This window comes from Schistocerca serialis, chromosome 3, assembly GCF_023864345.2.
Source record: "Schistocerca serialis cubense isolate TAMUIC-IGC-003099 chromosome 3, iqSchSeri2.2, whole genome shotgun sequence".
In the NCBI taxonomy this organism is placed as follows: Eukaryota; Metazoa; Arthropoda; class Insecta; order Orthoptera; family Acrididae; genus Schistocerca; species Schistocerca serialis.
Window position 1 is genome coordinate 720,705,640 of NC_064640.1, and position 72,089 is coordinate 720,777,728.

Genomic DNA, 72,089 nt, shown 5'->3' on the forward strand with positions numbered 1-72,089 from the left:
TATGAAACTTTGTGGATAGTTGGTAAAATATTATTTTTTTAAAATAACGTAATATTTTGGTTTCATTTCAGTTCAGTATACTTTACCTAGATTCTGTTACGACAAAGTATTTAGATTGAAAGACAAAGATATTTCTATCTTCTCTCCTTGTGGTAGTGTTACAGTGTTGTTTCATTGGTGATGTGAAAAGGAGGTAATTTGGAAAATAGTAGCCTGACTTGGGCAATCAGTGCATATAGTTATTTGAATAAAGTTACATAAATATTTCCTTGGGATGTTAAGTAATTTGTTGCGTATGATACATGGCTACTAATTTAAATTAGGTAGTAATAAAATATACCTGGAATCTATGTACTTCAGTCTAAATATTGTGTAGTTTTAAGTTGCAAAATACATTATCATTAGGCTGCTATAATGCTTTTGAAGACGTTACACATTGAGTAAAGTGAAACACAAGTTGTGAAACATATTTGAGTCAGTGTCTCAGTGTGCCCTAAGTTAATTTTTCACACTCATACTTTCCATTTTGCTGTATAATTTAGTTGAAGGATAAAATTAGTATTTTAATATAACATTTTCCTGATTCAGAACCAGTAGGAGCTGGAAAAGAAGCTGTTATTGGTACTTTCACTGACTGTCCTATGTTGTACCCTTTGGTCTAAATGAGAAAAAATATTTCTGGATCTGTAGAACTTCAGAGACTATCTCAAGATAAATGATAGGCACAAAGAAAGAAATAACACACACAAAGTTAAAGTTGGATACACCAACAAAGCCATCAGCTACAATGTATCTTCATTGATGACCCGTAAGTTTACACATGGCAGAAGTGCAGACAGTCGCAGCTGAGTAGGAGAAAGACAGATACTGCCTACAGGAAAGTTAAAGACGCATTTGGAGAAAAGAGAAGCAGTTGTATGAATATCAAGATCTCAGGTCAAAAATCAGTCCTAAAAGGGGAAGCTGAAAGGTGGCAGGAGTATATAGAGGGTCTATACAAGAGAGATGAACTGGAAGGTAATATTATAGAAAATGAAGAGGATATAGATGAAGATGAGATGGGAGATATGATACTGCAAGGAGAATTTGACAGAGCAATGAAAGATTTAAGTCGAAACAAGTTCCTGGGAGTAGACAACATTCGGTCAGAACAATTAATAGCCCTGGGTGAGCCAGCTATGACAAAACTCTTCCATCTCGTGTGCAAGATATGTGAGACAGATGAAATACCCTCAGAGTTCAATAAGAATGTAATAATTCAAATCCAAAAGAAAGCAGTTGGTGACAGGTGTGAAAATTACCTAACAATGAGTATAACACATTATAGTTGCAACTATTAAATTTAATAGTTTTCAGCGGTGTTTCATGCTGTTTGTGGTGAAATATTGATTTAATAAACTTTTGGAACGTTCGCTCGCTGTGTTTGTTAGAGTTTCCTGTGCATTGAAGTCGTTTAGTAAATATTGTGCTTTAGTTTTCAGCTGACGTTTCTTGTTGTTTCAAGTGAAATATTTCAGTCAAATTTTCATTCAGTGTTTTAACTTCATTTGAATTTTTGGTTTTAGCTAATAATTTTGTAAAGTTTTGTTGTTATTGGTATTAGCTGTGGTGTAGTAGTACTAATTAAAGTAGTTGCTTTCTTAGTAGACAGAGGATCTTGAGACCACTGTTGTTAGTTCTATAAATAATTCTACTGGTGTAACTGAATTTTGGTAATGTAGACATATAGTTTTCTTACAGTAACTGTAAAATTTTACCATGAGTGAGAAGTGAGGACTCTGTCGTAGGTTTGTGAGTTGTGGGTTACGGTGTGGGATTTGTTCAAAGTATTTTCATTGGGGGGGAATGCAGTGGGGAAGCCAGTGGGCATTCTAGCGAGATTGTCTCCTGGGAATGCAGAACCTGTAGTAGAAATAAGTTGATAGAGGAGCAGGAGCATAAGATCTGTGCCCTTCAGGTGCAGTTACAATGCACAGAGGAGGAGCTAGGTAAGTTGAGAAGGGTGAAGGGTGAAAGGTGAGGGGGAATGGAAACTGACTGTTGGCAAGAAGGGCAGCTAGGAACAGGAGATATTCAGACAGTTATCCTTTGTGTATATGCAATAGATTTGACCAACTGTCAGAGCTGATTGGAGAGGAGCCTCTTGTAACTGTAGACGTAGAGAACATGCAGCCATCTTCAGCAGTCAGGAGGCCTAGGTCAGTTGCAAAGCCTAACAGAAAGAAGATGGTTCTGCTGTGTGGACCAGCAGTTGCAGGAAGTGTTAAGGAGTGAGTACCAGGTCACCAGCATTGTGAAGCCTAGTGCAGGGTTAGCTCAAATGACTGACAGCATAGGGGTATTTTGCAGGAATTTTATGAAGGGGGATCAGGTAGTGAAATTTGGTGAGGCAGGGAACAGTGTTGATAGGGACGGGAAATATGATGTAGGTGGTGACCTGGTAAAGATAGCTACTAAAATTGGTGGCACTAATGTGTATTTTGTGCAACTGTTTCAGCATCAGGATTGGCCTCATCTTAATGCTGCTGTTAGGCGTGTTAACATGGGGCTGGGGAAAGTGCTGATGGCAGAGGGCATGGGTCACATCTCGGTGGTGCCAGTTGGGTCAAATGGCAGATCGGGTTTCACAGGGCATGGCCTGCATCTCAATAGGTATGGGAAGGGGAGGCATGCAAAGCTTAAAGGTGAAAGTGTAGTGGGTGGTGGCGGTGGGATCACTCATGGAAAAATTCCTGTAGTAGTTGGTGTTAGAGCTGCACCTTTTATAGATTAAAGTCAGCTGATAGCTATACCTGCTTACAGGAAGTCCCTCTAACTAAGGGCTCACCTTCAGAGGATGTAATTTTCCCAAGTGGAGAAGAAATTGGCATATTTCATCAAAATGTAAGAGGTATTAGAGATAAAGTTAATGAACTGCTTACAGATGTTGACACTGAAATTATTGGTATGTCGGAGCACCACTTAAATAATTTGACAATTCAGAGGCTTCTTCACCAGGATACAAATTAGCTGGCTGTTTTTCAAGGAGTTCTTTGTGGGGTGGGGGAGTGGCTGTGTACATAAAAAACAGTAATCCATTTGAATCCACAGACATATCACGGCACTGTACTGAACAGATATTTGTATGTTGTGCAGGGGCAGTTGAATTTAGTGAAACTAAACTTCTAATCTTTGTTTATAGGTCCCTAACTTTGACTTGAGCATTTCTGTTCAAGATAGAGTAGGTTCTTGGTTCACATTGTAGGATGTGCCAGAAATTAGTTATATGTGGTGACTTCAATATAAATTTGTATATGATGGTGCAAGAAAAAGGATGTTAGTAGATCTCCTAAATTCATATGATCTGATGCAGACTGTGTTTTTCCAACTATGGTGTAGGGGAACAGTAGCATAGCCATAGACAATATTTTTATTCATTCTTCATTACTAGATGGGCATTCTGATAGTAAAAGGGTGAATGGCCTTTCAGACCATGATGCACAAATTTTAACACTAAAACGCTTTAGTAATCACACAAATGTAACATTTAATTACAAACTATATAGGAAAGTTAATCCACCATCAATAAAGAGTTTTTGAAACCTTGTCAAGGAATAAGAGTGGGAGGATGTTTATAGTGCCGATAACATAGATCATAAATATAATGCTTTCCTCAACACATTTCTCATGCTCTTTGAGTGTTACTTTCCATTAAAATGTTCTAAATGGAGTACTAGCAGTAATACGCAGCCCAAGTGGCTTACCAGTGTGATAAGGGTATCATGTAGAACAAAGCGGGAATTATATCAAAATGTTAGATGTACTAACAATCAAACTACAGTAGCACAAACAGTATTGTAAGGTGCTTAAAAATGTTATTAGGAAGGCAAAGAGTATGTGGTATGCAAATAGAATAGCTAATTCACAGGATAAAACTAAAACCATATGGCCAGTTGTAAAGGAAGTGTCTGGTCAGCAGCACAAGGTGGATGATATAGAGTCAGTTCGCAATACAAATATTTCTGTTACTGATAAGTCAGATAGATGTACAGTTTTTAACAATCATTTTCAGAGCATTGCTAGTGAATTAAATAAAAATATATTTTCTACAGGGAATCATATAACTTTCTTGGCAAATGCCTCTCTGAGATTGATGTCTGAAATACTTCTGTGTGATACAGACAAGAGGGAGATTGAGTCAATAATTAAATCACTGAAGACTAAGGACTCTCATGGTTATGATAGTGTCTAGTAGAATATTAAAGAACTGTGCTGCGCATGTTAGCCCTGTATTTAGCCATATTTGTAATTTTTCCTTTGTAAATGGTCAGTTTCCTGAACAATTAATGTATTCAGTAGTAAAGCCACTTTTTAAAAAGGGAGAAAGGGATAATGTAGATAACTTTAGACCTATTTCTATGCTATCAGTGTTTGCTAGAGTTATTGAAAAGGCTGTGGATGTAAGGATAATTGATCATTTTATACCACATGATTTGCTTTCAAATGTACACTTCAGCTTTAGAAGTCATGTAACAAATGAAAATGCTATATGCTCTTTTCTCTGTGAGGTACTGGATGGATTAAACAAAAGGCTTCAAATGCTAGGCATATTTTTTGAGTTAACTAAGGCATTTGATTGTGTTGATCACAAAATATTGCTCCAGAAGTTGGACCATTACGCAATACGGGGAGTAGCTCACAATTTGTTCACCACTTACTTTAGCAACAGCCATCAAAAGGTAATTATTCGCAATGTTGAGAATGGCTGTCATGTGGGGTCTGAGTGGGGTACAGTCAAGTAGGTGGTGTCCCAGGGCTCAGTGTTGGGGCCACTCCTGTTCCTTATTGACATAAATGATATGCCCTCTAGTATTATGGGTAACTCCAAAATATTTCTGTTTTCTGATGATACTAGCTTGGTAGTGAAGGATGTCATGTGCAACATTGCCTCAGTTTCAAATAGTGCAGTTCATGACCTAAGTTCATGGGTTGTAGAAAATGAATTAAAGTTAAGTCACAGTAAGACTCAGTTTTTAAAGTTTCTAACACACAGTTCAACAAAACCTGACATTTTAATTTCACAGAATGGACACATGATTAGTGAAACTGAACATTTCAAATTTCTAGATGTTCAGATAGATAGTAAGCTGTTATGAAAAGCTCACGATCAGGATCTTGTTCAAAGACTTAATGCTGCCATTTTTACTATTTGAATGGTATCTGAAGTGAGTGATCGTTCAACATGAAAATCAGTCTAATTTGCTTATTTTCATTCACTTATGTCATATGGCCTTATATTTTGGGGTAACATTTCCCATTCTAAAAAGGTATTTTTGGCTCAGAAATGGATGGTTCGGGCAATAAGTGGTGTAAGTTCACGAACCTCTTGTCGACCCCTGTTCACGAGTCTGGGTATTTTGAAATTGGCCTATATATGGCTGAAGATTAGATGGGTAGATCATATATATATATATATATATATATATATATATATATATATATATATATTATTATTATTATTATTATTATTATTATTATTATTATTATTGGTGTTTTGCCCTTAAAGAGCGCATTTGGACTAAACTACATGGCCAGTTCCTTTTGCTGCCTTCCTTGCTGCCCAAACTTCCCTCATTCGCTCGCTGTGTTTCTGTTTCCGGTCCTCTGTCCATGCTTCTTGTCGGCTTCGTGTCTTCGGCTTCATCTTGATTGCCTTTTTGGTTGCCCATATTTCTTTCATCTTCTGGCTGTGATCTTGCTTTCGTTCTTCGGTCCATTTTATGCCTGTTCGTTTGTCGCATTGTATCTCATGTAGTTTACTTTTCTTAATTATGTTTCTGAACTTTATTCTGTCGTTTATTGTGTCTGCTGTTATGTTGAGCTGGTTCAGGTCGTTTTCTACCTCTGCCACCCATTTGTTGTTTCTAGTCGTTACCCAGTCAAAGATCTGTTTGGTCAGCCTGTGTGATGGCATTCTGTATAGGTGTCCATAGAATTGTAGTCTGCGTTTTCTAATCTTTTCCGTGATTGTCTCCGTATGTTTGTACAGTTCCTCTGTAGGTTTCTTGATCCATATTCCATTGTTGTTAGTTGCGCCAAATATTTTCCTAAGTATTTTCCGTTCTACTTTTTCTAATTGTTTGATACGTGTATGCCCTCGGATTAGTGTGGTCTCTGCTGCATATAGTGCCTCGGGGAGCACCACCGTGTCGTAATGGCGTAATTTGGCTTTTTGTGAGATAGACTTCTTGTTGTAATGATTCCACACTACTTTGTATGCCTTGTCCAGTTTAGTCTTTCTTTCTTCATTTGAGTCTCTGTTATGTCCACTCATTTGAAGTGTTTCACCGAGGTATTTGAAGTTTGCTGTTTTGTAAATCGTGCCATACTTTGTGTTCAGAGATGAGAGTTTCTTTGTGCTCATAAACTGTGTCTTTTCGTAAGAGATCTGTAGTCCAGTTTTGGAAGCGATTTCGTGCAGTTTTTCAATAGCGTCTTTTGTTTCCTTTATACCTTTCGTGACAATCGCCAAATCGTCTGCAAAAGCCAGGCATTTAATCTGTAGGTTTCCTAAGGTTATCCCCTGTTGTGATGTTTCCCATTCTTTTATGACCTTATCTAACACCAGATTGAAAAGGAGAGGTGAGAGGCCATCGCCTTGTCGGACACCTGTGCGAATTTCGAAGGGCTCTGATAGTTTCCCACAGAACTTTACTTTTGAGGTCGTGTTGGTTAAAGTTTGCTCTATGATAGCCCGTGTTTTGTTGTCTACTTTGTATTCTGCTAGAATTTTGAAGAGAGTTTTCCGGTCGATAGAGTCGTACGCCTTTTTGAAGTCAACAAAGGTAATGATCAGGTTCTGTTGGTGTTGTAAAATCATTTTCAGGTTCCAAATTTGTTCAGCACAAGACCGCCCTTTACGGAAGCCTGCTTGGTATTCCCCAATCAAGTGGTCGGTTTGGCATTCTAGTCTGTTCAGTAAAGCTTTAGAGAGGATCTTGTATGTGACCGGTAGTAGGGATATTCCTCTGTAGTTGTTCGGGTTAGTCTTGTCACCTTTTTTGTGTAGTGGGTGTATCAGGGCAGTTTTCCAGTCGTCAGGAATTTTCATGGTCTTCCAGATGTCTTCCAAGATCCTGTGGATGTCTTTGGTGAGTTCTGGGTCTTGTAACTTCCAGATTTCCGCGATGATGCCATCTTCTCCTGGTGCTCTACGATTCTTGAGTGACTTTATTATTTCTTTAACTTCTTCTAGAGTTGGAGGTTCACTATCTGGATTGTATGTGCTCGTTTCTGTCATCATTTCTTCCATGGGGGGGTCCGTGTTGAGCAGTTTTTCAAAGTACTTTGCCAGAATGTCACAATTGTTTTTGGTATTGGTTTCTAGGGTTCCATCCGGTCTTCTGAAGCACAAGTTGGGTGGTTGATATCCAGTCATATTTTCTCTGAAATAACCGAAAATTCTGAAGAACAATAAAGGGCTTCGAGAAGCCAGAGAACAACTAGGTGAAGAACTTAGACAATGGAAAGAAAACATTGAGAGATCTTTAAATCTATCTCGAGAAGATCCGTGTTCCACGCAAGGAAATGAACCCAAATCAAGATCTATCAATGAATCTACATTATTCAACCGATTAAGTACAGACATGTATATGTTTGTGTGTCTGTCAACATGCCAGTGCTTTCATTTGGTAAGTCACATCATCTTTGTTTACACACACACACACACACACACACACACACACACACACACACACACACACTCACACTCACTCACTCACTCACACTCCTTACTGTCATTTCTTGTTAACAATACTAGCTTATTCGCAAGAATAAGCAGATTTCACTCAGTTAATACTCGGCAGAAATCAAATCTGCATTTGGATTGGACTTCCTTAACTCTTGTGCAGAAAGGTGTGCAGTATACTGCTGCATCCATTGTTTCCTCGTGGGTCACTCCTTCTAATCTGTTGAGGAGTTTCCTGAAAAATTAAGCTGATTCTTCTTATATTGTTGATTGTGTTTACTTCAACTTGAGGGCTGACTTTTTTCAGGTTCATAAACATTTATTTCCTTCTGTTATTACTGTTATGCTGTAATTTCATGTACTGACACATTCCATGACCTTGGCGATTTGCTCCACAATTTGGTCCTCCGGAACTTGATGTGTAATTAAATAAATATGTAAATATACTAATGTGAATTCTTTACAGAAGAATGGAAAAACTGGCAGAAGCCAACCTTGGTGGGGGAGATCAATTTGAATTCTGCAGAATTGTAGGAAAATCTGAGGCAATACTGTCCCTATGAATTATCTTAGAATATAGATTAAGGGAAAGCAAACCTATATTTATAGCATTTGTAGGCTTAGATAAAGTGTTTGACAGTGTTGACTGGAAGACTCTCTTTGAAACTCCATATGTATCAGGGTGCTAAAGGCTATTTACAACTTGTGCAGAAACAAAACAGCAGAGTCATGAAAGGAAAGCTGTGATTGAGAAAGGAGTGAAAGATGGTTATAGCCTATCTCTGATGTTATCCAGTCTGTACATTGAGCAAACAGTAAAGGAAAAAAGAAAAAAATTTTGAGTAGGAATTAAAGTTCAGAGAGTAGTAAAAACTGTGAGGTTTGCCAATAACATTGTCATTCCACCAGAGGCAATAAAGGACTTGGAAGAGCAGTTGAACGGAATGGACAGTGTCTTGAAGAGTAGTAAAAACTGTGAGGTTTGCCAATAACATTGTCATTTCACCAGAGACAATAAAGGACTTGGAAGAGCAGTTGAACAGAATGGACAGTGTCTTGAAAGGAGGATATAATATGAACATCAACAAAAGCAAAACAATGATAATGGAAGGTAGTCAAATTAAGTCAGGTGATGTCAAGGGAATTAGTTGTGGGAAAAAGACACTCAGAGCAGTAGGTGAGTTTGGCTGTTTGGGAAATGAACTAACTGATGATGGCATAAAATCTACACTGACAATGGCAATACAACCAATTTGTTAACATCATGCATTGACTTAAGTATTAGGAAGTCTTCCTGAAGTTATTTATCTGAAGTGTAGCTGTGTATGGAAGTGAAACATGAATGATAAACAGTTTAGACTAGGAGAGAACAGAGGCTTTTGAAATATGGTACTACAGAAGAATGCTGAAGATTAGATGGGTAGATCATAAAACTAATGAGAAGGTACTGAATAAAATTGGGGAGACAAGAAACTTGTGGTACAATTTGACCAAATGAAGGGATTGGTTGATATGACACATTCTGAGACATCACCAATTTGGTAATGGAGGAAAATATGAGGGGTAAAAATTGTAGGAGGAGACAAAGAGATGAATGCAGTAAGCAGGTTCAGGGGGATGTAGATTGCAGTAGTTATTTGGAGATGAAGAAGCTTCCACAGTATGTAGTTGCTTGGAGAGCTTCATCAAACAGTTCCTTCTGACTGAAGACCACAACAACACCAGATAAAATGATAGCACCAAACCCTTCATGGACTTTCCACTGAAAAATTAGTGCACTACAAATAAGTTATTAAAAATCTTATGAATAATCATTTGTTTACTTTTGTGAAGCAGATTCTTGGTATTCGGTCTGAGTATTGCTTCACAATTTACATAATCTGTTAATGAAGAATATTCATGAAACCTAGTGGTTGGTAACACTGCAGTCAAAACATGGTAGATCTTCTATAGATACTAAATGCATACTGTCACACAATTAGTATCAGATTCTCTCTGGCCAATGCATACTCTCATGTGGTGCAATTTCACCAGCAGCATTAAAGTGAGATCAAACCCCCTATGCTGTCAGTGCTAAATGCTTTCAACTTTTAACCCATTATGTTTAAAAAATTGAAAATATCACCAAACTTTTGACAGTTGATTATCTGAATGTATTTAGTTCACTAATCTAGAAATGAAAAAGTACCCTTAGTGGAAATTGAGAAACAATTTTTTATAAATATGCCAGTTTATTTCAACAAATTATTGTTTTTTATACAACACAGCATCAATTATCTAACTCTCAAAACACTGATTGTTGATCCATATAATTACCTCCTCTATATAAACAATCCTCATAAATTCTATGTTAATTGGTTCATGCGAAAATGGGTCTTTTGCATGAAAATTTACTGTTTTGAGAAAATTCAAGTTTAAGTAAGAGGTCTATGGAAACACACCTTTCTTCTTAAAAAAAAAAAAAACACAGTGTGCTCCATAATCTGATTCTTCTTCTTCACCTAAATATTCTTCATTCTTCTCTTCTTTCTTGCCTCCTTGATCATTTGCTGAGCAGAAATTTCAGCTTTACACACTCTTAATCAGTCCATGGCTTCCAATGTAGTTGCCATATTATGCCCTGTATTTTTCCCAGCTGATCCAGGACTTTTTATCTCCCATAATTACCATCATTGAAAGAAATAACTACATCAAATACACCTTCTCTTAAAGTTTGCATGCCTACAAACACATTTTTTGGAATCTGTGTCCACACAATATTGTTAAATGCCTCATTAACATTCTGTGTGTTACCATGGAGGCATTTCTTTAGCAAGTCTGGATGTGTTAAGTCTCTGAATATAGACTTCATGGCCTCCATTACTGCGTCAGGCACTGAGTGATTATGTTTAAATCCATCTAATTTTCCTGCTGCCTCCATTTTTCTATACTTGCACCATGTATCTGGTGCAGGTGGGCACAATCAATGCACAGGGTTAGTGTCTTTGAAGGTATGTTGCCCACATTGCTCTTTTCACACTTTCCAACTTGTGTGTTTTCTCTTATGGCTTTGCCATAATATTCCTGAAATTCATCAATAACTTTATCAGTAAGCCTTCCAGCATATTTCATATGCAGGAAGCGGCTACAAGGGTAGCAGAGTACGTGTGGAGTGCACATGTGGGTTTTTTAGGTTAGAGGATTCCTTCCCTAGACCCGACAAGACACCTCCTGAGACGCTGCAAGGTAATAGTAGGCAAAATGCAACAGGGAATAACAATATTAATGTGCTAATAGTAAACTGCAGGAGCATCTATAGAAAGGTACTGGAACTGCTCTCATTAATAAAGGGTCACAATACCCACATAGTACTAGGGACAGAAAGTTGGCTGAAACCAGACATAAACAGTAATGAAATCCTAAACTGAGATTGGAATGTATACCGCAGACACCGGCTGGACAGTGAAGGGGGAGGCATGTTTATAGCGATAAGAAATGCAATAGTATCAAAGGAAATTGACGGAGATCCGAAATGTGCAATAATTTGGGTGAAGGTCACGGTTAAAGCAGGCTCAGACATGGTAATTGGATGTCTCTATAGGCCCCCTGGCTCAGCAGCTGTTGTGGCTGAGCACCTGAACGATAATTTGGAAAATATTTCGAGTAGATTTCCCCACCATGTTATAGTCCTGGGTGGACATTTTAATTTGCTCGATATAGACTGGGAGATTCAAACGTTCATAACAGGTGGCAGGGACAAAGAATCCAGTGAAATTTTTTTAAGTGCTTTATCTGGAAACTATCTTGAGCAGTTAAACAGAGAACCGACTCGTGGCAATAACATACTAGACCTTCTGGTGACAAACAGACCCGAACTATTTGAAACAGTTAACACAGAACAGGGAATCAGTGATCATAAAGCGGTTACTGCATCGATGATTTCAGCCGCAAATAGAAATATTAAAAAAGGTACGAAGATTTTTTGGTTTAGCAAAAGTGACAAAATGCCGATTTCAGAGTACCTGATGGCTCAACACTAAAGTTTTGTCCCAAGTACAGATAGTGTTGAGGATCAGTGGACAAAGTTCAAAACCATCATACAATATGTACTAGATGAGTATGTGCCAAGCAAGATCGTAAGAGATGGAAAAGAGCCACCATGGTACCACAACCGAGTTAGAAAACTGCTGCGGAAGCAAAGGGAACTTCACAGCAAACATAAACATAGCCAAAGCCTTGCAGACAAACAAAAATTACGTGAAGCGAAATGTAGTGTGAGCAGGGCTATGCGAGAGGCGTTCAGTGAATTCGAAAGTAAAGTTCTATGTACTGACTTGGCAGAAAATCCTAAGAAGTTTTGGTCTTATGTCAAAGCGATAGGTGGATCAAAACAAAATGTCCAGACACTCTGTGACCAAAATGGTACTGAAACAGAGGATGACGGACTAAAGGCCTAAATACTAAATGTCTTTTTCCAAAGCTGTTTCACAGGGGAAGACTGAACTGTAGTTCCTTCTCTAGATTGTCGCACAGATGACAAAATGGTAGATATCGAAATAGACGACAGAGGGATAGAGAAACAATTAAAATCACTCAAAAGAGGGAAGGCTGCTGGACCTGATGGGATACCAGTTCGATTTTACACAGAGTACGTAAAGCAACTTTCCCCCCTCCTTGCAGCGGTGTACCGTAGGTCTCCAGAAGAGCGTAGCATTCCAAAGGATTGGAAAAGGGCACAGGTCATTCCGGTTTTCAAGAAGGGACGTCGAACAGATGTGCAGAACTATAGACCTATATCTCTAATGTCGATCAGTTGTAGAATTTTGGAACACGTATTATGTTCGAGTATAGTGACTTTTCTGGAGACTAGAAATATATTCTGTAGGAATCAGCATGGGTTTTGAAAAAGAGGATCGTGTGAAACCCAACTCACGCTATTTGTCCACAAGACTCAGAGGGCCATAGACACGGGTTCACAGGTAGATGACGTGTTTCTTGACTTCCACAAGGCGTTCGATACAGTTTCCCACAGTCGTTTAATGAACAAAGTAAGAGCATATGGACTATCAGACCAATTGTGTTATTGGATTGAAGAGTTCCTAGATAACAGAATGCAGCATGTCATCTCAATGGAGAGAAGTCTTCCGCAGTAAGATTCATTTCAGGTGTGCCACAGGGGAGTGTCATAGGACCACTGCTATTCACAATATACATAAATGACCTTGTGGATGACATCAGAAGTTCACTGAGGCTTTTTGCGGATGATGCTGTGGTATATCGAGAGGTTGTAACAATGGAAAATTGTACTGAAATGCAGGAGGATCTGCCGCGAATTGACGCATGATAGAAGGGAATGGCAATTGAATCTCAATGTAGACAAGTGTAATGTGCTGCGAATACATAGAAAGAAAGATCCCTTATCATTTAGCTACAATATAGCAGGTCAGCAACAGGAAGCAGTTAATGCCATAAATTATCTGGGAGTATGCATTAGGAGTGATTTAATATGGAATGATCATATAAAGCTGATCGTCGGTAAATCAGATGCCAGAGTGAAATTCATTGGAAGAATCCTAAGGAAATTCAATCCGAAAACAAAGGAAGTAGGTTACAGTACGCTTGTTGGCCCGCTGCTTGAATACTGCTCAGCAGTGGGATCCGTACCAAATAGGGTTAATAGAAGAGGTAGAGAAGATCCAACGGAGAGCAGTGCGCTTCATTACAGGATCATTTGGTAATCGCGAAAGTGTTATGGAGATGATAGATAAACTCCAGTGGAGGACTCTGCGGGAGAGACGCTCAGTAGCTCGGTACAGGCTTTTGTTGAAGTTTTGAGAACATACCTTCACCGAAGAGTCAAGCAGTATATTGCTCCATCCTACATATATCTTGCGAAGAGACCATGAGGATAAAATCAGAGAGATTAGAGCCCACACAGAGGCATACCAACAATCCTTCTTTCCATGAACAATACGAGACTGGAATAGAAGGGAGAACCAATAGAGGTACTCAAGGTACCATCCGCCACACACCGTCAGGTGGCTTGCGGAGTATGGATGTAGATGTAGATGTAGATGTAGATATACTTTTACCATATGACAATTTGTGTCACCAAGTTTCTTTTTCAGCTACATGACACAATGCAGGGGCTGTCTGTGATTGACCTATCACAGTATGCCATTCTTCAGTTTTGTCTGATCTTAAATGGCTTACAGAAGCTTCTAAATGGTTTTTCATGAAATTACAAAGAGTAAAAATAATTAAAGGAAATTAGAGCTAAACATTTTGTCAGTGATGAGGTTATTAAATCAGGAGCCTGAACTAAGATTAAAAGAGGATCAGAAGAGTAAAATCAGTCATGACCTCAGAGAAACAGTCCTTGAATTCACATTAAATAATTTGATTAAAGCATCATAAACTTAAAACAGGATTTCCTCAAGAGGATTTGAACACTGCACCATCCAAATTTGACTAGTGCTGATACTATTTATAGGAACTACTGTCAGTAATTTAGGTATCATTTAACTTATTTAACTCACATAAAGGTTTATTGATATAATCAATAAAAAGGAGGTATTTTATGTGCTCTGCTGAGATAAATTTAGGCCAAGTATCATTATTTCTCAGAATAAACTCATCTCGACCTACCTACAAAATAATTTTAAGTTAATATGAAGTACAACAATGAGAAAGACTATAAAAGCAAGACATGTTGTGACCCTGAATGCATAGATTTTAGAACAATCTGTAGTGTAGGAGAAATAGCTCAATCCTTATATTTTATATACAAAAACGGAAATTAAAAAATTGGTTTTGTTGTACCATTTTGCACTGTATCTGTACAAGGTGAGCCCAAAAACAAGGAAAGAATTAATTGTGGTGGTAACACTGCCACAGGCAACATCACAATGCTATTGTAGTTGTAGAAGGGGCCTGATGCTAGTTTTGCCTGTAGGCCACTGGTGAAAGTTCAACATGTGTAGGCCATAGCTGCAATCAGAGTGCCATAAACATTACAAACCAGTGAAACAATTAGTTTCTAGCATCTGGTAGATGTATCAGCAAGCTGGTGGATGTGGAATGCTTTCAGGGTAAAATATTTCACAGTGTGTGTATGTTTCAGCAAGGGAAAAGAGTGTGTTACTCAAGAGCAATCAAAGTTTCTAACAAATCATTTGAGTGTGGTTACTTGACACTGGAACTCACTGATCAAAAATAAGGATACATTCATGGCAAATTTTATGAAATGCCATTGGAGGCCAGAGGTTTAGATTACCATGGGTTACTTTGCTGCCATGCCTTGTGTAAGATATATTAATGTCTGCTGGTAGGTATGTAAGTGTTGAGTTGTGAGTGTAAATAATAACAATCAGTAAGAAGCACTGGTGTTACATACTGATACAGTCCACCCATCCTGTGACCACATGTAGAATAAGCATTTCCTGTATATCTCTAGTTGCCAAAATAATATGCCAGCATCCATTTAAAGAAAAAAAGGAGAGAAAATAAGAAGGAAAATGATCATTTGTGTTTTAAATATATAGTGTGTGCAAGTCATGAAGTTCACAGTTAGAGGAAAATATGACAGTGAAAAAACAATACAAAGACAAGACTTAAATGCACACCAGATGATTTGATTAAGGTAAAATCCAGTATGACAGAGAAGCAGTTTTGACCTAATATATTACAGAATTCAAACCACCTTATATTACATTTATGTCTCTTTTTACTCTTAACTTATATTCTATTTATGGTGTAATAGTATGTTCTATACACCGACTACATTTAAGCAGTTTTGGCACATATTTTTTGAGTTTTCATTATGTATAAAATACTTTTACTTTTTATTGAAATTAAGTCACTTCGAGACCCTAGCAGTTACTGTTTCTTATATTGAAACACAAGTTTATTATCAGTCAGTCCATTGCACACCCTACACACTGCTGGAAAAGAGGAAGAGACAGTGATGACTTTATCCATTTCCCACTTTTGTTCACAGGTAAACACTCTTATGAAAAAAAATCACAACACCAAAAAAATTATTGTAGAATAATGAAATTTTAGGGTTACATTTGTCTAAGAAACGTATTTAAGTGATTAGCAAATTAATGTAAGAGTGAGATGACCCACTGCAAATGTGAAATTCTGGTACGTTAATAACCTTTGTACCCATCAGAATGTTGAATATAATCATGCAACCACATGTGCACTGTGTTTTAAAAGTGCTGGATGTCAGTTTGTGGGATGAAGCTCCATGCCTGTTGCACTTAGTCAGTCACTGCAGGAACGTTATTGCTGTTTATGGATGACACTGGAGTTGTCTGATGATGTCTCATACCTGCTTGACTGCAGACAGACCTGGTGATTGACCAGGTCAAGGCAAAATGTCAACACTCTGTAGACCAGGTTGGACTGCAAAAGAGGTATGTGAGTGAGCATTAACCTGTTGGCTAACACCCCTTGGAATGCTGTTCATAAATGATAGCAGAACGGGTTGAATCACCACTCTGACATACAGTTTTGCAGTCAGGATGTGTGGGATAACCACGAGGATGCTCCTGCTGCTCTATGAAATCACACCCCAGACCATATCTCCAGGTTTGTCCAGGGTGTGTCTAGCATGGGGACAGGTTGGTTGCAGGTCCTCAACTTGCCGACATCTAAGCAACACACAGTCATTACTGGCACCTCAACACTTATCACCACTGAGCTCTTGCTTGACACAACTGAACCCCGAAATGGTGGTTCAGTTGAATGCATGCTATGGGCCACCTGGCCCAGAGCTGTTCTTGAAGTAACTGATTTGTAACAGTTTGTTGTGTCACTGTGGTGCCAACTGCTGCTCAGACTGCTGCTACAGATGCAGCATGATGTGCCAGAGCCATATGCCAAACTCAAAGGTCTTCCCTCCCAGTAGTGCCAAGTGTCTGTCCAGAGCCTGGTCTTCTTGCGAATGTACATTTTTGTGACCACCATTGCCAGCAATGATCTACAGTGGCTACGTTCCTGCCAAGTCTTGCTGCAGTATCGCAGAAGGAACATCCAGTTTTTCACAGAAATGGCCTCATTCAAAGTCAATGAGGTGTTGATAGTGGCACCTTTTGTTGCCTTAAATGGATTCTTGACTAACATCAACTCACCACATTCAATCTCAAAGGTTCCTAACACTCATGATGATTACAGCATATGTTTGAAGCAAACCTGATTTGCATCATCATAGTGCTTCCACTAGTGCTATTTTTATGCAGTTCACATGAAATTTGAGTAGACATCATCTTTCAGGTGTAGAAACTTTCCTGCCAATTTTTGTGTATGTCACATAAATCATTCTTGGTGTTGTGAATTTTTTCCATCACTGTCCATTGTATTGTATGAAAACTGAAATGATGGATAAGGTAACGTGCTTCTACAGCTATACAGTGCAGTATTTTTGTGCTTTGAACAATTGAAGCATTTTCTATGCATTTTTTCTGATATGGTGAAGTGTTGCAGCAGTAACTCTACCATACAGTATATTTGGTAATACAGTTGGAAATACTTTGTTAGAACTGTGTTCATTAGACACATCTTTAGCCCAGCTGAAACCTAAATGGAACTGACATAACATAAAAGGTAAACATCTTTTTGAAACCATTTTCTCTCTTTCCAGAAGTTCAGGTTCTCTTCAAAGCAGAAGCATTAATCCAGTTAACTCTATACAGATCTGAAGATTCGATACAATAGCTGGAGATACACTTAGTAGCTTTTTACTGTTACCACAGAGGCACCAAATAATCTTTGATTGACTATTTGTGCTTCCTAAAAGTCTATGAGCTTCCACATGATTGTATATCATGAAAACACACAAGACTAACAGATTACTCCTTCTTTTACACACTTCCAAATTTGTTGTGGATCAAGGGCAAAACAAAAGTACACCACAATGTATTACAGATGACTCAGAAAGCAACTTACAGAAAGGAATGGTAATACCATGGTGACCTTATTGGTTGGCCCACTCCTGGCCATGCTTTTTTCAAAATAGTATCATCTGAAAACTTTTCTGGAGCTCACTACACTAACTTGTGGCATTCTGTGGATCCAATTAACAGTATTACAACTGAGAAAGACTTCACAATTAATGTTTATCAGTGAGGAAAGGATGTTTGTGGCAATCCTTTGTTTGTGATGACACCTCTGTCTACAAAATGCAAGAAGATTTGCCAAAGTCTGACTAGCCTTGAGGAAGCCCAGAACAACACACACACACACACACACACACACACACACACACACACACACACACGCGCGCGCGCGCACGCACATCATTTGGCAGCCATGCCTTTTCATAGTACCATTGTCTATTAATGCACAAAGAGTGACCATTTGCAGTGCAGGCACTTCACCATGACATCTGACGCTAATCAATGCTTCAGTGCATTCATAATAAAGAGGAATGGGAGTGAATAGGTCTACAGTTGGAGAAGCAGCAATTGCATTAGCTACCTCCTGCTTCTGTGACACACCATGTGAAAAACAAAGAGGAAGAGTATAAGTTGTTTTACTATCCTCTCCATAATAATGTAAGTATTTCCAATTGTGTTTCAGAATGTATAAGTGTTCATAATTGTGTGAGAGAAGCAATGACATACTTTTAGTTTTTTTTCTTCATTTCCGTTGTTTATGAAAGTTGAGGCTAAGGCTTGCCATCATCATGAACTTCTATTATCCCTCCTACACAAAATACCATTTTTTACATTTGATGTATGCAGGAACAGCTATCCAAGTGTCTTTATATTTTTAACTGGTGTAGAAGATAAACCTATAAACAATATAAAGGCTAGAAAAACAATCTCCAACACACACTCATGGCTAGGTCATCTCAGGTTAATGCATGGTTGTAGGTTTTCAGAAGAGGGGGAAACAGGAGTGACTGTGTCAGCTATGGCAGAAACAGCATCTGTGTCCACCTTCCATGATGCAACAGCAGGCAGGGCACCAACTGAATATACCAAGAAGCAAACAGAAGAAGAGTAAATTTATCATCATTAGCATGTAAATATAAACACATCTTGAGGCACTTTTTCAAATATATTTGGGTTTTCAAGTTAATTAAAGGTGTACAGATATACAGTCATTATATTTATTTTTCTAATTTTAGTCTGTAAATTTTTATTTGAGCTAATGTAAGTAGTTAAGATGTTTATTGATTTCAGTACATTTTTCTTGAAGGAACTTTTAGGGCAGGTGTAGCACGTACTGCAGCTCAACCAGTATTAACCTGGTTCTCATCGTTCCTACTCAGTAGCAGCACTTTTGATCACCACAAAGCTGAAAAGTGTAAATGAGTGCAAGATGGTGCATACTGAAAAATGTACACAACACCATTGTGTACATTGAACTAACACACCCATTTCTTCTTCACTAAGTTTGATATTAGAAATGGTGACCAGTTTGTCAACTACAGAAATCTGTTAGCTTGTTGAACCAGATCAACTCTACAATTACAGTAGTGAAGTTAATGGTTATACTGTGGTAGAACGACACATTTCACATTTACACATGCCACAGTTTCTACTTAGCACTGTTCTGTAGTAATTTATTAGAAAAATGTACACTTTGATAGTTTCTTTAAGCCACTCTATAATGGGAAACACTATGTGCAACAATCACTGGTTTTGATAAAAATAACATTCCACAGTCTTGGTTATCACAACACAGATTGAGTGATATGTTCATTAGTTTAAGCTATAGAAATCTTCAAAAGCTATTAAATGTTAAAGTTCTTGAGTTCTTACTTGTGTGCTTTCTAACTGCAAACTGGCAATTTTGAGTGATGTTTGACTGCTTATAGATAGGCATAAAAACAAACTGTTACTGTGGAAACTATAAAATGCTTTACAATTTAGCTAGGTTGACTTTTGCTGTTTTTGATCTACAACAAGAACAAATGTGATTTTGTATTAACTACATGAAACGCTTTTTTAGCCTTGTTTCACAATCTGTAGTATTACTGTATGACCTATGTTTCAGGTTTAAACATATTTTCCTGCAACCTGTGTCATAGAGTAACAATAAAGTTTTTGAAACAAGACTAAAAAAAGCTTTCATTTAGTTAACATGATATACAGTATTTCACCAAGAACCCACAGATGAATCAATTAGAAGAATGAGATTTTGTCTCATAGAAAATGTCACATGTCAGAAATTTGGAAAACTGTATGGACACTATTCTTCCTACACAATGGGAATCCTCTTGTTTATATATCAGAGTGCCATATTGCAGATTAGGATAAATTACATGAAATTATTAATTATTTAATTAATTTTTTTCTGTGTAATTATGTGTCAGTGGCCTTGCCGCGGTGGTAACATCAGTTCCTGTCAGATCACTGAAGTCAAGCACTGTTGGGCTTGGCTAGCACTTGGACTGGTGACCAACTGATCTGCCGAGTGCTGTTGGCAAGTGGGATGCACCAACCCTTTTGTGGCCAACTTAGGAACTACTTGATTGAGAAGCAGCATTTTTGGTCATGGAAACTGACAATGGCTGGGAGAGCGGGGTGCTGACCATATGCTCTTCCATATGGGCATCCACTGATGCCTGCTGATGCCTGTGGGCTGAAGATGACACTGTGGTTGGTCGGTACCATTGGCCTTCATGGCCTATTCAGACAGAGAGTGTTTTATGTCATTACGTACAGAAAAATTTAGGTAGCAAAAGTATGTTCTCAAAGATCAGAATCTAACAGTGGTTGTGACAAAAACAGCAATGGACGTTGGCAGCAGCTCTGAACTTCAGATTTCATTACTTCAGAAAACATTAATTTTAGGTAATTTAAAGTACTTCACAAGAAAGTCAGAATACTTAAGTTTCTACTGGTGTGGATCATAAGCTGAATTATGTTGATTAGCCTTAAAAAATTTCACATCATACCATAATGTTAAAATAATTTAATTGTAACTTTTAATTAACCTACTCTATAGCCAAACTAATGGTGTAAGCGGAATCAGCCTAGCCAAAAACAATATCTAAACAATAAATTTGAACAAGTGAATCTCAAATTCACTTTTAGAATATCAGTAAATATGCCATACGTACTTATATGACAGTACTGAAAATGTTGCAGAAAATTAGAAAAAGGAAAGAAAAAATTTATTTATTGTGAGAGATCAAAAACATAACACATGGGATGGAAACCATGTTCTATGTCACATAACTCACACTCTGGATGTAAATGGCATTCTCAGTACAATGGCCCTTCTGAAATCCAGACTGTGATTTACTGATGATGTTATTGTTGCTAAGGTGAGATACTACTCTAGAATACAACACTTTCTCAAAAATTTTGGAAAATGATGTCAGCAGTGAAACAGATCTGTAGTTATTGACATCTCTCTTATCATGTTTTTTAAAGAGGGGCTTAACAACGACATATTTCAGTCTCTATGGAAAAATAGCTGTAATCTGTGATGAGTTACATATGTTGGATAAAACTGCACCTTTTATATGCGAGCAAATCTTTAATAATCTTTTGGAACCACCTTGAGAGATATATACTATTATTTTTGAAAGAATGTATAATTTCTGCAGTTTCAGATGGAGAATTTGGTGATACATTCATATGATTTATTTTTATGGGAGTAACTTTTTCTCTTGAATGATTATGAAATACATTTGCTACCTGTGACTCATCATTTACAGGCCTTCCATTCAGTTCAGTAGTGACATTGTCTTGTTCTGTGGCCGGTTGTCCTGTCTCTCATTCCACTACATTCCATACAGCCTTAAGTCTGCTGCTGAAATTACTGATTTCTGACATTATCTGCATGTTCCTTGATTGTTTAGTAACCTTCCTCAATAATTCTGAGTAATTTTTGTAGTGTGCAGCTACTGCACGATCCCTCCTTGTTCTTTCCAAAGATACATTTCTCTTTCCCTTCCATGAGATACTTTTATCCCTGTAGTGATCCATGACTTTTTACATGGCAGTGTAATGTTCTTTTTGATTCACTTATGCAGAAAGTGGTTTTCTACCTAGTTAGCTACAGGGGTGCATTCAGAAAAATTAAGGTACTGCAAAGTCAAGTTGCTTAACTGTTACTAATTCATGTATATTTTCAGTTATGTACTGTTACTTCTTCCTGATTACCTATACTTCACATATTCCTTTGTATGTCATTACATCATCACTTCTTTACCTCATTAGACAACAAATAGACCCCTGCTTTGCTGAATATACAGAAAATGACTTTGTGAAAATATGCTTTACAATAACCAACCACAATATTATAGGCAAAACTCTTATTTCCATAACACAACAGACAAAATATGAATTACTGAAATCACTGTCCGCCCCCGGTAGCTGAGTGGTCAGCGCGACAGACTGTCAATCCTAAGGGCCCGGGTTCGATTCCCGGCTGGGTCGGAGATTTTCTCCACTCGGGGACTGGCTGTTGTATTGTCCTAATCATCATCATTTCATCCTCATCGACACGCAAGACACCGAAGTGGCGTCAAATCGAAAGATTTGCACCAGGCGAGCGTTCTACCCGACGAGAGGCCCTCGTCACACGCCATTATTATTACTGAAATCACTACTTCATGTTATGGCTACACATTATTCTGAACTGCAGCCTGAAAGACAATACAGACACAAAACTTCCCTTCATTGCACAGACATTGCTATAGGCAACTACATCCTACATCTGCATCTATGTGATAACTATGCAAGTGACCATTAAGGCCTTGAATATTGTGTTTCTTTAATAATGTCCGAAGGGCTGTAATATGGCATACTTCAAACAAAGATGGCCATTTCCATAAACAGTGTCATTCAGTTTAACTTTAGCCTGAGCAAAATACTTTCACACATTTACACAAACAATACTGAATCATGTATGTAAGGTTTTTTCTTTATGCTCCTGTGTAAATGTTTATAGACTCAGATATTTGCTGTTTACTTTAGATAGTCAGTATTGTCTCTAGATATTTCAACATTCTCTTATCTGCTAACATATTTTATATTTTACTTTTTAAAATTACCATATGACTAACAGAAATTTATTTATCATAGACACAAAATTCTCAGTACTACTATACTCAGAAACAACACAACACATCATCAAGCTTAACAAAATTTATCTGTTCTACTGGTTTCCATCCATTTGCATTACTATAGTTCATCACTACCCAAATCTTATGCTTGAAACAATACAAATTTTAATCATCAAGACTTCATATCTCCAAATACTACCTAAAAGTGTTCAAAGTGGAAGCTGAATACTGTCCACTTACAAGCAATTGACAGGATATTAAGTGAGGCTGAGTGATTCAGGAAAGAGAAAGAATGGTATCACCCAGCTTCGGGAAGCATTATGTGCTAAATAACGGATTGATTAAAGAGCAGTGAATGTCCTACCTATGGACAGATTCACAATTAATCTAACCCCCAGCCCATCCAGCTAGTTTTGCATTACCAATTGAAGAACAACACCTGTCTTTCAGAACATTTACCAGACCAAGACAAAACTCAACAAAAATTCCAAAAATTTGACCCCCAGAAAACACAAGTGCACTGACCATTTCATCTGCCTGAACAACTGTTTATTGTACTTTAATAGTGAACAAAGTTTTTGAATATTTATACTGAGAATAACCTCTTGAAAAGTGTCTCCTTACTGGCAATCCCATAGAATTCCTTTTACACCCATCACACTGTTTACTTCATTATTAACTTCTAGTAATTTGTACATAGTAACTGCTGTTAATTTCAGTCCATGCTTCTTTACCTTGGCAACCTTTCTCTTTTCAATATGAAAATTTTTAATTTTGATATTAACTGCATCAGGTTATACTAATTGTATCTTATTAATATTACTGTTAGCTTCTAAAGATCTCTCAACCATGTCAACACTTCCCTTTACTACCTGCACACACATTGTTTCAGTATTCTCAGTACATCAATATTTACACCTACATGCTCTCTCAGTCCAATAGTACCAATTTGATTTGCATTGAAAATCATTTCATTACTATATCAGAACTGATCTGCACCCATTTCTGTTAAATCTTTGTGACAAAAATCAGTAATTTTCATCTTCCATTTATTTAGTTTTTTCAGTTACATTTTCTCTATACTGGATATTCCAAGTGCAAGTATCTAATATATTTTCAAAATAAATTATTATGGATATAATTTTTTGTCTAAATTTTTAAATTCTTATTTAAAATCTTTAATGTTTTGGTTCATTCTGGAATCTAAACTATGAATGTCATTCTTAGTAGACATCATCTTTTCCTGCACTTCCATTCCTGAATTTGAGTTTTTCACTAACTTCAGTGTCACTGCTTGATTATCCTCATTCACTGACACTTCCTGTACTTTACAACTCTTTCTTGCAGTTCTTCTTTAATATTAGTTTACTCCACCACTTTGGAACTGTGCTCTCTCTCATTCCCATTACAGCAAGCACTGGGTGAAGCTTGTTCTATTTTGTCCACAACCTGATTATAATTCACTTCGTTATATAAAGCTGTGCATAATACTGATTTAAAACCACTGTCATTGTGAACTTCACTTTGTTTCATGATTGGGAAAAAGACATAATAATTCACATTGTCATAACATGGCTCTTTCCTAATGTTCATGCTTATGGCTCCATCTCACTTGTGACTCACTTTGGCAAACAGTTAATCACATTTAAATGACAAAGACACTTTCGCTCCAAATTACTTCCCTATCAGTCACTATTGCCCTTGAAATTTGCTGCTGTTATAACTTGCAACCACCATCTGCTTACTGCTCCCAACTAGAACTTTCATGCCATGCTATTTCATTGTAGGCTGCTAGGATCTGTGATGATTGGGTCTTTCTCAAGATGGCATCAGTGATGACATCAGATGAACTCATTCTCCCACTGGTAGTCCTCTCATAATGGCATCTGCTTCACATCACATTTCACATAATATAATTTGAACAATCCTGAAAATTGTTTGTGCACTGCCCTATTTGCAGTGTAAACATAATTTCAGTTAACTTTTGCCACCCAAAGTATATAAGGGCCAGTCAGTTGAAAACAAAACAGATTGGAAAAAGTAAGTAAAAAATTTCTTATTTAAAAAATAATCACTGTAACTGCTAATTGCTAATATAACTTTTCCCACTGTGACACAGAATGATCAGTGCCATGGAAAACATTTGCAGTTGCCCATGATTGAACCCAGTCATGCACCTCTTTATCCAAAGCAATTGGATGGTCATGAATGTCTTTCTTCAAGACTCGAAAGATATGGAAATTGTGTAGGAGAGATTGGGACTGTATGGATAAGATGATGTGTAAGAATCAAGAAGTTTATTAACCATAGATCATTTTACAACGATATTGGCTTCGTCATACAGAGCTTCCCAGCAAAAGTTCTGTAGCATAATCAAAACACCCTTGGCAGCATGGGTGGACACTATCCTTCAACAGAATGATGCCTCTGTGAACATTCCTGTGCATTTGGACTTGATGGTATGCTTCAATTTTTGCAAAGTGTCAACCTTCATGCTGTAGAAGTGTCACTGGGAAGCCCTCACACACCCTTCATTCAGCTTCAGTCTCTCACCACGCCATTTCCATATATTTAGGAGCCTAGAAGAAAAACATTCGTGTCTAACAATTTGTTCTGGATGAACAATACCATGAATGGGTAAAATAATGGTTGCATAGGCAACCACAAACATTTTTCTGTGAAGGCACTGTCCATCTTGTCTCACAGTGGGATAAATAACTGTTCAGTTATCATGATTACTGTTGAAATAATGAACAGTTTACATACCTTTTTCATCCATTTCATTTTCATTTACTGTCTCTTATAGTTCACTGCTCAGTAGTCACCTCACCACTCTATATAAACAGTTCACTGCCACTTTACTATTTCCTATGTGCCCTTTTTCACAGTGCCTTAGCTCCAAAACACTAGGACACCAGATGTAGTGATAGACTCGGTTCTCATAGTCTCCCCTCAATAACACCACTCTTGACTACCACAAAGCTGAAAAGTCTGAATGAGTGTGGGATGCTGTTTGCTCGAAGGTGGACACAACACAACTATTTGTATTGAACTAACATACACATCTATGTTTGATTATTAGATATGGTGACCAGTTTGTCGTCTACAAAAATTATTTAGCTCATTGAACCAGATCAGCTCTACAATAATAGTGATAAAGTTAATGGTTCTGTTGTGGTACAAAGACACATTTACATATGTCACAGTTTGCACTTAGTACTGTACTGTGGTGACTTACTGGAGAAGGATTACACTTTGATAGTTCATTTAATCTACTCTATAATGAGAATCACCATCTGCAACAATCACTAGTTTTGATGACAATAATATTCCCCACTCTTGCTTATCACAACATAGTTTGCATAAAATTTCATTGATTAAGGTTACAGAAATCACTCAAAAGTTGTTAAACATAGAAGTTTTTGAGTTTTGTGGTTGTAGGTGTGCATGTAATTTACTGAATGAGCACATTAGGAGTCTGAGTCAACACTGAGAGTATGTCTGACACAGATCTTACTTATGAGCTTTTGAAACGATGAACTGGCAATTTTGGGTGATGTCTGACTTTTTGCAGATGGCAGTAAGAACAAACCATTATTATGAAAAACACAAAATGCTGTAAAAATCAGCTAGTCTGGAATTTGTTGTTTTTGATTAACTACAAGAACTAGTGGTTCTGGCTGACAGAAAATGGTGCTGGTCACAAATTAGAAAAATATATGAGCACTATTCTCATTATGCAATGTAAACGTGCATGTTGTTACATGAAATTATTAACTACTGAATTGATTAATGAATGAATGTTGTATGTCATTATATACAGAAAAAAGGTGGAAACATGAGCATGTCATCAATGATCAGAATTAAACACCTGTTATGAAAAAAATTGCTGTAGAAATTGGCAGTCATTCTGAACTACAGTTTACATTATTTCAGAAGATAACTAGTCATAGGTAAGTTAAAGCATTTTACAGGAAAATTTGAATGCTTTACTTTATGTTGGTGTGGGTCATTATATGGACTTATGCTGATTAGTTCAGAAAGTTTTTCATGTATCATACTGTAGTGTTAACTCTAAGTAACTATAATTTTTAATTAACCTGCTATATACCCAAACTAATGGCACCATTATAATAAGCCTAGCCAAAAGGAGAATCTGAAAAAAAATTGAAATTGCTGAATGTTTAATTACACTTTTGGATTATCAATACATATTACTTATAAAACAGAACTGAAAATATAGCAGAAAATTTAAATAGGGAAGAAGAAATAGTTATTATCAGGGCCTTAAAACATAACAAGTGGGGTAGAATCCACCTTACTTTGTCACACTATGTCTGCAAAAGTTTTGGCTCAAGCTTTTGATCACTGGTTCCCAGAAATGTGATCTGGATCGAGGATGAGGAAACCCTATCCACATTCCTCCAGAACCTCAACACATTCCCTCTACATCTACATCTACATACATACCCCACAATCCACCATACAGTGCGTGGCGGAGGTTACCTTGTACCACAACTAGCATCTTCTCTCCCTGTTCCACTCCCAAACAGAACGAGGGAAAAATGACTGCCTATATGCCTCTGTACGAGCCCTAATTTCTCTTATCTTATCTTTGTGGTCTTTCCGCAAAATGCAAGTTGGTGGCAGTAAAATTGTATTGCAGTCAGCCTCAAATGCTGGTTCTCTAAATTTCCTCAGTAGCAATTCACAAAAAGAACACCTCCTTTCCTCTAGAGGCTTCCACCCGAGTTCCTGAACCATTTCCGTAACACTCGCATGATGATCAAACCTACCAGTAACAGCCCGCCTCTGAATTGATTCCATGTCCTCCCTCAATCTGACCTGATAGGCATCCCAAACGCTCAAGCAGTAATCAAGAATTGGTCGTATTAGTGTTTTATAAGCGGTCTCCTTTACAGATGAACCACATCTTCCCAAAATTATACCAATGAACTGAAGACGACTATCTGCCTTCCCCACAATTGCCATTACATGCTAGTCCCACTTCATATCGCTCTGCAGTGTTACGCCCAAATATTTAATCGACGTGACTGTGTCAAGCGGTACACTACTAATGGAGTATTCAAACATTACAGGATTCTTTTTCCTATTTATCTGCATTAATTTACATTTACCTATATTTAGAGTTAGCTGCCATTCTTTACACCAATCACAAATCCTGTCCAAGTCATCTTGTATCCTCCTACAATCACTCAACAACGACACCTTCCCGTACACCACAGCATCATCAGCAAACAGCTGCACATTGCTATCCACCCTATCCAAAAGATCATTTATGTAGATAGAAAACAACAGCAGACCTACCACACTTCCCTGGGGCACTCCAGAAGATACCCTCACCTCCGATGAACACTCACCATCGAGGACAACGTACTGGGTTCTATTACTTAAGAAGTCTTCAAGCCACTCACATACTTGGGAACCAATCCCATATGCTCGTACCTTAGTTAGGATTCTGCAGTGGGGCACCAAGTCAAATGCTTTCCGGAAGTCAAGGGATAAGGCATCTGTCTGATACCCTTCATCCATGGTTTGCAAGATATCATGTGAAAAAAGGGTGATTTGTGTTCTGCAGGAGCGATGCTTCTTTATAAAGCCGTGCTGATGCAACTTCTCTGTCTCAAGGAAATTCATTATATTCGAACTGAGAATATGTTTGAGAATCCTGCAACAAACCAATGTTAAGGATATTGGTCTGTAATTTTGAGGATCCGTCCTTCTACCCTTCTTATATACAGGTGTCACCTGCGCTTTTTCCCAGTCACTTCGGACTTTATGTTGGGCAAGAGATTCGCAATAAATGCAAGATAAGTAAGGAGCCAATGCAGTAGACTACTTTCTGTAAAACCGAATTGGAATCCCTTCAGGACCTGGTGATTTATTTATTTTCAAGCCATTCAGCTGCTTCACAACCCAAGGGATGTCTATCACTATGTCCTCCATACGGGAATCTGTACGAGACTCAAACGGCGGTATGTTTGTATGATCCTCCTGCGTGAAAGATTTCTCAAATGCTAAATTTAAAATTTCGGCTTTCGTTTTGCTGTCTTCTGTTGCCAGACCAGACTGATCAGTGAGTGACTGGATGGAAGCCTTCAACCCACTTACCAATTTTACCTAAGACCAGAATTTCCTTGGGTTTTCAGCAAGATCTTTTGCTTAAGTATGATGGTGGTAGTGGTTGAATGCTTCGTGCATCACTCATTTTACATCAGCACGAATCTCTACTAACTTTTGCCTGTCCTCATTCCCCCGATATTTCTTGTACCAAAAGTGCAACTGCCTTTGATTCCTAAGCATTCTCCGAAATGCGCTGTTAAACCACGGTGGGTCTTTTGCATCCGTAACCCACTTTTTTGGCACATACTTGTCCAATGCGTGATTTACAATGTGTTTAAAATTTGCCCATAATTCTTCTAAGTCCATCATACTGGAAGTAAATGAAGTAATTTCATTTACTAAGAGGGATGCTAACAACAGCTTATCTGCTCTTTCTAGTAAGAATACTCTCCTAGCCTTCTTGACCGACTTTTTAACTTTCGTAACCGTAGTTGTAATGACATCATCATGATCACTAATCCCTGTCTCAACACTGACACCGTCGATGAGGTCTGGTCTGTTCATGGCTACCAGATATAAAATATTTCCATTACGCGTTGGCTCTTGATTTAGCTGCTCAAGACAGTTTTTGGATAATGTTTTGATTCACATCATCTGGTTCTAGTCAACACATGAAGCCACCTTCTTTGATTTTGACCACCTGAAAGATGGCTATATCAATACCTCTGTCCATATGAAACCTACCACCCAGCAGCAATACCTCCACTTCGACAGCTGCCATCCATTACATACCAAGAAATCCTTTCCATACAGCCTATACACCCATCAATATAGCATTTGTAGTGACAAGTGGTCCCTCTCGAAATATACCAAGGTTTTCACTGAGGCCTTTACACATTGTAATTACCCTCCCAACATTGTACAAAAACAGATCAACCATGCCTTATTTTTCCAGTCACCCAACACTTCCAAAGCCTTGCTGTCTGGCCATAGAGGAACATTCTCCTCATGACTCAGCAGCGCACAGGACTGGAGGAGTTGAATTACATTCTTTGTTAGGGTTTCAACTACATCTCGGCATTCCCTGAAATGAGAAATGCCCTATCTGTTATCCTTCCCACTCCTTCCACAGTGGTATTCTGCCACCAACCAAACCTGCACAATATCTTTGACCGTCCCTACACAACCCCTGCTCCCAGCTCCTTGCTTAATGGCTCATACCCTGTAATAGACCTACGTGCAAGATCTGTCCCATACATCCTCCCACCACCAGCAACTCCAGTTCTATCACAAACATCACCTATCCCATCAAAGGCAGGGCTACCTGTGAAACCAGTCATTTGATCTACAAGCTAAGCTGCAACCACTGTGCTGCATTCTATATGGCATGACAACCATCAAGCTGTCTGTCCCCATGAATGGGCAGCAGGAAACTGTAGCCAAGAAATAACTCTACCACCCTGTTGTCGATTATGATGATGATGATGATGATGATGATGATGATGATGATGATGTTTTTTGGGGTGCTCAACATCGAGGTCATCAGCACCCATACAAGTTCCCAATTGTTGCAGTTCCAAATCTTGCCACTTCCTGAATGATGATGAGATGATGAGGACAACACAAACACCCAGTGCCTGGCCAGAGACAATCCCTTTCCTGGCCAAGAATCGAACCCGGAACCCTGTGATCCAGAGGTAGCAAAGCTACCCACAACACCACGAGCTCGGGATGTGCCACCCAACACAACAACCCTCATTTCCAATACTGCTTCACAGCCTGTGCCATGTGGATCCTTCCCACCAACACCAGCTTTTCTGAATTGCTCAGGAGGGAACTCTCCCTGCAATATATCTTATGTTTCCATAATGCTCCTGGCCTCAAACTTTGTTAGTCACTGTCCTCACCCATCTAGCCCCTTCCTTGTTTCCATTCCAGCACTACACAGCCCTCTATTGCACCAAAGCAACCAGTTGTTTTACTTCTCTCCTTTTCTGAAACACCACTCCCCACCCTCTCCCACCTTCCGTCTAACCTGGACCTAGCTGCCCCACTCTCCATCTCATCCCTGCAGTCTCCCAGGAGCACTTTATCATCCCCTACCTCTACCCTGCTATTCCTTCCCCTTCCCACTTCCCACCCACAACAGCCTCCTCCTTACCCCCACCCTGTTGCCTTGCCCTGCTGCTTGCAGTCTGGCTTTAGCTGCCAGAGACTATGGCCATGTGTGTGTGAGTTGCATTTGCATGAGTGTGTTGTGTGTATTGTCTACTTTTGACAAAGGCCTTTCGGCCAAAAGCTATCTTTCTGACAGTCTTTTTGTTGGGCTTTTTCCACTATATGGTGAGCAGCAACTATTCCTTTCATTATATTGTTACATTCCATCTTAGATTTTCCATTGTTTGATTAAGCTACATATGTGACTGCTTATGACATTACTGCACCTGACCCACTGAGATCATGGTTTGTGAAATAACTTTATACATCTATGACAGTTCTGACCTATACTGCAGTCACCCTACATGTATGTAATTATGAATTCTGACCCAAAAAAAGGCTGTTCATAAGCACTGTCCACACACTATTTACTACATTGTCCTCTTGTCCCCTTTCCTGCAGCTTCTTTCTTTAATAAGTTCTTTATCTTGCACTCTCTCTCTATTACATATATCTTTCATAACAGAACAGTGCTTCCTAATTTACTAGTTATGAGATAAGACAGACAGCTGACTTTTGTTAACTCCCCTGAGATTTTTATATATAATTCTGTCTACAGTTAATACTGTCAATACTAATTGTCTTCCCTAGCACTCTCAAAACTAATAATCATAGTTGCAATGTATTACTTAAAAGAATACTGAAAAATGGTTAGTGTATTTTAGAATGTTTATATATTAGGATCAAAACAAATATTTGAATAGCGTAAGTTTCAGAAATGACTTTTGAAAACCAAAATTTTATCACCAAATATGCTTATATGATAGGTTTGTAACATACTTTACTTAAATTTTTTTGAAAAGGTGAAACAGTTTAGACACATTTCCAATCACTAAAAACATATGTTTTAGAGGTGTACAGTGTTGATCAAAAATGAATTTGAGGTTTATAATTCTTTCGACACCCCATAAACCAGTGAACTTGCCAAGGTGGGGTGGCTTGCATGCCTCAGAAATACAGACAGCTATATTGCAGGTGCAACCACAGTGGAGTTGTATCTCTGGAGAGCCCAGACAAATATTTTGTTCCAGAAGAGGAGGAGTAGCCTTTCCAGCAATTGCAAGGGCAACAGTTGGGATAACTGACTGATCTGACTTCTTAACATTAGTCAACTTTGTCTTGCTAAGCTTGCTCTGCAAATGGTTGAAAGCAAGGGGAAAACACAGCCATTATATTTCCTTATGAGATGCAGCTCTGCTGTGTGGTCAGATGATGATGGCAGACCCTTGGGTAAAACATTAAGCAGGTAAAATAGTCCCGCATTCAGATCTCCTTTGAGGGACTACTCAACTTGAATTTTTTGGGGTGGATAATGAACTGTTAGTTCCCTTACTTGGATACATAGACTAGAGAATTTGAAAATGGAAATGAACCGATTGAAGTTAAATATAACGGAAAATAGTGTAGTGTGGTGGCAAGAAGAACAGGACTTCCCGTCAGGTCTCAGGTGAGTACAGGATTATTAATAAAAAAATCAAGGGATAGTGAGTACCAAAATAGGAATGCAGGTAAGCATCTGTGAAGAGCACAGTGAAGGTCAAGATAGATCCAGAGCCAACATCCATCTCAGTAGTACAAGTTTATACGCCAACTAATTCTGCAGATGATGAAGAAATTGAAAGAAGGAAAAATAGTAGGAGAACATGGAACAGGGGAAGGTAATGACAGAGGAACTCACCTGATAGAATTTCAAACAGAACATAATTTAATTATTGCTGAAATTTGGCTTAAAAGTTGTGAAAGAATATTGTGTATATCGAGGAATCAATGTCACAGAATTGTTTCTGAATGTTACATAATGGTAAGACGGACACTTTGAAACCAAAATTTTAACTGCAAAACATTGCCAGGGGCAGGTGTGGACTCTGACCATAATTTATTGGTTGTAAACTACAGATCTAAACTGAAGAGGTTCAAAAAATGAGAAAAATTTACGAGATGGGACATGGACAAGTTGAAAGAACCAGAGGTAGCTAAGAGTTTCGTAAGGTTAGACAGTTAGCTGAAACAAAGAAAAGAAATACAATATAAGATGAATGGGTAACTTTGAAAGACGAACTAATGAGAGCAACACAGGATCAAATAGGTTAAGAGACAATGCCCAGTAGAAATCCTTGGATAACATGTGATATATTCAGTATAATTGATGAAAGGAGAAAATATGAAAAAGTAGCAAATGAAGCAGTCAGATGAGAACACTAACATCTAAAAAGTGAGATTGACAGAAAGTGTAAAATAGCTAAGGCTAAGCAGGAAAGGTTACACAATAATTTCAATGATATGGAAACACATATAATTAGGAGAAAGATAGAAATTAGCTTAGGAAAATTTAAGAAACCTTTGGAGAAAAGAGAAACAGCTGTATGAATATTCAGAGCTCAGATGGCAAATCAGTACTAAGCATGGAAGGAAAAGCTGAAAGGTGGAAGGATTATAAAGAATGGCTATAAAAGGAATACAGACTTTAAGTACTTGGTCAGGTTCGAGAGAGATGCAATCGCATGGAGTTAGGTGAGTAGACACTTTCAGTGTGACCACCTGTGCTCCCAAATGAGCTTGCCGCTGCTGACAGAGGCCTGGGAGCGTGCTGTCGTGGCGTCGCCGGCGGGAGACAATACACTGCCACCTATGGTGACCTGCAGCTCCAACGCCAGGGCCACAGAAGGGCAAAGCCCCACTTGGGTGCCGAAGCGAACTCTCCCAGCACAGCGCACGCACCAACATGTCTGCACAGCTGCGATACAAACCACCAGTCAGAACCGCCAGGGCGACCGAGCAGCAGATGGCGTCGCGGCACCAAGTGCCGGGCGGCGGCGCATCCTCTACGCACACAGTCCTCAATCGGACCAGCACACCGCAGATGTAATGGATATAAAAGGAATACAGACTTGAAGACAATATTATAGCAAAAGAAAAGAAAGTATATGAGGACGAGTTGGGAGTAATGATACTGTGAGAAGAATTAAACATAACCCTGAAAGACCTGAATCAATACAAGACCTCTGAAGCTGATGACATTACCTGACAAGTTATAGAGATCCTTGGAAGAGCCATTATGACAAAACTATCCCACCTGGTGCAGAACATATAAGGGGCCATCAAAAAGATTCCATCTGAGGGCACTGCTGCAGTGTACATGCAGCGTAGCATGGCTCCAATGTGACTATATAAGCACCAAAATGTAAGCAATGAATTACTGTGGCCTTGATGTCTTTCTGGCATGTGTACAGTAAATGTAGAAATGTGAACTATGGCAATGTTATTATTAAATGTTTCCAAACAGGACCAATGTGTTTCTTGGTTGCCAAAGGACAAACACCAGTAGATTTCCAACTCAGAAAGAAGAATGTGTGCTGAGCTGCATATCTGTGGAAGAGCACTATTGTAGAATGATGCACCAAGTTCCATGCCACTGATTCATGACAACATACATCCCTACATAGCAAATTTTGTATGCAGAAGTTATACCAACTCAAGTGGAACACTCTTGAGCACTCACTGTAAAGTCCTGTTCTCTCCCCATGTGACTATTGTACCATTGATCCCTTAGAAATGGCCTTGAAGGGTAAAAATTCCTCTCAGACAAGGATATGCTGCAGGGAGTTACAGGCTTCTTCATCTAACAGGACACAGTATTTTACCAAACACATATTTTCAACCTGTTACCTTGGTGGGATGAATGCATCAATGATCACAGCAATTTTGCCTTATTGGCATACTAATTCTGGATTGTTTGGCCTGCGAAGTGAAACTTTTTGATCACCTCTTATATGTGAGACATACAAAATACCCTCAGATGTAAATAATCCCCATTTGAAAGAAGACAGGGGCTTACAAATGTGAATAATACTGATTCATCAGTTTATTATGTCATGTTTGCGAAATAGTAACATAAATTGTTTTCAGAAGAATAGGAAAAATGTTAGAAGCTGACCTCAGGGAAGGTCAGTTTTGACACCAGACGAATGTACCAACATGTGAGCCAATGCTGACCCTACAATTTGTGCTATAAAAGAAACTAGAGAAAGGCAAATTGGTGTTTGTAGATTTAGAGGAAACTCTTTACAGTGTTGACTGGAATACACTCTTTGAAATCGTGAAGGTAACAGGGACAAAACACAGGTAAAGAAGTGTTATTTACAACCTGGGACAGAAACCAGATTGCAGTTACAAGCGTTGAAGGACATGAAAAGGAACCAGTGGTAGGGAATCAAGTGGCATGAGATTGCAGCGTATCCCTGATGTCATTCAACTTGTGCAATGAACAACCAGTAAAGGAAACCAATGACAAACTTTGAGAGGGAACTTAAGTTCAGATGGATGAGGTAAAAACTTGGAGGTTTGCTGATGACATTGTAATTCTGTCAGATACAGCAAAGAACTTGGATGAACAGCTGAATGCAATGGATGGTGCTTTGAGAAGAGGTTATAAGTTGAACAATGACAAATGTAAAACAAGCCTAATTGAATGTAATAAAATTAAATCAAACAGTGCTGAGGGAATTGGATTGACAATGAGACACTAAAAGTAGTACATAAAATGCCAACTGGTTGTAGCAGGAAAACCATTTTAGAAAAAGAGGAATTTGCTAACATTTAATATAAGTTTCTGAGCTAGCAACTCTTTTCTAAAGGTATTTGTGGAAATTGTAGCTTTGTACAGAAGTGAAACATGGATTATAAGCAGTTCAGACAAGAGGAGTGTAGAAGCTTTTGAAATGTAGCTCTACAGAAGAATGATGAAGACCAGATAAATAACTAATGAAGAGGTCCTGAACTGAACTAGGGAAGAAAGAGATTTATGGCACAGCTTTACTAAAAATTGGATTGGTTGGTTGAATACATCATGAGGCATGAAGAAATCATCAGTTTTGAAGGCAAGTAATGGAGGAAAATGTGAGGGGTAAAAATTTTAGAGGGACGCCAAGGGATGAGAGCATTAAGCAGGTTTAACTGGACATACATTGTTGTAGTTATTCAGAGATGAAGAGGCTGGTGCAGGATAGAGCAATATGAGGAGCTGCATGAAACCAGACAAAATCAGTTCTTTCCTTCGGCAACATCATTTCTGGGCATGTATTCTTAACAAAATTTATTTCATTAATGTTAGAATTAACTGATTATTTATATCACACCCACTGGAAACATGTCAGTACTAATGAGGTCTGTACTTTTTGAACAGTTGCACTTTTGCTGTATGAGGATTCCCAGATATAATAACTGCTCAATAGGTTCACAGGTAGTGCAACAGATGGTATTTTATAAACTGCACAATTTTCCCATGAGGCAACTGCTTATCATCTTCAGCTGCTATTGCAGCTTGCCATTGTAGCTCGAAAATTTATACTAAGGCTCACTATAAAGATGGAGCCATCAAGTGGCAGGGTTATAACATCCTCACAAAGGACATCAAGATCTGTAGCCCCCTCTCAGAGAAATGGATCATAGACTCCACACGTATGGTGCAGGGTACCCTTGCCACAATCTGCAGACCCTAGTGTACCGGTGTACATGTACTTGTAATAAGCCTGTGCCCACCATAATTGTTCTGGCTTTGATTCTTCATTTGGATTAACTCATTGTAATTATTTTTCTGTGCCCAACAGTGCCATATTGCCACCAATGCTGGTTCCCATGCTTCACTGATTTGAAATCCCATGTGACTGTTAATTTACTTATTAGCTGTATAAATTGTGACTGCTTCTTTAATGATGGAGTCTCAGTAAGTAGAGGCACACTAGAGAATCTTGATCTTTTCATAGTTTGTTCCATGTCCTTTTTACAGACAATGTTTAGCAACAACAGACTTTTCTGACTGACCTAGTCTGTTATGCTGTGTTCATTGCATCTGTCTTTAATAGTGCAACATGTCCAAGCACTGAAGAATTTCCCACACAAGGGCACGAGGTTTTAGCTACTCATGATCTCCTTAGACCAGATCATTGTGAATACAACCCCAAATCATTTGCACTCATTCCAGAGTGCAAAGACACATTTTATTTGATGTTTCTGTAATACCCTGCCAATTTTAAAGGACACATCACCGACATAATAAAGAAAAACTGTCCTTGTGGAGTTCTCAATTTCTTCTGACTGCTTTTGAGGTTGAGTGCATTCTGTTCAAAATGCATTGTAAATCTTCATTGTGATTACTGGTACTGACATGTCAGTAAAAATCTCAATGCAGAGGAGGTGTCCAACAATATATGAGTTTGATAAACTTCGTAACAAGAGAAATAAACTGTTGTGCTCTCTTGCATTTTTACTGAAATGTCAGAAGCAGAAAAATGTACCTATTTTCACCAAGATTACCCATTATATTGACTCTGTGGCTAAAAAGAGAATAAAACAATGAGCCTACACGGCACTGGTGAGCAAGAGAATCTTAATATGTTGTTTATATGTAAATAACTCATCTGCTACCAGTCACGTTTTCTTTATTTTATTTTTCACACGACGCGTTTTGGGAAATGATTCCCATTTTCAAGGTTATTTTTTGTGTTTGTTATGTCATTCCTATGTTACGTTGTTGATGTGTGAGAGTCTCTTCCATTTTGTTGACTTTACTGCACTATATAAGAAAACACCTGCTTTTTAGTTGGTTGTCGATCTTTTTGTGAAGTTAGTGGGGAAATTTAGAGGAATTTGTACTTATAGTTTCCTTATGGTCCATTTGTGCAGAGTATCACACACACTAAACATCACTGAGACTCTGCACAAATGGACCTTAAGGGAACTGTAAGTACAAATTCTTCTAAATTTTGCCACAAACTTCTCAAAAAGATCGACAACCAACCAAAAATTGCATGTTTTCTTATTTATTGCAGTAAAGTCAACAAAATGAAGCAGAATCTCGCACATCGACAACATCACATAGGAATGGCATAATAAACACAAAAAAAGCACTTGAAAATGGGAATCATTTCCCGAACTGCATCATGCAAAAAATAAAGTAAAGAAAACCATGACTGGTAGCAGACGAGTTATTTATATAAAAACAAACCCATTGTTTTCACAGGCTGCAGGCTTTCAGAACCGAGTATAATGGATCAAATCAGAGAGAATCTTATACATGGTGAAAATTAGACAGACTCCAGAAATATGCCTTCATCTAATTCGAATATCTCATCATGTCTCTGGGACTTGGTGGGCAGCACTATGTTGTCAATTTCAGACTGGACAAACCATATAAAGTATGTCTTACTTAAACTATGCACAATTTGGCATTGAATTGCCCTTGTATTTATTGTAAGTTTAAACTGAAACCTATAAAATTTGACACATTCCATATCCTTGTGATTGACTCACTAACTGGATCTACAGAACATGAAATAAATAAATAAATAAAAGCATCAGGTCATGGCATGTCAAACTTCAAAGTTCTATTACCTTGCATGAGGGCGGGCTAAAAAGTTGTACCTCCAAATTTTTAATGTGAAAACTCTTAAAACTGCTTGTATAAAACAAACATTATTGACATTCTATAGTCTTTCTTTGTCTTCATATTTGCATCACTCTGCTGCTAGAAGTCTCTGAACACGGCAATATGTTATGTAACTATTTTGGTGTATAAGAAACATTGTGCTGTAATTGAGTTTCGAACTCAGAGTTCATCCACACATGGGGCACTCTCCATTTCAGCATGACAATGCCAGACCACACACGTGCACCGTGACATCTGCAACAATCTGGTGCCTTGGGTTTGCTGTCATTGATCATCATGCATACAGTCTATTATTTGAAGCACAAAGTCCTATGTTGAACTGATAACTGGACAAAGAGGGCACTGACACAGGTGGTCCACAGTTTGTTCTTCTCCACACTCGTATTATGTATTCTCCATTGTCACATGGCATAGTTTAAGAGAGGATTTTCCTTATTGACACATGTTCTTAAGTGTATCTAATGGACCTCCAAACACCCCTTTCTTTATTATGGCTGGCTGGAATATGTTATCTTGGTTGCAATCAGTTTTGTTGTATGAATGTCCATCAAAAATGTCTTGCCTTGTCTGGAGGTAGTTTCAAAGGTTCTGCTATTCAAAGGTATCTTAATCAAGATTTTAGCCTAAGCTGAAGTAGATCATGCCCAGACATCATTTGAGCTTAAACATTCTCAGTTGTTTATGACTGGTGACAGCTTCTCATCAAATATCTGCAGGTTAAATACCTGCAAGACAGTAAATCTTCTCAATAGGCGTAGGTTTTAAGCACCCTTTAATCAGCCTGAAAGCTTCATTCTGAGTAGCAGCCACACTTTTGTCATGAGATGACTTGTAGCAAACAGAAGAGACATACTGTGTTGCATAATAGCATGGGAAAAAGCAGCAGTTCTAGGAATGGGCACCTTAGCTCTTAATTTTGTGCCTCCTTATATTTTCAATATGTTATTCTGAGCACTGATTCTCTCTCTCATGTATAAGCTGTGTTGCCTAAAAGGTAAAGGGTCAGTCCAGTATTGCTTGCATGTACTTTGGAGTGAAGTAATGTGCCATTACAAGATACATTCAGTTTTCATGCGGCCTCCCCATTTCTGAGATGGAAAGCAGAGACAGGAGTTTTTGAGGTTTAGGCTTTCTGTGGTTAGTCTCATAGTATGTGCTAGTTCCTTCAGAGAACCATCAAGAGTGAGTTCTGTCATTTCATATGTTTCACCTTAGGAGGTCAGGGTAGTGTTGTCATCAAAGAAAAAAACTTCTTGTGTTGTAAGGAAGCGGCTCATCATTTGTGTAAATATAGCCTGAAAGCTTTTTGAGGCAGATTATTTTTAGAATTTGCCACTTGTTTCCCATTGGAAATTGACAAGAAACCCAGAATTCTGTGATAGTGTTGAAATTAACATAGTAAGTTTTGTATCCCTGGTGAGAGCATATACATTTTGTAAGACAGTGTGATGGTTAGCAACATTATATAAGGTCTGGCAATCATGGTGGCCTGTTAACTGTACTATCCAGCAATTAGGGTAAGTGCAGTTGAGATGTTCCCTGGCATGTCTGGTAAAATGTGGAGATACTGTATCCTGTTAGAAGTACATTGCAGTTTGTGTGGCCAAAGGAACACCCTCAATGTGTTAAACAAACAAATTTAAAAAAAAAAAGAAAAAAGTCTTGACTCATCAATGTGTTACCATTCATGACACACAAAAAACTGATCAAAAAATGAACTTGGAAATTGGTTTCCACTGTAGTGTATGGGTTTTCCCATGACTATCAGTGATTATAGCATGTGCAGGGTTATTACAAATGACTGAAGCGATTTCACAGCTCTACAATAACTTTATTATTTGAGATATTTTCACAATGCTTTGCACACACATACAAAAACTCAAAAAGTTTTTTTAGGCATTCACAAATGTTCGACATGTGCCCATTTAGTGATTTGGCAGACATCAAGCCGATAATCAAGTTCCTCCCACACTCGGCGCGGTATGTCCCCATCAATGAGTTCGAAAGTATCGTTGATGCGAGCTCGCAGTTCTGGCACGTTTCTTGGTAGAGGAGGTTTAAACACTGAATCATTCACATAACTCCATAGAAAGTAATTGCATGGGGTTAAGTCGGGAGAGTGTGGAGGCCATGACATGAATTGCTGATCATGATCTCCACCACGACCAATCCATCGGTTTTCCAATCTCCTGTTTGAGAAATGCCAAACATCATGATGGAAGTGTGGTGGAGCACCATCCTGTTGAAAGATGAAGTCAGTGCTGTCGGTCTCCAGTTGTGGCATGAGCCAATTTTCCAGCATGTCCAGATACACGTGTCCTGTAACGTTTTTTTTGCAGAAGAAAAAGGGGCCGTAAACTTTAAACCGTGAGATTGCACAAAACATGTTAACTTTTGGTGAATTGTGAATTTGCTGCACGAATGCGTGAGGATTCTCTACCGCCCAGATTCGCACATTGTGTCTGTTCACTTCACCATTAAGAAAAAATGTTGCTTCATCACTGAAAACAAGTTTCACACTGAGCGCATCCTCTTCCATGAGCTGTTGCAACCGCGCCGAAAATTCAAAGCATTTGACTTTGTCATCGAGTGTCAGGGCTTGTAGCAATTGTAAACAGTGAGGCTTCTGCTTTAGCCTTTTCCGTAAGATTTTCCAAACCGTCGGCTGTGGTACGTTTAGATCCCTGCTTGCTTTATTCGTCGACTTCTGCGGGCTACGCGTGAAACTTGCCCGCACGCGTACAACCGTTTCTTTGATAATTGCAGGCCAACCTGTTGATTTCCCCTTACAGAGGCATCCAGAAGCTTTAAACTGCACATACCATTGCCGAATGGAGTTAGCAGTTGGTGGATCTTTGTTGAACTTCGTCCTGAAGTGTCGTTGCACTGTTATGACTGACTGATGTGAGTGCATTTCAAGCACAACATACGCTTTCTCGGCTCCTGTCGCCATTTTGTCTCACTGCGCTCTCGAGTGCTCTGGCGGCAGAAACCTGAAGTGCGGCTTCAGCCAAAGAAAACTTTATGAGTTTTTCTGCTTATCTGTAGTGTGTTGTGACCATATGTCAATTAGTGGAGCTCCAGTGAATTTATGAATTCGCTTCAATCATTTGTAATAGCCCTGTATTGTTGATCCCATTTCATCTAAATATGGTGTCATCAGTGCATAGTATTAATGGAAGCAAATGACAACTGTCATTTAACCACTGACAAAGTTTAAGTCATGTGACATTGTTGCCAGTGTGAAGATTGTGGAAATGCTATGGGTGAAATGGGTACAAGCTTTCCACATGTAATGTTTACCTTACACATGTGCATGGCACACTGATAACTGCAGAAAGTTGCTATGTGCTGGCAGTAGAACTATGCTGCACCATTTCAACAATGTGTTGCTGATCCAGCACTGATTGCTTAAATATATACTCAGAAGAAAAAAACAGACTTTGGAAGAAGAATACCCATTTCACAAAATGTGCTGGAAACTCTGGTAAATTCTCCACAGTCTGTTGATGTGTTGGGAAGAGCTGACAGCAGGTGTACTACCATTAAAGAAGCCATGAACATACACATATGTGCATAGTGAAGATTTGTGACATTTTAGCCAGAAGGCGTACTAACAGAGTTAAACAGTACTTCTCTCTGATACAATCTCTGTCCTCCACACTACTGCACTGAAAACACAACTTTGGCACCTATATGTTCAACAGGCTTGTATATTGGCAGAAAGACATCCCAACCAAAGAAGTTTGAAGTGGTGAGATGGGTTGGACTAGAAAAAATGTGAAAGAGGTTGGATGGGTAAGACATATTGTTGAAAGGTGTAGCATAGTCCTACTACAAGCACATGGCAACTTTCTGCAGTTATCAATGAGCACCACTAACCAAAAAACAATTGTATATTAAATGTGTTCTATCTTGGAAATCATTTGGAATGGGATATTAGTTGATGTGAAGTTTTTTGCTTCAAATGAGTGTACCTGTCATATCCCTGAATATTGACCATTCCTACTGGGGCACCCTGTGTAGTAAATATATGACAAAATTTTGTAGTTGCTTAGCAGAAAATGTACAAATCATTTTTTAGGTGCGTCATGTCTCTAGAGCAGGGCTAACTGTACTCATGAGAAGAGGAATGTGACTTAATTAAAAGCAAATTGAATTAAATGTTTCTAGGAAACAAGCAGAAAAACAGCTTGGTTATTATTAAACTTTTACTACTTAAGCCATTGTAGAAGGAAAACTATTTACTGTAGAGGTATCCAGTTTTATAAGTATGATGTTCAGACTCTGTGCTGCACGATTTGCATTGTTAGTAGCGCTAGTGTAATGATTTGACATTAGGTGTTGGTACTGGTATGGTGCTGCAGGATTGAAACAAAAGCATCAGTTTGCATTACAGTTGCAGCAGTCAACATGAGCATGGAGAAGGTGAGCAAGGTTTCACTCATAAAGCTGTTTTATCATAATAAGCAGCATATTCTTCATGAATATTGACACATTGAAGGAATATGGAGAGGTCCTCTTTCTTGAAGAACATTATTAGGAAGTTTGAATTAACTGGTGTTTTGGAAATTGCTCCTGGGAGAGATTGATGGACAATTGTGCTCCAGAGTGTTGAAGTCACTGTTGCTGAGAATAATGGATGCAATGTGCAATCTTCAATCAGTTCACAGGCTGTGTCACAACAGTTGAACATTCCATGGTCCACTGTTTGAAAAGTACTATGAACAATTATGAATTAGTATCCCTAATATGGTTCCAGGCTGTATTGGTTGCAAATGGTCATAATGTTCAGCAAAATGTGAAACCTGGAACATAAAATTGTATGCAATTAATAAATGTTACCGTTTCATGTGGAAATTGAAATGTGTTTCTTTCAATGGTTTATTCATTATTTATCTCCCACTTGTCCCTAAAATCGTTTCCACAAAGTTTCATTGTGATACGAAAACTTGTTTTTCATGGGGGCCTCTCAACTAGGGAAAGTTTAATTAAAAGCACACTGTATATAACTTTACCTATCTTCATTTCTGCATTCTGTAACTGTCCATGGCAAAATTAGATATTATACAATATTATAAATGCAGTATAAAACAACAGAACAAAACTCAAAGCGGTGTTTCTTTTGACATGTATGCAACAGCAAATTTACAAATAATGCTGCTGTTAAGTTTTCTAGCAGAACAGTAATTATCATAGATGAAGTGTGTTTGCTCACTTTAACTACTCAAACCTTTACTTCACCATGTTTTACATTTTTGCCAATGCCACTGTGAACCCCCTACCACTACCAGACTACCTCATTGCACTTTCATCATTGCTAGACAGTTACTCACTGAGTGCTCAGCTATTCGTCCAGATGCATTTGTTAGATTAACTATGCAGCTTGATGTGTAGAACCTTACCATGGTTTTTTTTCTGTCATGGTCTCCTTTCTGAACATTAAAATGTTTAGACTCTGTGCCTGTCTTGTACATTAAATTTTTGTAAAATGTTGACAAAATAATTTTATTCCTTACAAGTAACCATTTCATCTTATGTGAGAATTAAGTTGCAGTTTGCAAATTTTTTAAAATTCCTCAAATGCTAAGTCCACATGTCTCACTTAATCAGACACTGGCCCACTCCTCCTCTCTATTATGTTTGCTTGCTATTTTTAGTTGTAACCCTTGTTAACAACACAGTGTTATCAATGGTAGTTGATTCTGTGGATAACAGGTTTCCCTGAATTGAGGTAATCCTAGTTTATCATTCACCTGCTGTCTGCACAACCTCCATGATGGTGTGTACTATGCCATTGTGTCCTGCTGTTTGGCTTTGATGGGGTTTGTTGTTATACTGCATCTTTCTCATCTTACGCTCATCTTGCCCTGCCAATGGCCAAGATGACTTCCTGATTCCATGACATACGAACTATTGCAATTGCTATGGCAATAGCTGTGCCCTCTCTCCAACATATCAGCTGTTTTTAGTTCTGTGGCCCATGAATGTTGAGAGCAAGCATGTTTCTAAATACTCAGATATCCTTGGGTAGACTGTCAAATTTGAAACAGGGCCAAAGGAAAGCATGCATGTGGGGCATTAGACTCACATATGGAACTGGTAGTTTCAAATTTTTGCGTAGCCTTCAAGATGCAGGTTTTCCATGATAAAGAAAAATATTTGGTCGAGTTTTTTTATAAGACCACATCCAGCCTCTCCACACTTGTCATTCATCCACCATGAGCTATAGCCTCCATATCTAGTGATTTCACTCTCACCGAAACAGTAGCCACTAACCACTCTTTTGCATGATACAGAGACAAGCAAGCAGATGCAAGCAGTGCCCAGCAGCCTTCACCACTGCCTGCTCTTGGCATCCTGGGGAGATCTGAGGAAGAGTTGCTACCATGGCCTCTCGTAACACCACAGGATGTTGAATATTACATTGGTCTTCCGTTATATGCTAGTACTAGCAGCTCACTGGGAGTTGCTACTTCAATACATGCATATGCAGACACTTCAGAGGAATCACCAAGTAGAAGAGGTAAGCTGTTACCTCGAGTTTCTAAAATTACCTCCACTATAGACAAAAACAAACAGTAGTCATCTGACATGTTATTACTATACTAGTCTCCTAAATCTAAAAACAATCAAGAAATTAATGTGTATAATCTGAACAGCATGTTTGAAGGTTCACAGAACAAGATAATCATTGATGAAAAAATGTATGAAACTGAACAGAGCCCACTTCACGTATTTAGAAAAAACTACCCATTTAAAAAAGAAGTACAGACTTGGAAAATATCTTCAACAACAACAACAAAATATGATCAGACAAAATAGTTTCTCCTAGCTACCAATCATACTTGCTATGAATTAGTTCAGAAGTATTACTGACAATTGATTCCATTCCTGAGATATTGTTTTTGTAGGTCTGGAAGAGTAGTTCATGTTGGTGATGGGTGGCAGTCTACCTCCCATTGCATCCCACATGTGATTTTTAATAACATTTGTTAATGTTTTCTAATTCTGGACCCATGGTAATTATATTTTTAGTGAGGGGGTTTGAAGTATTCTACTTTTTGCCATGAAGCAATGCTTGACATCTCTCATTATTGCCCTAAACAGTGAATAGAGTAAGTCATATTCTCTTTCACCCATGCCATTAGATGTTATACTACAGTACTGTGAAGTGATCAACCCATGAGTCTGGTCACATAAATAATTTAATATCACATTATTATTATTTTACCAGAAATGCTACTCAGTAAAAATTGTGATTCCATTTGTTAGTTATGATCCAAGTATTATGATCACCATGTTTTTACACCTTTATAAGAAAGATATCTAAAAAATATATTGAATACAGGGTGATTCTTATCCACATTTTAAAGTACCAAAAGTGTTGTATATGATGGTCAGACATATGATGGCAAATGTAAGGAAATACCCCAAAAAGGGATGAGAAATACTGAACATGCGATATCACCAGATGACATACCTTGTCACACATGTTGCAGGCCTTGGGCATGAAGGGATGATTGAGTGATGCAGTACTTGCATTCAAGCAAACAGTGCAAATTTCAGACACCTTTTGTAACTGTGATCTGATGTAAATGTAGAATATGCTAAATTATTGTCCTTGCTGTAACCAAGTAAATGTTATTTTTATTATGTGTTTCTTTACTTTTATCTCTTCTTTTCCTGTTTACAGATATATTAAAATAATAAATCTTACCTCAATGTCAATGCATAATTGTTTAATGCAATGAAAACATATTGCCTGCCAGACACAAGACTCAAACTCTGAGCTCCATACACTAAAGTTGTGCACATTGGCTCTGATCCATACTGATAGGACTACTTGACTTGGGTTGAGATAAGCAGGTGTGACAGACAGTTAGGCTGAGCTCCTGCATGTATGACGAAGTATATCATGTGGTGCCATGACTTGTTCAACATTTGTCATATACTTTTGGGGTATTTTGTGACATTAGCAACCCCTTGTGTCTTAAAGTAATTGACTCAGCTCCATCTACATTACTTTGGGAGTTAAGAAACACCCATATATTACATTAACTGATCAGTGAGGAAGAAGCAGTAGACAGTGGAATATAATATGTCACTGTGATTCAGAGTTAGACTGTGAAAGAGATGAAGAAGGGTATAGTGATACTTGCAGTTATTTTATTACCACAGAAAATATATGTAAGGCTCAAAAGATTAAATTTCAAAAATAAGCAAGATTACAAAACAAATGTTTAATTAAAATACCACCTCATCCAAAGCATATTGCTGAAATAATGGCTACATATTGTTACTTATATCTCCTGGATATGAAGAAAGGCAGCCACAGATATTTACCTGAACTATGAAGTTCTTATGGGTAGCATACTGTAACCTCAAATACAGTGTCATCACAGTTTGTTAAATACAAATAAATTACCTGTAACAACAGGTTACAATTGTCTATTAGTCCATGAAACCAAACAGTAATTCATGGTGGTAATTAATATAAGCCCTAGTTACTGACAGAAATTAAAGTGCACTAGTTTGTGTCTGAATATGATATAAATCCTAGCACTAGTACTTCATGATACATGCATATTAAAATTATAACAGGAAGCAAAGTCCCACTTAAGACTGGAGGGGCTGGAAACAAATTGCTCATCTGTCAAAGCACTATACAACACAAGTGTAAATTGGTCCATATAAACTTCAGTGATGGTCATAGGTCACTTGCTGAGGAAAAGTTGGATTACAACAACTGAGAACAAGCTAGCCACTGGTGAACTTACATTTGCATTTTACAGAAATTCATGTGAGCAGCTTATAATACTGGTGTCTGCAGGCACCCTTGCTGGATGTAGGCAATGCCACACAAATTGATATGCTCATTTCTTCCATTTGCTTGTCTGACAAGGTTGCTAAATCACATACAGAAGTTTTGATAGTGTGTGTGTAGTACAAGCATTTATTGCTTTGTTTTGAGCTTTGATTTTTAGCCAATAACAATCAAGGATAAAGAGAAGAAACACTAAAAAATTGGGTACTGTGCATACATTTTTAGATTTGTGTAGACAAATGCTGTATGTGCTATTTTTTCCCAAATTTTTGGGTGAATGTAATGATGAATAAATGAAAGTGGAATAAATGTATAACTGAGGTGCTGAAACAACTAAGTTCATGAATTATTGTCATTCACATAATTGCCACATTTTGGAAGAAACAGATAAAAATCATAACATATTCTTCATATTTATGCTTACTAATGTCTTATGGCATAATTCAGGAAGGAAATATTGTTGCGTAAATGTAAGTAGTGAGTATAGCACAGCAACAATTATCCAAAACAATTCGGGCCTGGGGGTGTTTGAATAACTGATTTTTCACATAACTAATCATTTTTGAGAGAGAAGTATCACTATCAGTGGAGAAATATGAAACAAAGAAACAGATGTTTGTTTTAAATACAAAAGTGCATGTATTTTATATGTATTACAAATACTGTACATAGCTTACATAAAGCAGTCATTTTCTATTAAAGCAGCCCTACCATTTATGAAAAGAAGTTCAAAAGGAACATTTGCTCCAGAAATGAAACATGCTTTTTTTGCCATTAAATCCCACATACATCTTAAACACAGCAACTGTACAGTGCCACACTCTTGTTGTTTGCAAGGCAGTGAAAAGCTTCCTTACTGAATGGTTCTTTTATAGTAGAATCATCACTAGCCTCTTTATTGTCACTGAAGCATCTTGGTCACTGATGACACTAGCAATGACCTCATCATCTGTTACTAATTGATAACCAGGAGCATTGGTATCACATTTGAACCAGTCTTGAATGTTTTTCTGGTCGCAATTTTCAAATCCTGAAGATGCTTTAATCAGCCCAGCCAGTTGCAATACAAATGTCTGTTTGGTGGTTCTCAAGTTCCAGTGATAAGCTCACCTGATGGAAGGAGCTTGTTCCAACATTTTGCTAGACTAGTGTTTTAACAGCAGTCCAAACTTCAGCTGCCATGTGCACAATGCCCTTCAAGTTAGTTCCAATATTATTGGGAGGCAAGAAAATAACTTTAGACTCTCCAGTTTGTCTTTGCATTGAACAGTTAGAGGGATGACTTGGGGCATTATCAATCAACAACAAAACATTTTCAGAATTACCAATTGCATGCTGATGATTTTTGACTTCAGAAATAAACACAATGTGATACCAATCTGTAAAATTGTTTGTGTCTGTCTTTGCGTTCTTTTGATTCTTGTAGGTGACTAACAGTTTTTTTACTCCCATAAAGTGCTGCAAAGTCTTACATTTCCCTAGGAGCAGAAAGGGTAGCTCATGTGTTCCAGTAACATTTCCACACACCATAGCAATGATGTTAGGTTTCCTTCCTTGGACACTAGGGCTTTTGTTGGCATTTTCTTATAATTCAAAGCAATATCATCTGTACTGTATAAATTGGTTTTGTTATAGCCTTGGTGATAAATTGTTTTAAAATCTCTTTAAAACATTCAGCTGCCTCATTATTAGCCAATAGTTTTTCACCTTGAGTGTCCAATTCCCCAATTCAATGCCTAGATTTGAAGTGCAAAAGCCAGCAACAAGAAGATTGGGTAGCTTTGAGGGATGAAATAGTGAAGGCAGCAGAGGATCAAGTAGGTAAAAAGATGAGGACTAGTAGAAATCCTTGGGTAACACGAGATATATTGAATTTAATTGATGAAGGGAGAAAATATAAAAATGCACTAAATGAATCAGGTGAAAAGGAATACAAATGTCTCAAAATGAGGTCAACAGGAAGCATAAAATGACTAAGGAGGGATGGCTAGAGGACAGATGTGTAGAGCCATATATCACTAGGGGTAAGGTAGATACTGCCTAAAAAAAGAGAACTTTGGAGAAAAGAAAACCACCTGTATTAATATCAAGAGCTCAGATGGAAAACCAGTCCTAAGCAAAGAATGGAAAGCAGCAAGTTGGAAGGAGTATTTAGAGATTCTATACAAAGGCAATGTACTTGAGGTCAGTATTATGGAAACAAAAGAGGACGTAGATAAAGATGAGATGCGATATATGATACTGCATAAATAATTTGTCACAACACTGAAAGACCTCATTTGAAACAAGGGCCAGGGAGCATATGATATTCTGCTATAACTACTCAGAGTCTTGGGAGAGCCAGCCACGACAAAACTGTTCCATCTGGTGAGCAAGATGTATGAGACAGGTAAAACACCCTCAGACTTCAGGAGAATATAATAACTCCAATTCCAAAGATAGCTGGTTCTGAGAGGTGTGAAAATTACTGAACTATCAGTTTAACAAGTTACAGTTGCAAAATAATAACACGAATTCTTTATAGATGAATGGAAAAACTAGTAGAAGCTGACTTCAGGGAAGATCAATTTGGATTCCACAGAAATGCAGGAGCACTCAAGGCAATACTGACCCTATGACTTATCTTAGCAGATAAGTTAAGAAAAGACAAACCTACATTTATAGCATTTGTAGACTTAGAGAAAGGTTTTGACAGTATTGATTGGAATACTCTCTTTCAAATTCTGAAGGTGTCAGGGGTAAAATCCAGGGGGCAAAATGCTATTTACAATTTATACAGAAACCACATGGCATTTACAAGATTCGATGGGTACGAAAGGGACGTAGTGGTTGAGAAGGGAGTGAGACAGGATTATAGCCTATCCCTGATGTTATTGAGAAAGCAGTAAAGGAAACAAAAGAAAAATTTTAAATTAGGCGTAGAAACTAAAATCCAGGGAGAAGAAATAAAACACTTGTGGTTTGCCGAAGCTATTGTAATTCTGTCAGAGACAGCAAAGGACTTGTTAGAACAGTTGAACAGAATGGATAGTTTGTTGAAAGGAGGATATAAGATGAGCATCAACAAAAGCAGAACAAGGATAATGGAATGTAGTCAAATGAAATCAGGTGATGCTGAGTGAATTAGATTAGGAAATGAAGCCCTTAAAGTATTAGATGAATTTTGCTATTTGGGCAACAAAGAAACTGAAGTTTGTCAAAGTAGAGAGGATATAAAATGTAGACTGGCGATGGCAAGAAAAGTGTTTCTGAAGAAGAGAAATTTGTTAATATCAAGTACGAATTTAAGTATCAGGAAGTATTTCCTGAAAGTACTTGTATGGAGTGCAGCCATGTATGGAAGTCAAACATGTGCGATAAACAGTTGACATGAGAAGAAAATAGAAGCTTTTGAAATGTGGTGCTACAGAAGAATGCTAAGGATTAGATGTGTAGATCACATAACTAATGAGGATGTACTGAATAGAATTGGGAAGAAGTTGGAATTTGTGGCACAACTGGACTAGAAGAAGGGATCAGTTGGTAGGACACATTCTGAGGCATCAACGGATCACCAATTTAGTATTGGAGGGAAGTATGGAGGGTAAAAATCATAGCAGAAAACCAAGAGATGAATACACTAAGCAGATTCAGAAGGATGTACGTTGCAGTAGTTACTTGGAGATGAAGAGGTCTGCTCAGGGTAGAGTAGTATGGAGAGCTGCATCCAACCAGTCTATGGACTGAAGACCACAACAGTAGTCACTGTAAAGTCAGTGTTACCCCCAAGTTTCTTATTCAATGAAGCACTTTTTCATAAATCAAAGGATCACTGCATGAACCATGTGCACACTGCAGTGTCTAAATTCCAGTTTTCTGCCATTTTCATCATTTTTATGTGTAAGGCTCTATCTTCACTGCCACGTCACTTGGCAAATTTGGTAATAGCATTACGTTCATTTTAATATCCAGTCTTGCGGCATGCCATATCCCCTTGATTCACTAGCACAATTCCTCAGTTGGCCTACTATATTAAGTTTATCGGAAACACTGAGAACAATGCATTTACGTTTGTTCATTGTTGTGAACAGTACAACTACAGCATTATGTTTCAAGTGAAGGCTAAACTGCCACTCATGGATAATGACTAAAGGGTTGAGGTCCAGCAAGTACTAGCGGCCACTAGTGGAAGTGTATGATGTACAAATTTAAATTTACTGGCTGAAACCCTTTCATTTAATCAATGCTTCAATTTAATGATATCAGGTAATCAATGGCCTACTCTATAATATGTCAAGTTTGTCAAGAATCACCTTGTAAATGCCTTTTTAAGGACTTCTTCATGTTAAATGTTTCAGAAGGTGTATATTTGACAATGAAATTCATGATAAATATTCAATCACAATTTGAGATGAATATGATGTTTATAGCTACTATACAAGAAGAAAAACATATCTTTATTAGTCTTTAATTGACACTCAAAGCTCATTCCATAAGGAAGATATAAAGTTAATTTTACTTAGCCGCTGACGACTATTTTTGTACTAATGTCATGACTGATTTGCTGTTGAACAGAATTTTACAGGATCTATTTGAGTCTTACAACCTTACACAGATATCTTACTTTCAAACTAGCCTACAGAAAAAAAGTAAGATTGGATTTGACATCCCATGAACATCAAGGTCATTAGAAACAGACCCCAAGCTAAGATTGCATTAATGATGGGGAAGGAAATTGGCTGTGCCATTACAAAGGATTCATCCCAGCATTTTCCTGGAGCAATTTATGGAAAACATGGAAAACCTAAATCTGGATGGTCGGGCATGGGTTTGAACTTTCATCCTCCCGAATGTGAGTCCAGTGTGCCAAGCGCTGCACCATATTGCTCAGTAGTATATGGACAAGTAGCAACACACACACAACTCACACACACACACACACACACACTCACACACACTCACACACACTGATTATATCTACTTTGATTGTTCTATAGTAAAGTGAGGAGCTGTCAGATGATGATCCATAAATACAAACCTTAACCAGAATTAATGCAGCCATATGCTAAAGAAGTAAAAGAAAAGAAATATGGGTTCATTTACAGTGTTTACAAGCCAGACCTTAAGGAGCACATTTGGCAACAATTACAGAAATTGTATAATATAGAACAACAGAAAGACAAACATATATTTCCAGAAACCTTCATCAGCTTTTTTCAGACCTATTTTCCATTACTAATTGTGAACAGAAAATTAGTACTACACTGCCTGACAAAAAAAGTGAAGTTCTTAGAGGGGGAGGAGGAAATAAAACTTTATGAATTGAGAGGGTATGTGATATTATTTCAGTAACTACAAAATAGAGTGAAATTTTAAAAAGACCTTCGTAGTATGCATCCACTTGTCACTATGGCATTGCACTCCCTTTGGCCTGGATGCAAACATTATTTGGTTCAGAAAGGTGTAAAAAACCCATTGTATCCTCTCTTGAGACAAGCTGGCCTTTGATTTTGTGGATACTGGCACTACGATGGAGTCAAAATCCTGACTGGCCCTGCATGGATTCTATTGGTGGCACATGTGGTGATCTTGCTGCTCGCAGGAGTATCTCAGTATTGCACAGACAATTCACAGAGACACATGATGTGAAGATGGCCATCACCCTGTTTAAAATGAGCAACATGATACTATTACATGAGAGGTAACACATGAGGATTCAGGATATCTCTGATGTATCACTGTGCTGTTAGAGTTCCCTCAATCATTATAAGCCAAGCCCTAAAGTCATACTTGTTGGCTCCTACACCATTATGCCAGAAGTAACACCACTGTGCCTCTCTAAAGCAGTGGAAGAATTGGCTTATTCCTCAGGTAGCCACCTTACTTGCCGACAGTGGTCATCTAGGGTAGTGCAGAACAATGATTCATTGCTGAACATATTGTGACACTATTCATATGAAGTCAAAACTACCCAGTCACAGCACCACTCCAAACACAAATGTTTGTGTTGTGGTGCTTCAGCAGTCTACACAAAGGACAGCATATCCCTGCTCCAGCTGCTGCTTTTCTCTGACCAGTGGTGCAGGATGATATACAATGTTGCAGACAGTCCATTACTTGTGAATCTTCAACTTCGTATGTAATTCATGATGAATTAGTTTACAGGTGAATGGCCAGACATAAGTGCCCAATGAGCACAATATTTCAGTAAGCAACCACAATGCCATCATCAGATGAACTGATGAACTGACTGCTTAGGAGCTAGTGTGGCACTTTTTTTGCTTAACCATCATCACACCTGGTGCTTTGTTCATGGTCTGCACTCAGGTGTGGACATGCATATAGCATCTCCTGATTCACCTCCTCCACCCGACATATTGCACCATCTAAGTTTTATGACACATGGACATGTGCTGGTGACATCTCTAATTTCTGTTGCTCCATATGCCCCTGAAATCAGTTTGTGGTGGGATACTACCTTACTCTTCTGAGCAAACTATTGCTGATTTTTCCCCACACGCATCAATGCTCATTGTTTCCCAAAATTTCCCATCAAAATTTAATCTATTCATTTTATATATATATTTCTGTCTTTATCTTGTTGCTTGTCTGGTTCAAAGTTTATCCTTGTCTCATAATTATTTTGTGATAATTAGTCTGATTTCTTCAACTTTTTCTCGCACCAAACTGACTGGATCTCAGTTGGATGATCCCTAATGTATCTGATGTTTACCCCAATTTTCATATTTATTGCGATTAAATGGTCTGTTATTTCCTTCCAATGATCTGTTTCCATTTTCATGTGTTCTTTCTCATTAATATTTCTTCTGTCATTCCATTGTAAGTCTATTCTCTGACAGCTTCCCGGACAATTATTCAGGTAATTCTTCCCCCCCCCCCCCCCCCTGCTGATTAACACTATGGAGTTTCTGATGAAAATTATAACTATCATTTCTCTCTAATGCCGTGTCTATTTTATCTATATATTTCAAAAAATCAAAATAGAATCATCTGGCCCATAAACTAAACCCCATTGCATTTTCCTTGGTAATCTCCTCTTTCATAGTCCGCCCCCGGTAGCTGAATGGTCAGTGTGACTGATTGTCAATCCTCTGGGCCCGGGTTCGATTTCCGGCTGGGTCGGGGAATTTTCTCCGCCCAGGGACTGGGTGTTATGTTGTCCTCATCATCATCCTATCATCCTCATCAACTGCAGATCTCCGAAGTGGTGTCAAATTTAAAGACCTGGCAAACGGCCTACCCGATGGGGGGCGCCCTAGCGATACGATTCAATAAATAAAATCCTGTTTCATACACTTACTTGTGTATGCTCCTCAAATGATTGATCTAGGGTTATTAATTATTGTGTCAGGAGCTTCTTACAAAAATCTGTCATACTACCACTCTTTTGTTGGCAATGTGGTTCATTTATGATTTCACTATTGATACTAGCTTGTTCAGTTCTGACAGTTTATTCAAAAAGCTGTTTTCAAATTGACAATATATCATATCTGAATTAGTATATTGGTTAGTCCAAGAGAGTGCTTCCTCACCCAAAAACCTTTTTACAGACTTTATTTTATGCATATCAGTCATACCACTAACAAAATTATCATAACAATGTTGTAAAAAGTTGACTGGGTTAAGCTTATTATTTTCTCAAAAACCTTTAATTGGTGCATTGGTCCACCTCCCACTACAGTTACTGCTGAAATATTTAGTTATAAAATTTTCTTTGAATTCAGGCAGTTTTCTAAGAAAATTAACTACAGTGCTATTACATTGCAAATTTCTCTACCTCAGCAACTTCATCATTAATTAACTAGATTGGATTTCCTATTATACTTTCTAAGTTATTAATTTTACATTCAAGATTATTATTATGTTGATCCATTTATGATCTTAATACATGGCTTTCTTATTTTATCACATTATCCATTATTTCAAAATTTTTCCTATTTTCTCAGCTTTATCAGTAAAATTTGTTTTAAATTCAGTCAGTTCACCTTCCACTGATTCAACCAGTACATTGATTCATTTGTGCTCTGACTCTACAACCATTTTATATTTATTAATACCCCTATTATTTCAGTCATTTGAATACCAGTCTCCTTATTTCATTCCTCAACTCCTTTAATTTGGCACTTGTTTTATTCAAATAACAAAAGAGTAGTATAAATCCTAAAATCCAGTTTACCATGGAAATGGAGAAAGACAATGCAATATCCTTCTTGAATGTCTTCGGTATGAGACAGACTGATTGGAGCTTGAAACACAAAGTCTTGCAGAAGGTTACACATACTGACAGATACCTGCATAAGGATTCCATTCATCATCCACAACATAAAAGAGGCATAATTAAAACTCTAATGGACAGAGCTAAAAGGATTTGTACACCGGAATACCTGAACACCAAGTTAAAACATCTAAAGCAGGCTTTTGAAAAGAATGGGTACTCTATTAAGGAAATAAATAGGGTTTTGTGACTGAATAACAGGCGGCCTAAGGACAACGATAGGACACAGCAATGGAAGAACACAGTTTCTCTACCCTTCATCAGAAAAGTAACGGATCAAATCAGTAAGATTTTAAGGAAACGTAATGTTCAACAGATTTTCAGACCAACTAAGAAAATAGGCCAAGTACTTCATTCCATTGAGGATAAATTTCCTCCTCTGTCTGCAAGTGGTGTATACAAGATTTTGGGTATGTGTGGTAAGGTCTACATTGGAACTACAAAGAGAAGTGTGAACACATGGTTGAAGAAACATAAAACACGTAAAAGTCTTTGCTGACAGGAAAACAGACGAGTCAGCCATGGAAGAACATGCTCTTCAGTCAGGTTATCACGTAGTGAAATTTTCAGAAACTGAAGTTTTGTGTACTGTGATGAAGTATCCATGGCTATATTGAGAAGCTATCGAAATATATAAACATGGGGATAATTTTAACAGAAAAGAAGAAGCTATGAAACTCAGCGATATATGGACAGAATCGATGAGAAGTTTTTATCTTTGATGTACTATGATCGATAGTTACATTTTATCTTTGACAAGATTTATCTCCACTATCACATGAAATCCAGACCACAACCACTTTCCAAGGTATTTAGGCCGCTCTTCAATATCTGACTCGTCAGTCGGCAAGACTGAGCACAACCAGGAGCACCTCCGAAGATTTCCAACGTAGCCTTGAATGAAACATCAGGGATAGAAGAGTTCCATGGACCATGGCCATACAATCCAGTCATAAAAGCCTTCATTGTACTGTAGATCTGTGGGTTGCCTTTCCATAGTAGTAAACAACAATCATTGGCCTATAACATGCTGATTAATTGTACAGTAATCTGTCATAGACAAATAATTCTGTCTGCATTTAAAAACCAAATAAGACAGTTTTCCTGTCACAATTAATAAATTATTCTCTGCCTTTAGGCAAAATGAAATTACAGCAGTTATACGGATGCTGAAGATAACCCCATAAGTTAAATAAATAAATAAAAGTAAAGAAATAAGAAAAATGAGCACCATTACAAACACAAACAAATACAACAGACTTATTGTAAGCAATTATGAGTTCTTTAAAGGCAAAAGCAAATTGTCTCCTTCCCTTATTATTTTTTTTTTTAGTCATTCAGGATATTAAACTATTATGGGCACTCTGTTTCAGGTCAGTGCAATGATTGGAGGGTGTTGTACAAATGGCACAGCATAAGGTGTGGAGCTGAAACATGAGTGCATTCTAATAGCAGATACAGTTTCTTGAAGATAGGGAAACCCAAAACACACACTTGCAGTGAAGCCAACATCACAATGAGTGTAGCAGTAATATATCTTTGATTTTGTATAGTTTACTAATTCATGAAAAAATTTAATTCATCATTCAGTGGAAAGCTTACATTTTATTGTTCCATATGCCCCCACATTTCGCCATGTGTATTCACATGATTTTACTTGATAAAATGTTTATCAGAAGAGTTTTAATTATGTTTTAGCTGCTTGTTCCTTGTTAAGTGCCACAAAAGTAAATTAAAAAAAAATCCTATACTGAAATGTGTTAATGTTTTTACAGTATTAGTAACAGTTTTACCCTTTGATCCCCAAATATGCAGTAAGAATATTTTGCCAAGTCACATTATTTGGCTCTTCACTTGCCATGTGTAACACTGTTTCAGTTTTAATCTGTTTGTCTGTGAATGTCTATGAACACTCAAAATATAAAATTTATTAAATAATCTGTGTTGTAATGGTGAAACAACTATTGAGTGACATGTGGCACATATATTTAAGACTTAAGCAATTATTCATTGATTGCACTCAAGTATGTATGCTGTGAAACAGCAACTAGTCACTCAAGTATTATGTAACATTTAAAATAAAATAGGAAAACTTTTATTGTTTAATATATGTACGATTCCTCTTATTCCATTATCCAATTCTCCCACTTTTCACTCTCAGTGGTATAATAAATGTCATGCATTGGGCAGCCACTCAATTAATTCCACTCTCACACTACAATTCTTTTTACAGGGTACATGCTTTTCTAGGATAATCACTCAAAATTTTATATCCTACAGCTAACAGACTTAGATATAACTGCAAACACTCTTAAAATATTTAATGTACTTATGCTGATTTTCGTGAACTGTTCAGTAATAGTACTTTGTACACTAATAAATGTCTGAAAATGACATTAACAAAGAAAGAATACGGTTTTACTGTTTCCTAAAACGTAATGTTCGTTACAACTGTACACTGTATTTACTGTCATGTAGTAGTAGTAGTAGCAGCTTTATTCATCCATAGATCTCTTTTTACAAGGATATAGGGCATGTCCATAATGAGTGAGATATTGAGCTCAGAAAGAGGAAGAGTTAGTATTGTGCTATGCATAGCTTGGGGGTAAGTATTTCTAGAAAGGAAAAAAAGAAGGAAAAAACATAAAGTGAAGATGTTATGTGGAATGTTGGATATTTTATAATCATTATTATTATTATTATTTATTTTGTATAACATTTTTTATCAAATCCCTACTCTGTCTTAGCTAAGTAATCCTTCAATGTATAAAATGTATTGCATAACAGGTATTTTTTAGCTGCCTTTCTAAATCACTGTATTTTTGCAATTTCTTTAATATCTTTTGGTAATTTATTGCACAGTTTTATTCCTTGGTAGAAAATGCTGTTTTGAGTTTTATGTTTATTTTTTTCTTGGTAAATGTAGGTTGAATATATCTCTTGTTGCATGGTCATGGACACAGCTGTTTGTGCAGTAATTACCAATGTTATTTTTGATGTGTACAACTGACTGGTAAATTTATTTACATGACGCAGTTAAAATCCCCAGTGTTTTGAGCAGATCTTCACAGTGAGCTCAACAGTATTTTTGGTTATTATTCTTATGGCTCTTCTCTGGAGTTTGAGAATTATGTTCATATTTTGTGCATTTGCTCCCCAAAAAAGAATGCTATAGCTAAGAATTGAGTGTACATATGAATAATATGTAACCAAAAGACACTGAATGTTACACACTAATTATAGGATTCTAAGGCATAACATGCTAATGACATTCTGTTTGCAAGTACCTTTGTGTGTTCACACCACTTCAACTGAGAATCAATCATCATTCCTAGAAATTTTGCATTTGTTACAGTCTATGGAGGTGCCATCTACATTTAATTTAACATTGTCATTTTTCCTCTTCAAACTGAAATTAATGGCATTAGTTTTCTTTATGTTCAATGTCACTTTATTGCTTATTGACCAATCATAAACTTCCTTGAGAGAGTCATTTGCTTCTTGGAAAGGAGTTCTCTTGCTTTCTCAGTGAATGTTTTAGTGTCCCATCACTTTTAAGCAACTGCTACATAATACAGCTTATATATTTATATTTTATTCTCTGTTATCAGCTGTATAGCATTCCAATACTTGCCCACAGTGACCACTGTGAACATTCCATTATATCAGCACAAGACATGATTGGACGTCCATTATAATATTGTTGAGAACAATATGCACTCCAATCAGTTTCATGCCACAAACAGAACTTTATCTTTGCAATCCATTTCTCTGTACATGACCATGATTTCATCTTTTCATCATATTTCTCAATTTTAGTGCTACTCAATGATCACTAACGTATTCATCATATCAAACTGTCAAATTGCATCCAACTGCTGTACTCTTGACTGAATGAATAACTATTCATTACATTGCAGTTGCCAATAGTAGTATCATAGTCCATTTAATACTCTCAATGTTTGCACATATAGAGACACACAGTCATTCGATTCCAATAACTACCACAATAATTATTCAAGTGTATGGTGATTGCACTGTTTTGCTATTTCTCTAGTATTAGAAACAGTTACATGGATACCTATAACTTAACTTACTTGTAAGTGTGTCAGAGTTCTCATAAATTTAGCCCAGTTTTAAGTGTTGTGGAATAGTTTACAGATGTACTAATTCATGGGAAGTCAGGAAATTGTAGAAACTGACAATTTATTTATTTATTTATTTATCCATCTTTAAGCATTTACATGCACTCGATACGTCCTGGGTAATGTACAATTTACATATTGAGACATATAACTATTGTGAGGTATCACACACAGCTAAAGTATACATTTTAAAAGAACATACATAATAATGTAATAATTTGATACATAAAGATATCCCACATAACTAAAGTGTGCATTTTAAAGAATGTGCATAATAAAAGAATACATTTTATACATAAGGATTTCTCCACATGTCTAACAGTTAAATGTGGAACTACAGAGACTAAAAACGCTTAGGAAGAGGTACAAACAGAGTTGCAAGTTGTTTCGTAAGTCAGGTCTATTTCTGAAGAGTTTTCAAATTCTTTAACACTGTAAAAAGCTTTGTCTTTCAGCCATCTTTTAGTCTTACTTTTAAATATATTAAGAGAGAAACAATGTGCCTGCACAGGTAATGTGTTGAAAAGCCTTATTCCCATGTAGTCATAATTTTCTTGTGTTTTCTTGAGTCGAGTTGTTGGTATGTCTATCTTAAATGTTTGACGAGTGTTATGATCATGAACGGACTGACTAAGGTTGTAACTGTTAAAGTTTTCTTTTATGTGCAAAAGACAGCTGTATGTAAAAAGAGAAGGGAGTATCATTATATGTAATTCTTTAAGTATGACCTACATGATATGTTATTTTTGGTAATCCCAGAGATGCCCCTGATGGCTTTCTTCTGCCAAATAAAAATTTTCCTGGACCATGGAGAATTACCCCATTGAAGAATACCATAGCTAATAAGGCAATGAAAGAATGCTTAATAGGAATTGATCAGCAGGCTTTCAGAAACACAGGAGCGTAATTTTTTCAGTAGATAGATAACTCGCAAAAGCTTTCGACATATGTTGTCTATGTGACTCCGCCAGGTTAATTTCGTATCTAAGTATATGCCAAGAAGTTTGGCATAAGTGTACTCAATATCAGCAATGGATAAGCTGAAGGATATATTTACAGTCTTTTCATAGTTAATAGCTAACTCACTGGCTTTGAGCCGCATATTGCATAATCTGAGAAAATGTTAACTTTGCTCCTTCAGTTTATTTATGTCCTACCCTGAATTGATGAAAGTTGTATCATCTGCTTAAAGCACAGATTGGCATGGCATATTGCTGGGCAGGTCATTTATAAATATTATAAACATCCTTGGGGAACACCTCTAGTGACGTTCAGTAACTGTGACTTTTGACCGTTGTAGCTTACAGTTTGCTTTCTGTTACTGAGACATGATTTAATGAGGGAGAGTTCCAGATCCCTAATGCCATAGCACCATAGTTTTTCCAGCAGTATTGTGTGGATTACAGAATCAAATGCTTTGCTTAAGTCCACTAGTGTGGCTTCAGCAGATAATTTGGATTCAAAACAAGATTGCACAATAGAAACAACATTTTCAACAGCATTAATTGTTGATAACTGGGTCCTAAAACCATACTGAGACTTAGTCAGTATATTGTTTTTTGGCAAATGCATATTAATTTGCTTTTCTATACAATATTCGATTATTTTTGAAAAAATAGGTATCAGAGAAATTGGACGATCATTATTAGTGCAGGATTTATCACCCTTTTCGTGTAATGGAATTACTACTGTCTTCTTTAGACATTCTGGGAAAATACCGCTGTCAAATATTCAGTTTATGTGTGTGCAGACAGGGAATGATATCAAGTCGATTATTTTTTGAATCACAAAATTTGACAGGCCATAAATATCTTCTGATCTGGAGTCACTTAACTTTGCCACTGATTTAATTACATCACTTATTTCCACGTGTCCCCAATTACAGGTTGGCACAGTATCAGCAAAGTTTTGTAAAAACTGGTTTATATCAGTAGATTGTGAATTGGATTTTGAACTCTTCTTATGAGGAGATGCGGGATTAGGGTTTTCTGCACTGATAAAAAGGAGGTTAAATTCATCTGGGGTGACATTAACATCAGTTGTAACTTTTACACTATGACTGCCTGTACCTAATTCTGCTTTAATGACCCTCCACACAGCCTTACACTTATTATTGGAGTTTTTGTTGAAGTTATCATTTGACCTATATTTTGCTAATCAGATTTGTGATCTATAGTGTCTCTTGAGGCTAACGTACATTGCATTGTAAACACTACCATTTTTACCTTATCATAGCGTATCAAAACCATTAATCTTCGCTTCTGTAAATATGGTGTGAACCACCTATGTGGAGTAGTTCGACCATGCTTTCTTGCCATAGTTTTGTTTTGTTTGGTAACCATTGTATTTTTTTTTCCTTGCATCAAAATTTAAATCTCCTAAAGTTATTGTCTTGTGTTTGGTATGTTTTTCTGTATGGTGAATAAGTTTATCTAAACACTCTACAGATTGATTGGCATCACTATCAGGAAAATGGTATATTGAAATAACTGTGAGTTTTAATGTTGGTAGTAGCATGACAGCCGCTTCAAGAATGCCTTTAACACATATGTCCCTAACATCAAGCACAGTATATCTTAACTCTAGGTTGTCACTTATATATATTGACGAACTCCCATAATTTTCATTGGGTCTGCAGTAACTTGTAATTAAATGAAAAGATGGTGGTACATACAGTTTTATCTCTTCTTCTCTTAACCAGTGTTCATTAATACATAATACTATTCTACTGTTTCCATTCAATACAACACCAAGTTCATCAGCTTTATATTTCAGAGATCTAATGTTTATGTGCATGAATGATATTGATTTTTTACAGCAAGAGGGAAGATGCGTGGTGTCTTGGGCCCATTTGGATGAACACATGGTGGTTTCTGTCTTCTTATCTGCTAATGGAGGTGACATTTTTGTTGTCTGTTTCTCAAAATTCTTGTTTGTTTCACATGTTACATAGTTTATGTGGGCAGGCTGAGTGGAGGCACTACTTTGGCGTAGGATGGAGGTGGTGATACAATACTCACTGTGGTTTCCTTCCTCTTTTCTACCAGTGACTGCAGTGGACCTGCTACAGTTGTCGTTGACACCCTTTCTGCTTCTGTTGCTTGTGCTGCTGCTGTTGCTGGTCATGTTGCCTGAGCTGGTTCAGATGTTGCCGGTTTTGCTGGTGCTGCAGTTGTTACTGAATTTGATCGTGATGCTGTAGCAATTTGCGGTTCTGCAGCTGCTTTAGTTGTAGTATCCAAGACAGATTCACTTCCTGCATGGTCGCTTTCAGTAATGTATTGGTAGTTCATTAAAATGGCTGGTTCTGACTCATAGATACTCTGTTTTTCATATGTTTCTAACGTTTCGTAAATTGCTTTGCACAGAGATGACTTGCCTCTTCTATTCAGGTGCATGCCATGTTTTGTAAAGCTGCATCTATCCAGGAAATCGACTGATAGAAATCATATGTTTCGGTACACTTTACAAACTGTTTATATCTGTTTATAGGTCGTGCCTATGTGGTATTCCAACATCAGTTAGTTTTTGGTTCTCTATCGAACTGAGGGCACATTTGAGACTGAGAATAGCATTACCTAACTTGTTACAATACACGTCATTTGCTCCTCCAATTAATACAACATGACGATTTTTGTTGTCTTGTTTGTCCAGTAAAACGTCCCTAATAATTTCTCGCATTGCTGCTCCTGGTTTCACATGACTGCATACTTTCAAATCGTAATGGTTTCGTAGTACTTCCGCCAGTCCGCGTCTGTGGCTACCTGAGTAGATATTTAACTCAGTGAGATTTCCTGAAGATTTCTTATTTGTTCTAGGAGACAAATATGTCACTTGGGCACAGATTTTCGCTTCACTGGTATGCATTTTCTGTTGAAATTCACCGATCTCAGAGTGTTTTCTATGTGAGGCCTGTCTTTGTAGTTCATTAGTTAATGAACTTATTATTATTTTTGCTTCTTCCAGTTCGCTTTTATGTTTTAATATATCAGGCTGTAGGTCTTCTTGTGTTAAGGCGTCATATTTACGTTTTAAAATGCCGAACTCAGTTAGCAACGTTGCAATCACTTCACTTTCGCATTCTGCACTGATCAGTTTTTTTTTTTCAATATCGTCTACATAATATTCCCGACAAGTCCAGAATTTTTGTTTCGGATTAGCACTTGCACAACTGTAATGGTGTAAAGTTTTGCATTTAACTCACATAATACCTTTCACCGCTCGCTTGTTGCAGTAGCACTTGTCTGAGAACACACGTAATGTTCACCACGAGGTTGATCGGGAGTTGATGTGGACACTGTACTCGCGATTGCTTTAACGAAATTTGTCGATTTTCCCATACTTCCTTCTGATATTTTTACAATCATGTGGCACGTAACACATTCCTCTTCACTATAAATGTTTTGTTTTTTACATTTTGCACACTTTTTACCACTGTTTTTGTTCACATTTGCAGAGCTAACACACACTACATCTACAATTTCCGCCATCTTGCTGAATCCGCCATCTTACTGAATCTGGTAACAAGTCTTACTAATCAATAAATTAGTCTTTGTTTGTCACCCACCATTTTCTGCTTTCTGATGATGATGATCTCTAGCTTGGACAAAATCCCTTGGGCTACAGCAAATAGATAATTTACATCAACATCCCACAACCCACTTTACAGTATGTGGTTATGAGCATTCATATACCATTAATATTTACTACATGAAATAACATTCAATATTTAGAGCTATTCTGGCATTTACCTTGTTACAGGAAAGGTGATACAAGTTTTTCAATAATAAAACTAACCCTTTCTGTTGATCTGGTTAGTACCTGAAAACCACTGGCATCAGTGTCCATGTAGGGCTGTTTCTCATTCAAAAAATGTCATCTACCTTTTACTTATTCATTTGCTGTATTTTGTTCTTGTAAAAGATCATCAATAATCGTTGTAGATTACAGACCTTCATGTATATTGATAAGTAGCAAATAACACACAGTTTTTGGATCTCATTTCTACATGCATGGCACTCACAATAAGAATTGAGAGATTAAACCTAAAGTTATTGGGCTTGTACTTAGTACAAACATACTTTAGGTTTTGGTATCAGAATATGCAAGAAAGGAAACCTCTAGAAATACATCAATTTTTCCAATCAAGATGTGAATTGTAATAAATGTGAATATATTTAAAAAATACAGTGGAAATGCAAGACAAGTGCAATTTCTGTTCCTTAAACTAAATTCTCATTTATAACAGAACATTAATGAAATGCACAGTTTGTTCACATTACAAATTTTACTTGTTTTTCTTTAAATGACATGGTTTGTTTCAAAAAACTATATTATTGTATTCAGCAAAGTGAAAATTAAGATTTGTAATAAATTACCACATAAATATGTTTAAGTTCAGTTTATGCAAATTAGTATTTTAGTATGTTGCTAATGACAAACGTAGTAGCATGTTTAAAAGAAAACCTGTTGTTAATTGCATGTACAATACAATTCTTCCATTTTATTGTGGTTCTTTGTTACAACTAAAATAACATTATGATTAACTTTGCTTGAGAAATACTATGTTTATGTACTGTGCCAAATATTAACTGAATAGAATGTTCATGGCAGTAACTGACATCTTCATACAAAATTTTTCTATTCTAGCCCAAATGTTTTGCATAATTCCACCCTAACATGCATGATAAACTACTGATCCCCAACCATTTTACACAGCACAGCTTATGTTCCACGTCATGTACTTCATATTTGAAATTCAACCTATTCTCTGACTATTTGCATGGTGAAGGGTACTTCTGATACCACTGTTGCATCCCTCCCTTATTGTCAATAACCCTCTGTATTAGCTGTAATTTATGTGATTGTCTGGTTGTGGTCATTTGTTGAGACATATATGGGGGAAGTAATGTGCTCCCCAACTCTTCTTGGAACACACAGTGCACGGATTATAACAAAAAGCTCTCTGATGTAAACAACTCCTCTCTTGTGTTCATCACTGGAGTTTAATAAGCATTTCTGTAATATTCTTCCACTTACTAAACAAATGTAAGGTTAAGCAAACCAATATTTGTGGCATAGTCTCTACCTCTTCTATTAATCCAAGCTTGTAAAGGTCCCACACTGACAAGCAGCATTTGTTAATTGGTTGAATGAGGGTTTGCTAGGCCACTTCTGTTGTGGATGAACTGAATTTTTTCTAGATTCTGCCAGTCAATCTCAGCCTGGCATCTGCTTTCCCTAAAACTGATTTCATGTGATAATTCCACTTTAGGTCACTTCATATGGTTAATTCTAGGTAATTTGTGGTTGATTCTGTTTGAAATGATTTGTCTCCTGTTGTAAATTCAGTCTTTAATGGACCTCTTTCCTAATGTATGCACAATAGGTTCCATCTGTTTACATGTAAGTTCAACTACCAATCAGTGTACAAATCATGTATCCTTTTCAGGTCTCACTGTGTTTTGGTGCATTCGTCTGGCATTGCAACATTCATACAGACAACAGCATCATACACAAACAGCTTCAGAAAGTTTGCGATATTATCCACTAAATCATTTACATACTTGGTGAAGAAACATTCATATACACTGACATCAGATCAGCATCCCCTCCCTACTAGCAATATATAAGCATCTGTAACAAAAGTTCTTTGCATCCATATTTTCAGTAGAAAATGGATGTTTCCTAACAATGTACTCACAAATATAACATGAACTTTCCTTCTGTATGTTGTAAGACTGCCCAGTTAGTGGAATAGATAGAGATAAATAAATAAATAAAAAAAGGGACTATTCTACCCATATTCATTTTGATCTGTTCCTGCTACATCAGTGAATTCATACTTATCATAGTGAGTTAGCTCTCAACCATGAAAATCAAATAAAGGGGCTGGACAAAAATAGAGAAAGAATATAAGAAATGCATGTTGAATGTGAATGTGGATGCTAGGCAAGCCTGCAGGTTGTGCTGTTGTAATTGATCATGAACAGTACCAGTGCAGTATTCTCAATATATTACAAATGTCCGTCATTGTTAGAACAGTGTTCTGTGGAGTTTTGAGAGTAGTACTTTGGATCCAAGTGAATACGAATTTGTACAAATTGTTGACACTTGTATGCTGGGTGCTTCTGTAACCGAGGTAACCAAAGTATTTGGTGTTTTAAACATGACATATTGGAAATGGATACCTTATACAGGGAAAGTGGGGAAAATATTGTATGCTAAGTCAGAAAGTGAACAAAAGGGTGTTTTGAGTGATCAAGATGGATGGTCATTGAATAGGACAGGGGACAAACATTAAGAGGACACCTGCTACAAAAGTAACTGCAGAACTGAATGTTGCACTGGTGAACTCTGTCACAATGAAGAAACCATGAAGGGAGGTCCATAAGCAGAGGAATGCAAACAAAGCTGAAATTCCAAAATCACATATCAGTGACCTAGACTATGGAACAATGGAAGAATATAATGTTGTAAAATTAGTTTTGTTTCACACTATTTTCAACTTCTGGCTGATTTATGTCCCATGAGTGAAACATGGTGGGGGTTTGCTGAGGATTTGGACAGCCATACCCTGGTATTTCATGGACCCCATGGGCACTCTGCAGTGTCACATTACTGTAAAGGGTTATGAGACCATTTTGGCTGATCAGATCCATGCCATGGTACTGTGTTTGTTCCCCAGTGGTGACGGTGTATTCCAAGATGACAGGGCCTCTGTTAAAATAGTTTACATTGTCCAGGACTGGTTTTATAAGCATGAAGATCAAGTCACCCTATCTCAGTATTATTGAGCCTGTGTGATCTACTTTGGAGAGAAGGTGCATGATCACTATCAACCTCCATCACTGTTAACTGAACTTGTCACTATTTTACAGAAAGAATGACATAAACTTCCCATGAAATCTACACAGGAACTGTATTTAACCATGTTGAGCTGACTGGAAGATGTTTTGAGTACCAACAGTTTTCTTACACTGTATTAGGCATGATAATATCTTTTATTTTTGCGTTTCCATGTTATTGTCCATGTCCTGTAAGCGCACTGAGTACCAACTATAATGCATGCCACTTACATGTCTCTTACTCATTATATTAATTAGGATGTTGCATTATCCATAGGGCAAGTAAGCCATATTACAGATAGTTGCCAAACATTCTTACTATTTTTATCATCACAACCATCAACACTGAGTAACAACTAATTATGCATTTAACTATTCAGTCCAATAAGTGCAGGCCACTTAGTATGGTTCTCCACTCATTATTATTAGTTACATTGATGGAAATCTCGAATTATCTTGTCTGTTACGGCCAGGAAAACAATTCGATTGGAATGTTAAGCCTTTTGGCAATGGCTATGTTGGGTTGAATAATGCAGAATGAAAGATATTTTTCTGTAACTCTTGAATCACACACACAACTAGCAAATTGTTGACATCATGGCCTAGATAGTTATGTGAACCTTTTGTGAACCATTGATGCAAAAGTGCTTTGAAAATGCTGCATATAGTGGATACTGTCAGAACATGGATTATATTTTTTTAAAAAATGTGTGTTGATATTTCTATCTCTGTATGTCACCAAGAACAAGCTTTAACAGTGCTGATGTTTCTTAAGGACAATGGCCCTCTCTGATGACTGATGTGTGTACATGTTCGGTTCCGCAGATGGGAAGTAATACATGCTGTACTTTGTCCTTCTGTTTCTTACAGGACAGCATAGACGATCATATGGCATAAACAAATGCCAAATATCTGGATAGGCTTTTGGACCTTTGTGCATCAGATTATAGGGCTGATGTTAGTTTTTGTCAATATGATGTTAGGTATCCTGGTCAATGTCATCCACACAAAAATGTATTTTGTCATATGGTGTTTTGCCTTTGAGAGACCAGTTGTCTCCTTCAACTATCACTGAACAGAGGCCACATATGATTAGCCATACCCCAACTACCAAAGATGTCATTTTTGATGATATATATAAAGGACCCAGCTAAGTACACATGATGTAACAATGCAGTGGCCTGTCTTGCAAAGAATAGTAATTAAGATGTTGCGTGGTGAAAAGATTATCATGCAACATTATTAGATAATGCAACACCTGTATCCTGAAGATTATCTCCTGCAGATGCAGTTTTTAGATGGATCCAACCATCATAGGAACCTGATGATAACTTCTTAAATGAATGAGAGTTACACTCTGCAGCAGAGTGTGTGCTGATATGATACTTCCTGGCAGATTAAAAATATGTGCCAGACCGAGACTCAAACTTGGGACCTTTGCATTTCGCGGCAAGTGCTCTACCAAGTGTAGAGCACTTGCCCACAAAAGGCAAAGTTCCGAAGTTTGAGTCTAGGTCTGGCACATATTTTTAATCTGCCACTTCTTAAGTGTTTTAATATGGTCTGATGAAGGTGAGGATAACTTCAATAGGCATGATGCCACTATTGGTCTGTTGGCAGCATGCACATCTATAATCATGTAGACCAGATCTGCTTTAGCATGAATGTATAGGAAGTTGCATTTCAGGTCCCTACTTGCTAAATCAGTTGACTGCATGGAGGTATCATCCATTTCTCATAAACTATTTGCCTGAGGTTCTGGAAGATGTTCCACTTTTCATTGTGAGGAGGTTGTCATTACAACATAATAGTGCATTTGCACACTCTGGACGGAATATGTAGAGCTTTTCCTGGGAAATGGATTAGTTACATAGGTCCAGTTTTATAGCCTCTGTGTTTGCCTAACCTAATTACAGCGTATTTGTTCTTCCAGAGGCACTTGTTCTTGTGTGCACATTTCTTCTGTTGGTAATGAATGTACAAGAACTAGTAAAGAACATCAATTCTGTTCATGTAACTGTGGATGTAAGTATGTTTCAAATAGTACAGAAAAATATGATCGAATGAGTTGCTACATGTTTGGAGATGTAAGGATGTCACTTTGAGCAATTGATATTGAAGTCTTTCACAGCAGCATTATTCTAGAAAATTTTCTCCACATTCAGACATCTCAGACCTGATTTACACTAAACTTTAGAAGATAATCACTATCTTCTTTATCAGATTTTACACTATGAAATCTGCTTTGAGGGCAATGTATGTTTCATCTAAGACATGCTGTTCCTGAAAGTTTATTTGCACTGTCTTAGCAGGCTGCTAATGTATTTCATATTGCAGCTTATGCTGAATGTAGTTTGTATGTTTAACTTTTGTAGTTACTTTTGTCCTATTACAGATAATTTTTGTTTAGTATTAGTACTATTATTATGAGTGTTATGTTCATAATTAAAATACTGTAGTTGCAGGATATATAAGGTTTAAAAGACTGTGTATACTAAATAATTATTGTAGAGAAAAAGAATGAGGACACTAAGGTATGAGTTTCACAAGATCTCTGTTAGCAGAATCTATTTCGTTTCTCATAGATGAGATTTTTTCTACAAATAGATCATAGTGGATGATCTAAAAATATGTTCCTTAGTTCTGCATCTGACTGGTGGTAGCAATATAAACCTATTTATTTATATTTTTGCCCCCCCAATAAACTTTTTCTAAAACTGTTAGTGACCAGCAATTGTCTAATTGCATAGTACATCATCATAAATTTTTCCAGTAACTTGAAAAAAACTATAGATAGAAGGGGCAACTTCTTTTGCATAAACTGTATAGCATATTACAGTACCTTATCAATTTCAGATGCTTTTCCACAAGCGAACAATGTAGCTTCACTTCTATTCTGTGATCACCTTCATCGGTATCTGGTATTGTGGTTTTCATGCAAGGACTGAAATGAAGAATTTTACTACAAAGTTTTACAATGAAAAAATTTGGAAGACCAAATTTGATACTTCAGCTTTATATCTGCCATTTGCCACTTTCATTCCAATATCATTACTGAGCAGTTGGGTACACAACTTTGAACCATTTACTGAATTTACAATAGCCTAAAACTAATTCAGATACTTGGTCAGTTGGAATAGTAAAATTTTGCTTTTGCATACACTGAACACTTCTTCAGCTGCTCTTCGTATGTTCAGTTTCAAAATGATTAACAGGTTCGATGGTAAGTTCTGCTTCTCTCTTATAACTATAAGCAATGACACTGGAAAAGTTATACAGAGCACAACTAGAACTATGAATAAAGAAGTTAATATTCTCTAGCAGCTCAGTCTAGTGGTACAAATAAAGCCCATTGCAATTCTACCTAAAGCCAGTATAACTGTCAGAATCTCATCTCCTCAAAAAGGTGTTGATGATCACCTATCTTGAACATACTAGGTCGCTGCATAAGTTCATAGCATTTCCATTTTTCATGATGGTATTCCAGTTGAAATGGTGTTATTTATTGATTGCCATTTTTTATTTGAAGTTCACTGGTGCTATTTGAGTTTACACATTGTCATTTTATCATTTGGAGATAGTGAGTGGAGCTGAGGACACTAAAAAATGGAATGCCAACTGGGAACATTTCTGACATATTCTTGTTTTTTTGGGTTCTAAAAGAGGGGTGACAGCAGTGGAGGGAGCCTGAAACATTTGTGCTGTGTATGGGGATAATTCCATTGGACAAAGCATGGCAAGAAAATGGTTTTCTCAATTTATGGAGGATCATTTTGACATTAGTGACACTACACATTTGTTTAAAGGCATTAATCCACAGTCACCCACATTACTGCAATTGAGAATTGACAAATTTGATGAACTGTGATCATTTCACCATTTTGAGACATTTCCATGAAATCAGGGTGGTTAAAAAATTGGGTGTATGGTTGCTGCATGCTCTAAGCTAAAATCACATAAATCGGTGGGTGGTCATACGTGCAACTCTGCTTGCTTGTCATCAATTGGGTCATGAACAACACCAACCATTCCTGCCCTGTATCATTACTAGTGATGAGAAATGTTGTCTTTATGCTAACATAAAGAAAAGAAAGGAATGATTGTGCCCAAAAAAAGGTGCAAATCCTTGTACAAAACATAAGTGTGTCCATAGAAGATAATGTTATGTATCAGGTAAAATAGTGATGCACTACAAATTGCTCCCCAAAGTTGTAACCATCACTACCACATCACTGGCAGGCTGTTGTAAATAGTGAAGGAGCATACATTTCTGATGACCAAAGTCTCTGTTATATGTATCCTTTATGATCATGAAACTTATGCAAAAATGCTACAAATTTATAAATCAACCCAGTATATGCTTATTGCTAATACCAAACATCAGGGCCAAAACTATATTTTTTCGAGCCTCTTAATGTAAGTAACTTAAAAATTAACTGACAGAAATGGAATATTGGTTAGAAGAATTAAATTATGATCTTTTTCTAGTAAAAGGACACAGGCAAATC